The sequence below is a fragment of the Dermochelys coriacea genome, chromosome 1 (genome assembly GCF_009764565.3).
Source record: "Dermochelys coriacea isolate rDerCor1 chromosome 1, rDerCor1.pri.v4, whole genome shotgun sequence".
In the NCBI taxonomy this organism is placed as follows: Eukaryota; Metazoa; Chordata; order Testudines; family Dermochelyidae; genus Dermochelys; species Dermochelys coriacea.
In genome coordinates, this window is record NC_050068.2 from 259,561,887 (window position 1) to 259,623,030 (window position 61,144).

The following is a 61,144-nucleotide window of genomic DNA, read 5'->3' on the forward strand; positions in this document are numbered from 1 at the left end:
GAAACAATTGCCAGCATTTTTTTCCAATCTTATCATGATTCTGTTGTGTTTTAGTCGGTGCTCTGGACGCATATGCCACTGTGTGATCACCTTGCATTTAGACAGCTGCTAATCTCTGCAAATTTGCATCCGATGAGATTTTAGTCTTTTTGTTAATCTCAGTATTTCAGTATTGATGCTTCTACAACAAGTATTGTCAATTTCCAAAAGCCTTCCTCATGCCAGTCATCCCAGTGTCATTCTGTACTGACTGCAAGAAGCATTCTGAGTGGACAACTTAATTGTGACAAATTAGGGATGCATTTTTTTAGCTAGGTTAACATGTCTATGTCTATGCATCTGCATAAGGCCACCTTGTTTGGGGATCTTTCCATTTGTACTATTGTCTCCACCTTTCTTCAGTCTGGTCAAATTTCTTTGTCACTGAATAGTCTCCTACATAAACAGAATTTAAACTGGGCGGGAGGCAGGGAGAAATGCAGAGCTAACCTTCCAAACTCCACCCACAAAATAAACTCCACCCTCACCAGCTGCCAAAATAAGACGCCCTCTCACAATAGATTGTGCAGTTGTTCAGAATAAGGACAGTTCTCACTAGCCTTGCTAATACCCACTGGTCTTTGCCAAATCAAATCCTTTTCTTGCGATAATATTGCTTTGGTCTGGTTATCAGTTATACCATGTAAAATTTTGTCTCTACTGAGACCAGCCTTTCGTTAACTGTTCAGATTCATCTTGCTTTTTATTTCATAGGCCTGTAACAACAATTAAGAGCCGTAGCTGGCTGGCAGCTGATATTTAATAAAGAAAATGTCTTTCCCAAGTAGTGTTCTTACATCGATCAAAGTCACCTTGAAATTTTGCAATGACTTTGTCTAGCTGTTTCCAGTCCTTTTCTTGCTCCCATTGGAATGTACTGTAGATCCCCAGTATCTCTGGGTCTGCCACATGTAGCAGCATGGGCAATTTCACCCTCTCTATTGCTTTTCAATACCACTTGTTCCCAGGAGAATAGGGAATTCGCTGCAACAACCTCCTCCAGTTCTCTGCCCGGGAGTTCATTTGCTGAATTTCCCACAAAAGTTTAGTTTACTTCTATTAACTTGTAATCAAGTGGTGACACGCAGAAGTACTGATAAGAGACTGATCTTTATTTCTTGGCCCCACTCACATGGCATGGGTCAAGATTACAAAGGGTCATTGTCACATGGCAGGGGTCAATATGCACCGATTCTATTGGCTGCTGTTACAGGACTGTGCTCTAATTGGTGCATATATTGAAATGAACAAGGAGTCAGGAGTTGAGCCTAGGCCATTTGTTCAGAAAGGGGTGCTTTTGCCACTCTTTGGTATCCAGTAATAAATTTCACACACACCCTTACTCCTCCTCCCCACCAAGGTCTGATTTTTGTAATTTCCTACCTATTGTAAAGTGCTAGAGCCCCACATTTGGTCCTCAGTCACTGGATAAGAAGAGAATTGCCTCTTGACCTGTCATGATCCCATCATAGATCCTAAGAATCTAACACAGTCCCTAACACAGAAAAACTGTAGGGTTTGCTACCTTTCCATACACTTGGCCAGTCAAACACAAGGCTCATGTTGCCAGGCCATGATGCTACATCAAATGTTTAGAAACTCATGTGATGATAACATTGTACCGTGACATCTGAAATAAATACAACCTTTTGTGTCCCTGCAAGTGGTCGTCTTTCAGGACAGAACTGGGAAATTCAGTTGTGACCTGTGAATTTTGGGGTGCGCAGCAAGCTCTAAGGGAGGAGGGTCCCCCAAAGCTGGGATAGCGGTGTGTGCTGCAGGTCAGAATTGAGGTACATTGGCAGTGTCTGTGTGTGTGCATGTGTGTTGCATGAAGTAGAGGAGCTGTGTGTGCTGTAGGTCAGAACCCAATACCACATAGCCAGAGTCGCTTGCAGGTGACGGGGAGAGAAGGAAGGAGGGAGAGCCCTCTAAGGCACAACAGTGCATTGAGTCCGCCATATCTCTCTGGGGCAAAGGAAACGGAAGGGAGATAAGGGCCCTTTTGGATCAGGAATTTCTTCTCACTTTCCCCTTTCTGTTTGTCTTTCGCCAGAGATAACGCCAGGCCTCGCACAATCTACCTGCTTCCAGAGCTGCCAACAAGTGACAGAACAGCTGTGATTGTTTCTTCCCCCTCACTCTCTCTTCTGCCAACCAGGGAATAGCACTGATGGGGTCTTGAGGGAGTTCCAGTAAGAACCCCCTCCCCATGTCCCCTTGTTCCCTGCATGATGCCTCTCTGATTATTGTAAGAGGCTGTGTAACTCGAGAGGTGCTTTGGAAAAGAGAAACAAGATTTCAGGTAAAGAAACGAGGAGGATGTTAAAGCCAAGACTGATAATGATGGGAGAACATTTGTATAGCATTTCATCACCACCCCTTGGGGGGGGGGCATGGGGATGAATACACCTGAATGATTCTCTAAAGTCCTATGGCCTGTGTTGTGCAGGAGGTCAGTCTAGATTAGAATGGTCCTTTCTGGTCTCAGAATCTAGGGCTCCTTAGGAAGGTCCCATATGCACATCACAGTAGCTGTCTTTCTGCTGACATGCCTGTCCCTTCTGACCTTGCCATTGCCACTCTCAAAACCAGCCAGAGGAGGCACTGCAGTGTGGCCAGATTTGTGTCTTCACAGTGACATGCCCACACTGTGTGGTGGGTGTGCTGCTGCTGACTGGAGGGCCTGCACACACTTCTGAAAGGCCAGAGGTTTCTGCCTAATGAGGATGGGCTCATAGTGGAATAGGCCTGGGCCTTTCCTATTTGGTGCCAAATTATAAATATATCTCCTGCTTCCATATTTTTGAAGGGGTAGAGCTCTGGAAAGAAAAGCCTGGAGGAAAACCTACCAAAATCACGAGACAGTTCTGAGGCCATCAGACTCAATTCAGGAATAGGAAGGTGATTCCCAGCATGCCTTTCCTAGATTTAAGACCAGAAGGTCCTATTGCGATCACCTAGTCAGACCCTCCTGCATAACACAGACCAGAAAATTTCACCCAGTAATTCTTGCATCAAGCTTTTATCTTATGGTTGAGCTAGTCAATGCATCCTTACTGATTGACACCTCAGCAGATGTGACCAACAAACAGGAATGTGAATTTGAATTGCGTCCCACCCTGCTGTACAGCAGACAGGAAATTAACTCCTCTCCAGACTGGGCTGATCAGACCCATTTTGGAATTCTAAGAGTGGTCATTTCCTTTGCCAGCTCTGGGGAATGATATGAAATCTTTTTTGGGTGGGCACAGAAATCCAGACCAGGATTTACTTGTGATTGCTTCAAGTGAAAAAACTGATAGCAGATGAAATAACAAGACCAAAAAACTGAGCTGGTGTTCTGTCCCTCACTGCAGTAGTGGGCTCAGGGTGTAGCCCTCTGGAGATGGGGAGAACCTGAACTGGAGTTCTGTTCTGCCAGAAATGGGTTCTGGGCACAGCCCTTTGGAGGTAGGGAAGACCTGAATTAGAGCCCTATTCTTGGAAAGGACTTTGAGTGCCGGCTGTGATAGGGGAACTTTTACTAGAAGTGGATTTCTATGCTCCCTGGAATGAACACTGGGTACAGACCCTGGGAAAAGGAGTACCAGAACTAGATTTGTTTCCACACTGAGTGAACTCAAGTATGTACAGTGTTTAGTACGGGAAGCCAGGCTCAAACAGCTGTGGGTGGTGGTGACATTGGAATATACAGCCCATCTAGATTTTAGATGAATTAGAACAGTCCTGTCTTTTAGCCAAGGTCCCTTCGATTTCCGTAAGTGTGTGATTCATGTTTCGTTGTTTGTTGCAACTCCAGCTGACATGGGGGATCTGAGAGGAAGAGGGGATGATTCAGCCCTAAAGCCCAGGTGGCTGTTCTAGCTGTGGGACACCTGAGCAACTCTGGAGTGGCAGGAAAGCGATAGGAAGGGTAAATGCACCCAGGGGAGTAGAGCTGGAACTTCAGAATAACAAGGGTTTCCTTGCCTTATTGTGTGCCTGTACATTTGGGAATCTAATCAAGCAAATGCCTTTGAGTGAGCTCATAAACAGGGCAGGAGGATAGATTCAGAGGACTTGTCTCTACTGACGATTTACTGAAATTTTCCAACTGTTCCTCTAATGCTAGTGAAGCTCCAGTGCTACTAACAAAGGTGGCGGCACTAGGGTAGACCAGCTGCAGGTGCTTTCTACTACCAGGTTACCTACACCTGCTGTAAGCAGAGCTAGAAGGCACAATACCAGCACACTGCCTACACTGGTATTCCTGCCATTGTTCCCATGCTGTGAGCTGCATCCACACATGAGCAACAGAAATGTCAGCATCAAGGCAACCAGAGAGAAGCAAGACTGAATGGCTGGAGAAGAGGGTAGAGGAGGGAGGAGAGGTGGATAGAGAAATTGAGGAAAGCAGAGAGAGGGCAGGAAACAGAAATAGGGGCAGACAGGGGGAGAGGATGCAGAAAAAGACAAAAGATCAGGAAAAAATAGAGCAAAAGCTGAGGAGGTTTGAGGGGAGGCTGGCACAATGCCCAGGGAAGGTTGGAGAATTGGGTGTGGTGGTTGTGGCAGATGTGGAGTTGCTATGCAATAATGTTATGAATATTGAATATCATCTTGTTATTGGGACAGACTATAACTAGATTAGAGTTAGTGGAATGTTCATTATACTTTAATTCAACGGGGGCTGTTGGAAGAACAACAAGCAGGAAAGCAACACAATGTCTCCCCAAATGAGTACATCTCAGCACACACTTGAAAGACAATGGGGAAAGCTATTAGCTTCAAGGATACTGTCTCCTGTCTCCAACGAAATATCCTGTCTCCAACGAAGATGCAAGCCTTGTTTTGCCAGGCTGGGCACTTAGGCCATGTCTGCACTACAAACTTTGATCAATGCAAGTTATGTCAGCATAAAGCTGCTGCAATTAGTCCATCACTTGTGCATGTTCATACTTGGATCCGTGCGTCTGCGCTGCACGTATTCACCAAGGAGTACTTGTATCAATGCACAGTGCAGTGCACCGTGGGTAGGTATCCCAGTGTGCAACCTATCACCATTCAATCTTTTGGGAAGTTTTGGCAATGCATGGTAGGGCAGAAATGGGTCATGCCAAGGTGACTGGGAGCAAGGAGTCAACTTCCCAGCGTGTAACGGTCTCCATCCCTTAATGTAAGCTATATCTCATAATTTTCATGTTTTTTTTCCAAATCCCACAAACTCTCGTGATACTCCTTGCTGTCTGCCATCTCTGACAGAAGTGTGGAGCCGGCACAGCTTTGCACTATTATTATAAACACGACAAGCACAGGTCATGTGATCCTCTGGTGTTTGAAGAACTGCAAGAAGAACAGAGTCAGCGTGAAACACAGGGACAGCGCCAGCCTCTTTCTAGTGGGGGCGGAGGCTTGAGGTGAGCCTTAGCCCCTCCCCCTCACCACAAGGCCCCACGCCCTTCATGGCCCTGCCCTCTTCTCCTCCTCTGTCCCCCCTTAGGCCCCAACCTCTGGCCACGTTGAAAGCTGGAGCTGGGCAGTGAGTGGCTCTGGCTGCTTGTGCTGCCAGTAAGAGCTCCCTGGGTGGGGGTATCTGGCTCTGGGGTCAGTAGGGGCCTAGGGGAGCAGTGACCGTGGGCAGCAGGGTCCAAGAGCCTGGGATGGAGTGGATCAGTTCGTGCCACTGTGGGGAGTCCCAGACTGTGCACCCTGGTGGGGACATGGGCCAGGGGCTGCCCTCGGGCATCCTGACCCCCTGCCCGGGCTTACTTCTCTGCTGGACCTGGGTGCCCAGCCAGCAGCCACCACTCTTTCCGCTCTGCTTTCAGAGCTAGACAGCTGGAAAGCAGCAGCAGCTGCTATGGGGTGGCTACAGGAGGGGTGGCTATCACTCCTGCAAGCTCCCCCCAGCACCGCCCCGGTGGAACATGACAATTTCTTGGGGGATAGATGGCTGTGGCACATAGCAAGAACCAATTCAAAGTTGTCGGTGGTGTTCACAGAGCAGCTGCAGATGGTGAAGTGCCGCATCTGGGCCCGAGAAACAAGCACTGAGTGGTGGGATCGCATCGTAATGCAGGTGTGGGCCGATGAGTCTTGGCTGCAGGACTTTCGGATGCACAAGGCCACATTCCTGGATCTGTGTGCCAAGCTTGCCCCACCTTCCAGCACAGGGACACCAGAATGAGAATTGCACTAACCGTGGAGAAGCGTGTGGTGATTGCACTGTGAAAGCTTGCAACAGCAGATTGTTACTGGTCAGTGGGAAATCATTTTGGAGTTGGGAAATCCTCTGTGGAGGCCATTGGCATGTAAGTGTGCAGGGCTATTAATCTTCTCCTACTGCACAGGACTGTGACTCTCAGCAATGTGCAGGAACATAGTGGATGAATTTGCAACTATGGGGTTCCTGAATTGTGGTGGAGCACACAAGCGCCGGCTTCCTCCGGGCCCCAGGGATGCTCAAACCCCCACTCTTCTCCAGACCCTGCCCACCTGACCCTAGTGCACCCCATCTGAGTGCACCCCATCCTTGCTCCCAACCCTCCAGGCACCTCCTGCACACTGTGAAACTGATTGCACTGCACACTGAAACACTGATTGCAGCGGGCAGGAGGTGCTGGGAGGGAGAGGGAGGAGTCAATCAGCAAGGCTGCCAGCTGATGGGAGGCTCTGGGGACAAGGGGGGAACTGGCTTACAATGAGTGCTTAGCACCCACTAATTTTTTTCCATGAGTGCTCCAGCCCTGATGCACCCATGGAGTTGGTGCCTATGTGGAGCAATAGACAGCACTCATATCCCTATTTTGGCACCAGGCCACTTTGCCCCAGAATACATGCAAGCATTGGTGGATCACTGGAGATGCTTCACTGACATCAGCATTGGCTGGTCAGGGAAGGTGCATGACACTCACATCTTTAACAACACAGGACTGTTCAGAAAGTGACAAACAGGGAGTTTTTTTCCAAAGTAGTGGATTACCTTTGGTGATGTTGAAATGCCAGTAGTGATCCTGGGGGACCCAGGCTAACCCTTGTTCTCCTAGTTCATGAAACTACATCAACCATCTTGACAGCACCAAGGAAAGATTCAACTACTAGCTCAGCAGGTGCAGAACAACAGTTGAACATGCTTTTGGTAGATTGAAGGGATGCTGGTGTGGTTTACTCACAAGATTGGATCTCGGTGAAAAAAATTCCAATGGCTATAGCTGCATGCTCTGTCCTGCATAATATCTGTGAAGCAAAGGGGGAAGAGTTGCCACTGATGTGGAGGTGGAGCAGCTGTCTGCTGAATTTGAACAGCTATAGGGGCTATTAGAAGAGCTCAGTGGCCCAGGGAGGTTTTGAAAGAGCACTTTAACAGTGAGCCATAGTGATTCATTGTGATGTACTGTGCTCTACCTGGTCCTGCTGTTTCAGGGCCTGTTAGGCATTGTGCAGTGCTTGATGTACATCTATGAATATAACATTGACAATGCACATATTAATTTTGCAGTGTTTGCTGTACAATTATGATTATTACACTGTGTCACTGATCCTATGAGTTGTCACATTGTACAGTAACAGGTCAGTAGGTGCTTTCAGAACTGCTAGGCACTCTGCAGCATATGTTGTGAACTAATAGAGATGACTTATTTTCCAAAGAATAAAAGTGTATTCAGTAACAAAACCAGGGCAAAGAAAAATCTGTGCAAGTTAAAAGCAAATACATTAAAAACTTAATAAATTAATGGAACAGAAATTAACGAAAGGAAAGCACATTCATGTCCATTTTACCTACATATACAGAAACCATGGCTCTCACAAGTCCTTAATGTCCCCAGGGTGGAATGGTATGGGGAGAGATGTGCCACATGGAATGTTGAAGGGGGGCAGTATTGGCGGGGGGCGGGGTAGGAAGGTACTGCAGTGGAGTTCTCCATGGACTGCAAAAGAAGGCGAGTCCATGGTTGCTGAACGTGTAGCTCCACATGAGTCTACAGCATCTGTGTTTGCAGCTAGAGAAGCCCCATTATGTCCTGGTGCATGTTAGAATATAGCTATGCAGGCCTGCCTGTAAAGACCTATACTTTAAAAACTTGGATGTATTTTTATCACTTAGCTAGTTATAGAGGTATAAAACAAAGAATCAAAATCACAGTCCACCTGTGTATGGCCCTTCTCTCACTAGGATAGTCTGAGGCCTTGTTCTTAGGCTAAGGCCTTTGACTGAGCAGCAGGGGCAGCCATAAGCTGGGAAGCGTATGGTCACATCCTCACATTCCAAACCAGTCACATTGAAGTAAGGTGGTATTGGGCTGTTAGGAAGACAATCGTGTCCTGATAGTGCCTATCACCACCAGATAAAGAAACAGATCTTAAGATGGTTAAAGAAAACTTAGTTTGATAGCATCCTGTCTGGCAAGAAATCACTTATCAATGGTTGTAATTGTGAAATCCTCATTTCTGTATTGTTTTATCTTTATGGCCCCCACTTTTCTATTGTTAATCTGTCTGGTTCTCTAATTGTTTCTGTCTACTGTATAATTCATTTTTCTAGGTGTAAGTTAATTAGGGAAGTGGGATATAATTAGTTAGAGAATTATGTTTCAATATGTTAGGATTGGTTGGTTAAATTTCAGTAAAATGATTGGTTAAGGTGGAGCTGAGAATATTACTATATAAACTGGGGTCAAACAGGAAGTGGAAGGGGAAATTGGAATCATGCTTGCTAATGGGACAGGAAACAGGAATAGGGAACGGGGAACAGGGACACAGGCAAGGCTCTGCAGCATCAGAGCTGGGAAGCGGGACACGGGGTAAACGCTCTGCAGCATCAGATCTGGGAAGGAGGATACGGGGTAAATGCTCTGCAGCATCAGTGCTGGGAAGAGAACATGGGAACAGTCTCTATAGGTGTACAGAGATAAGACCGACTGGTGTGAAGGGTTTTGGAATATGCTTGCTTGGAAACTAATCCCAATAAACATTGCATTGTCTGGACTTCGGACTTTTGGTCTTTTGCTGCTTGCTGTCTGTGTGACAAGAACCAGGGAAGTGGGAGGGTTGAGGAAAAGCCCTCTAACAGTGTATCTCCTTCTCCTCTTCCTGCTGCAACTCCTGAGCCTTTCTTCTGTGTGCATTTTCCTTCTCCAGGTTGTCTGCACTGCTCACCTTCCAGGCCCTTCGCTGATGCCCTGATGCAGCACTGGCTTGCAGGATCTCAGTGAACATGTCATCCTGAGTCCTCTTCTTTTTCCTCCTCATCTCACTCAGGCGGTCCACAGGTGTGGAGGGGGGCAAGGCTGCAACGGCAGCAGCTGCAGATAACACACAGAGGTACCATTGTCAGTATAGTCACAACGGAAAGTGAAAGTTAAGATTCAGAACTCCCTTCCCTTACTCCCCTAAAGTTTCAAACAAGACATGCTTGTTGACACTTAAGGCTGGGAGCGCTTGGGCACAGCACCACTCACAGCGCTGGCCATGGTGAATATGGCCTGCCAGAGGTGCAGGAAATGAGGAGGGAATTGCTTCGTTGCATGAAACTAAGAGTATAGGGCCCTGGCACTGAGTACTGGCACCATTTTCCACAAGTGGTGGTGATTTTAGCTGATATCTCACCACTGAGGGTAACAAAAGGCGGAGCGAGAACAGCTGCTGCTGGTATCCTGAATCCTCTCCGGCCTATATGCTGCTAGCCTGTGTGATGCAATGATGCCTGCCAAAGTTATCACTGAGTGGTGTGAGAAAGTGTCTGGAGGGAGAAATAAAGCCACCATCCCTAGAAACCTGTGGCAGAAGATTGCAGAGTAGTTCCATGAAAGTTTATTGAGATCTCTCAGGAGGATTCAAGGGACATCCCTGTGTGCATAAGCCAACTGCTCTGCATGCCCCCCTTATCTGACTCTACAGGGGAATGAAAAGCAGACAGCAACACTACCGCTCTTTGTTGTACCGCTACCACTTGTAGTGTGAGTAAATTAATAAACAGCCTTTGGGGGTGCCATCACTGTGAGGGGGAATAAATTTACACACCTATCCAAGGATCCTTCCCCTGCATCAGGCTCTCCCATGCTTAATGGCCTGGACTGAGTGGACTATGGTGGAGTCTCAGACAGTTCCTGACTTCCCGCATAGCTAGACCCCCAGTTGCTTGTCCCCCATCCTCCTCCTCTTCCTCTCTGTTCAGGCCAGGAGCCTGTGATGCTGGCTCCTCAGAGGTATCCACGCTGGTCGGTGGGGTTGCAAGGGGGTCTCTGCCAAGCATGGCAAGCAGCTCTTTGTAAAAGTGGCAGGTCTGTGGCTCAGCACTGGATTGCCTATTGGCCCCCCTGGCCTTCTGGTATGCTTGCCACAGTCCCTTCACTTTCACATGGCACTGCTGCTGGTCCTTATTGTACCCCTTCTTCTGCATCCCCCGTGCAATCTGCTCATAGATATCCATGTTTCTCTAGCTGGTCCATAGCTGTGCCTGCACAGCCTCTTCTCCCCACAGACTCAGGAGATTCACTATCCCCATCTTCTCCAAGCCAGAGCACATCTGGAGCGTGTAGCTGGCATTGTCAGCTGGGCCGTTGCACACAGCCGTGGAAAGACTAGGTGAGCTCGCCAAGCTGGGCAATCAGGACAAGGCATTTCAAAACTTTGCTGGGCTTTAAAGGGGCAGGTGGTTGCTGTCTCCATGACCCCTGGGCAGTGAATTTAACAATTGTGATGAGAATGATCATATCAGGCATTGTGGGACAGCGGCTGGAGAACTGTAAAGTAATGCCGAGTCTACACTTGCACTGCGTCAACCTCTGTACATCAAACTTGGCCCACCACTGCTCGGGAGATAGTGTCCCCGCATCACTGTAACTTGGTGCTTATGTCAGTGGGAGACAAATTTAAGTGAAGACTCATGCACAGCTAGGTCAACTCAAGGCATTTTACATTGACCTAATTGTGTTGTGTAGACAAGGCCTAAATAGTTAAAAAGCACTCTCAAGAGAGGAAGGGGGGGCTTATCAGGGGATGTCCGGGGGACAGGCTGACACAGAGAGAGGTTCTGCAGAGGGAGGCCGAAGAAGTTGGATCTTCCCCAGACCCTGGAAATGGTGAGCCTAAGGGAGAAGCAGATGTGTGTAAAGACTGGTTTATTGTTTTAAGATCTGTTTTGTCTTAAAAGCTTTGCTTCTAAATAAATAACACTCTGCTTTAGGAATTGTGTTTGGTGACTGGATAGCACCGTCATTATCACAGAAGGGACAGAACAGCAGACACTGAAGACACATCAGCCTGCTGAGGTTATCATGGCTGATCACAGGGCACTGTAGCCTGGGCCTGGTCTGAGAGTGGGAGAATTGTGGGATTGCACCTGGAGAGAGAGGCAGAGGGAGGTGCACACTAAGAGAGCAGGATGGGTGGGAGAAGCAGTTAGCCTGGTAACTGTGAGCATGGGGCTCTAGGGGTGGCAGGTAGGGTCAGAGGTGAGAGTTGGGTTCAGTGAAGAGGGATTGGGCAAGAGTGGGCTGGTAGGTTATGAGGTGAGCATTGGGTTGGATGCAGGGGTGATTGGGAGAGAGAAAGCGATGTTGGCGTCTCATCTGTATTCACGTTTCCCATGCATTTCTTTAAAACTGTCACTGTTACTCAGCCACATCTGGCCTCAGTCCTTCTCCAGTAGGAGCAGAGAATAATTTGGAGGATAAGACACTCAGGAATGAACTCATCCATCCCCGTGGGGGGGGACACCGTAGGCCTCATTTTCAAAAGTGCTGAACATCCACAACTCCAAATGACATCAATGGGCACGGCGGGCAATCAGCCGCTCTGAAAAGCCGGCCCTGGGTGTGTGTTCCCAGCTCTGGATGGAGCTGGGAGGAAGGTGAGCAGTGATCAGGCACTGGAGGCAGGGAGATGGCTGGGGAGACTTGTTACAATTGTATAATTGTATCTGTGTCCCATGCAGGTCCTGATAGGTAGAGCTATGTAAAGAGAGAGATGGGGTGAGAAGAGCTGGGAAGTCATACAAAATAAGGGCTCATGTTGGAGTCACAGGTTTTCTTAGGGGCATGATTCAAGACTTGCCACATGTCCTGTGTAAATACATGGCAAATTGCTGTCCCTTTTCCACTGACGTGCTGTTCATCCACCCCCCGGGGGTGGGTCACCAGCCAGCATGCCTCTCATCTCTCCTTCCTGGTCTGGGATTGCTGATGCAAGTCCCCATTATCCCCTGGAGGCCCCTGCTGCAAACACACATCCAGATGCCTTTGAGATGCACATATGGCTTGGCGTGGGCTTTCAGCATTTAAAAAATCCTGTTCATAAAAGGAAGGCATGAAGAGCCAGATAGCGACCAAGCCAGCTTCCCTTGCACAGCTTGGCCAACATACTTCAGCCTTGAGCTGTACCACACCTGAGAGAAAACAGTGGGGTCCAGTTTGAGCGACCATGAGCTAATTCAGTTCAAACTAAATGGAATGATTAACAAAAAAAGATCTGTGACTAGGGTTTTTGATTTCAAAAGGGCTAACTTTAAAAAATTAAGGAAATTAGTTAGGAAAGTGGATTGGACTGAAAATCTTGTGGATCTAAAGGCGGAGAAGGCCTGGAATTATTTCAAGTCAAAGTTGCAGAAATTATCAGAAGCCTGCATCCCAAGAAAGGGGGAAGAATTGTTAATGAATCTGTAAACTCAGGGGTTGTACCGTATGACTGGAGAATTGCTAACATACTTCCTATTTTTAAGAAAGGGAAAAAAAGTGGTATGGGTAACTACAGGCCTGTTAGATTGACATCTGTAGTATGCCAGGTCTTGGAAAATATTTTGAAGGAGAAAGTAGTTAAGGACATTGAGGTCAATGGTAATTGGGACAAAATTCAACATGGCTTTACAAAAGGTAGATCGTGTCAAACCGACCTTATCTCCTTCTTTGAGAAGGTAACAGATTTTTTTAAACAAAGAAAACGCAGTGGATCTAATTTACCTCGATTTCAGTAAGGCATTTGATATGGTTCCACATGGAGAATTATTAGCTAAATTGGAAAAGATGGGGATCAATATGAAAATTGAAAGGTGATAAGGAACTGGTTAAAGAGGAGACTACAGCAGGTCACACTGAAAGGTGAACTGTCAGGTTGGAAGGAGGTTACTAGTGGAGTTCCTCAGGGATCAGTTTTGGGACCAATCTTATTTAATCTTTTTATTACTGACTTTGGCACAAAAAGCGGGAACATGCTAATAAAGTTTGCGGATGACACGAAACTGGGAGGTATTGCCAATACAGAGAAGGACCGGGATATCATACAGAAAGATCAGGATGACCTTGTAAAGTGGAGTAATAGTAATAGGATGAAATTTAATAGTGAAAAGTGCAAAGTCATGCATTTAGGGATTAATAACAAGAATTTCTGTTATAAACTGGGGACGCATCACTTGGAAGTAACAGAGGAGGAGAAGGACCTCAGAATATTGATTGATCACAGGATGACTATGAGCCCCCATTGTGATATGGCTGTGAAAAAAGCTAACGTGGTCTTGGGATGCATCAGGCGAGGTATTTCCAGTAGAGACAGAGGTGTTAGTACCGTTACACAAGGTACTGGTGAGACCTCATCTGGAATATTGTGCGCAGTTTCGGTCTCCCATGTTTAAGAAGGATGAATTCAAACTGGAACAGGTACAGAGAAGGGCTACTAGGATGATCCGAGGAATGGAAAACCTGTCTTATGAAAGGAGACTCAAAGAGCTTGGCTTGTTTAGCCTAACCAAAAGAAGACTGAGAGGAGATATGATTGCTATCTATAACTATATCAGAGGGATAAATACCACGGAGGAAGAAGAATTATTTAAGCTCAGTACCAATGTGGACACAAGAACAAATGGATATAAACTAGCCATCAGGAAGGTTAGACTTGAAATTAGATGAAGGTTTCTAACCATCAGAGGAGTGAAGTTCTGGAACAGCCTTCCAAGGGAAGCAGTGGGGGCAAAAGACATATCTGGCTTCAAGACTAAGCTTGATAAATTTATGGAGGGGATGATATGGTGGGATAGCCTAATTTTGGCAATTAATTGATCTTCAACTATTAGCAGTAGCTATGTCAAATGGCCTGTGATGGGATGTTAGGTGGGGTGGGATCTGAGTCACTACAGAGAATTCTTTGCTGGGTGTCTGGCTGGTGAGTCTTGCCCACATGCTCAGGGTTTAGCTGATCGCCATATTTGGGGTCGGGACGGAATTTTCCTCCAGGGCAGATTGGCAGAGGCCCTGGGGGTTTTTCACCTTCCTTTGCAATGTGGGGCACGGGTCACTTGCTGGAGGATTCTCTGCACCTCAAAGTCTTTAAACCACGATTTGAGGACTTCAGTAGCTCAGACATAAGTTAGGTGTTTGTTACAGGAGTGGGTGGGTGAGATTCTGTGGCCTGCGTTGTGCAGGAGGTCAGACTAGATGATCATACTGGTCCCTTCTGACCTTAAAGTCTATGATTTTATGATTCTATGATCTTAGCCTGGGCCCAGACACTCTAGAGTTCTACCTCTGACTGTGACACTGATTCACTCGATCACCTTGGGCAAGTCATTTAACCTGTTTCCCCCATGGAATAATGATGCTAACCTCTCTTACAGGGACAGAGATTGTTTGGTTAATGTTTATAAAGTACTTTGAAGATGAGCTGACCAATATTGTCCAATTGTTTCCTTATACTCCCCCATCTATCTGCATGCATCTGCTGTCTCTTGTCTTATACACTGTCAGCTCTTTGGGGTGTGGACTGTCTCACTGTTCTGTGTTTGTACAGCACCAAGCCCCTGGAGGTCCTGGACCAGGAGGAGGGCTCCTAGGGACTACAATAATACACATAAATAATGATCTATAACCTTTATTAATAGTGACCTACTGCATCCCCAGCTATTCCAGCCCTGGCCCTGACACAGCTTTGCCAAGGCTCCTCCACCCTGTCCTGCAGCACCTTTCTGCTGTGATTCTCTCCCTCTGCCCATGCATGCCAGTCTGCCCTGCGGCATCTCCTGCTGCAACACTCTTGCCCTTCTGCCACAACTTGCCAGCCCCTCAGTCCTGACCTAACAGCAGGCCTCCGTTTGCTTTGGGTGGGTTTGTATGTTTTCTGTCTCTGTTTTCCATTTCTAAATGTGAAACAGAAAAAAATGCAAAGCCAAGTGAAGAGATGGCACCTGGGAGAAACAGTGGGAGCTAGTGAGGTGGGGAGGAATTCATGGCTCCCCCTTCTTGGAACACCTGTTGTGACTTCCCCTGCTGCTCCAGGGGCCCAGGGAGGAATCCTTACATCTTCGCTCAGGAGGAGGAGGAGAGGGGATATCCTTAACATCACTTCTTTAAGCATTCTGGCCTGACATCCGGTCCCCCCTTCCTCCTCCCCCAGTTCCTATCCTCTGGAATGTGAGTGGTGATATAACCTCTCTCTCAATGGCTTCATGAGCTTGATGATCTCAGACCTTCCCAGGCTCCCTCTGGGCCATCAGACCACTTTGTTCATTTCCTAGTCTAGAAATAACCTGTTACTTCAGCTGATCCTTCCCATTCATGAGATTATTCTCTTTTAGGGCTCTATCCTCTCTGGTTTGAACTAAGTCCCCTTTGGAATGGTGTCTTTTCATATGCTTTTATACTGTACCTACTGTACCAGAGCCCCAATCCTGACTAGGGTCACTATGTGCTACCACAATACAAAATACAAACACCCCTTAGCAGAGCAGTTGACAAAGTATCACAGCTGTAGTGGCTGTAAGATCAGCAGCTCACCAACACTATTCCCTACTCTTGCTATGTCCCTGCTCCACTTCTGGTTCAGCTTGCCAGTGCATTCCATCCCACATTTCCGTTCTTCGGGTACATCCCCACTTCCCATTTCAGTTTCCACTCAGTGCTCCCTCACTTGCTCCAAGTTCCCGTTTCTGGTTCAACCCAACTCCTGTTCTGGTTCTCAGTATCCCAGCACCATTCCTGAAAAAAATCTCACCTTCCTTCTCCCATTCCCCATGTGTGTCCTGGCTCCAATTTCCAGCTAGTGCACTCAGTCCCTGATGTCCATCCCTGGAGTTTCTCATTCTAGGTCCCAATTTCCAGTGCCTCCCAGCTCCACTCCAGTGTCCGGTTTCAAGGGAATCCCAGCTGCCAGAGTCCTGTTCCTCAGCTAAGTCTCACTCTTCCTCTGTTCCAACTCCTGAATCCGAGCTCAGGAGAATCACAACACCACTCCTATTTCTATGTACACCCAGCCTCCTCCCGCGCTCCCATTCCCAATGACTCTCCTCCATGTTTCCCATGGACACCCCAGTTCTACTCTGTCTCCTAATGAATGCTGTTCTATATGAACATCCTCACTACTGGCTCCAGTTTCTACACAGTGCAACCCAGATCTTGCTCTTAGCTTCATTCCCCATTTATCCCAACACGCACTCCTGGGGCATCGCAGCTGCCTCTCAGATTCTGCAAATCTATCTTGGCCTAGCTCTCCGTGGGAAGCAGGGCAATAAAGGAGGCCATAACATATAAAGATGTTGTGTTCCAGAGTTTGGTCCTAATAATAATGCATAGAACTTCTCAAACATCAGTGAATTAAATTCCAGAATGCCCTGTGAGATAGACACTGCATTATTATCTTCACAGATGGGGAGCTGAGCAACATGGCACTTAAGGGCCTCGTCCAAGGTCACAGAGAGTGTGTGTGTCAGAGATGGAATTAGAACTCAGAATTTCATACTTCCAGAGGCCGGTAGCAAACCACTCAACTATGTGGCTCTGCAGGAGAGTAGTTATTCTAGCTCTCCATAAGGTGGGGGAGAGTGGGAGGTCCAGGAGCAGCAGCAGGTGTAGGAAAAATGGAATTTAAGGAGCAGGAAGTGGATCAGCAGCCTAGAGGAAACCAGCTGCTGCTAACTGCTAGCCTGGAGTAAGAGGCAGTGCAGGAGAAGAAATTTCTTGAAGGAAGTGGAGCATCCCATCAGCCAAGAAAGAAGCTTCTAACGGATTGGGATGAGGTGAGGTCAGTGTCGGGCATCCGGAGCTGTTCTTGAGGCCAGGTGATTCCTCATATGGCGATTCCTGCTCTTCCCTGGGAACGGACAAACAAGGGCTTTCCTGCCCCCATCTTCCTCCTCCACTGCTCACTCCTTTTTGGGAGAGGGGGAAAGTGGCGTGGCGTGCCGTGACAAACAGCTCCTCCCACATTGTCCATTACATCTGGACAGTGACTCATTGTTTCTGAGCCCTCATTTTCACACTTCCCTGCAAGCGCTGGAGCCGGAGGCGGTGCTGTAGGTCAGCATGTAGGTGCAGAGGCAGAACTATGTGCTGCTGAGCTGAGGTGCCGATCTAAAAAGCAGGGCTTGTGGTAGGCGTGCAGCAACTTACTGTGGCAGGACTGTGTCTAGGGCCCAAAGACTGGCAGAGAAGATGTTGCTACTGGGCTGGAATGAGGTGCATTGGCAGAACCCTGCTGCAAGTACATGGGAGAGTTTCACAGTCTCTGTTTGTACATTGGTCTCGTGGGCAGTAAAGTCACCACTGACTTTACACAGAGCGTAAATGCAAACAATAATAGAGCAGAATCTCATTGCAGAGCCACAATGGGAACCTTTCCCGGTATCAACTTCAGCGCTGACTGATCCAGCATCAACTCTATTTTGGTGATACATTCTTTGCTGCGCTGTGTCTATTTTTAGAGGCTGAATGGGTATTAACAGGACCCGGACATTTTCATACCAATGTCCCGCTATGGACATATTCACAGACACTGAGACACCGAGAACTAATTCAATCAACGCTTACCAGGAGCTTCCCCACAGCAGTGTCCTGTCAGTGCTAGTTGAGATGCAGGCACCATGAGCTTCTTCACAGCAGTGCCCTGTCAGTGCATGATGGAGCTTAACCCCCATCACCTGTAAGGCTAACGAAGGCTCCCAATTAGTCATGCTTTTCGCCTGGAGAGGGGAGTAGCTAACTGCTCGTGGCCAGCTAAGTGGTAAGAAGTAAGCTGAAGGAGCTCAGTTGGCAGAGAGATGGTAGAGGAGACAGGTGTCTCAGGGTTGGGGTACACAGATAGTGGCAATGGAAGCAGTACACTATAAGGGCAGCAATATAGGGAAGCCCTGAGATACAGTTCGTAAGTAGACAGGAAAAGATTTCAGTAGCCCAAGAGGATCAGAGAATTATTCAGTCTCGCTGGATTTGTTTCTGATACCCCAGAAGGGGTCTGAACTTAGGGGACTTGGCCAGAGGGCTGAGCCACAAAAGGTCTGTGGGGCCAGAGGCAGGTGGCCTTCAGGAGATGCTGAGGCTGAAGATAGTGGCAACATCCAACACCGATACAAGGGGGTGCTTCAAGGGTCAGCGAGCCCCACCACCTATTGGTACTAGAAGTGGGATCGAGGGGACCCCCTCTGTGGACAGAGGGAGATACCAACTACCTTAAAGATGAGGGGCAGATGGACACACTACGCCCCCCTCCCACACACACACACACTTTTTTCTCCTTTGGGGAACATGGAGGAGGTAGTCTGCATGCTGGCAGCCCAACAGGAGCAGGTGCATGCTCGTTTGTTGAATCTGTTACAAAGGCAGCAATGACAGCAAGAATGTTTCCTGCAGTGCCTAGAGCCATGGATCCCATCTTCTGGAGAAGAAGATCTTACCAGTCCAGTACCCAGCTTGGCAAAATTGGGCTCAATTGATGACCTAGGGGCATTCCTGCATATTTTTGAAAGAGTAGCAACCTCAGTAAGGTGGGCCAAATCCTGTTGGACAACTTGAGTGGCCCTGTTCCTACCCAGTTTTTGACCGGAAAGTCCAGTCAAAAAGGGGACTGGCAACCCTAAATGACACCTGAACCAAAAGTCCGGTTATCGGGGAACAGGGGGAGACTTAACCTGCGCCAGCCCTTTGCTCAGCCAGGGCCACCTCCTACCTGCAGGCAGACTCCTTGCGATGATCCAGCAAGTGAACAATGGGGAGAGAAGAGGGAGGGAGATGAGTGAGCAATGGGAGCAGAGCCTGGGGGGAAGAGGCAGAACAGGGCGGAGTCTTGGGGGAGAGTCAGAGCAGGGAGTGGAGCCTCAGGGTCTGGTTACCAGCAATTAAAAAGGTGGCAACCCTAATCAGTCTGCCAGCACTTGGGAAATGCCTGGCCTGAAGGACTGGGGCATGTGCCTTCCTAGTACTGAGGCTATGGGTGCGGGTTTGGCCTTTGTTGCAGTTTAGGGCAGCCCTGAGGCGAGAGAACAATCTAGCCCTAAGATTTTACCATTATTCCCTTTAATTTGGAAGGTGTTGAGAGGTCAGAACAGCTCCCACCATCCTGACAGGCAGCTGTTTTTTATTGCCAGATTCTTGGAATTTTGGACACCACAGCTGGTTTCTTGGAACTTCCTTGGTGCAGGGGTAGTTTTGATTGGGGAGGGGTTTGACGCTGGTCATTGTTAAATCTGGCACTCAGATGTCAGAACCAGACTTGACCAGTCAGTGTGACTCTTCCCCAGACCCTCTGGTCAAGACTTATTGGGAATGCCAAGATGCCATGTGGCTAGAGATGTTTAGGCATGGGTCTGCAAAGTGGTTTCCCTGCACTGAGCCATGCCCACAGAATCTGGAGGAGGTGGAGAAGAGAGGGGTAAAAAAAGAGTAACTGGCATACAGGAAGTAATATCACTGGTGACAGGAAGTACTGTTCTGTGTAATCTGTCAGTGGAAGGAGCCAAGGACTGGCAGGGTGATCAGATTTAGAGGGGGCTACATTGTCTGTCATCCCCCCCTCCTCATCAAACTGTCTTTGAATAAGGGTGGTCATAGGTCTGAAAGAGACGGACCCACAGAATGACGTGCTGACGTTTTCCTCCTGACTTTGTGTGAAAAAGTCAGACAGGCCTTGGGGCCTTTTTTGCTCATATTTTCCTTCTGTGCATTAGGGACAGAGGGTCTGTTGTGTGTGAGAAACAGAGAGACAGCTGCCCTGGCATTTTGGAGCGGAAAATGAACCATTTGAAATGGCAGAGAGACCTGCGCCCACGCTGCAGAGAAGCGTTACTGTATGCACACTCCCCACCCCCTTTGACATGCCAGCCAAAGCTTTCAGAGCAGCTGGATCCAGGTTAGAAGGAAGTCCCAGGGTTTTCCCCCTCCCCTGTGTCCTGTCCAGAGCTGACTCCATTTCAAAAATGTCAGCATTATTCCCTTTCTTTCCCACCCCCAAGAAATTGTTGGGTTCTTATGAAGTCTCTAAGTCTTTGGGATACAGAGAATTGAGCCACGGTTGTACTGCAACTGCTTGTACCTCTAGGCACTCTGGGCAAAATCTGGGTCCATTAAAGTCAGTGGCAGAACTCCCATTCACTTCAGTAGGGCCATGATTTCACCCCCCTGAATTCACAGACTGTGCATAGGGAGTCCTGGACTGGAATAGCAGGGGGCTACAGGTCGGGACTAAGGTGCACGGGTAGAGCTGTATATGTGCAGAACCCAAGACTAGATTAGCAGGGAGTGTGATGCATTGGCAGAGCTGTATGTAATTCCAGCCCATGAACGTGGCTTTTCTGAATCTCTTTCTTTGTTTCTCAGACAGGCATCAGCAGCTTTTCATTGTGTTTGGGAGGCGACTCTGCTTCTGTCGCTGCAATTTCCTATGTTTCTCTCTCTCTCTCTCTCTTATTCTTAGAACTCAGGCAATATTAGCGCAAAAACAGGATCTGAGTTTCTTGAGAATTCCCCTGCCCAAGATCACCATTATCGCTGACATCCCAATTATCTCCATGTCAGCCAGTCAGTAGGATGGCACCTTCAGAAGGTGAGAATTTCAGGCAAGAGAATAAGTAGCTGAATTCTCAAGAGACGGAGATGCTATTTGCACATAAATATATTCCTTAAACCGTGGCTGCAGGGCTGGATTACCCAATAGGCAGACTAAGCACATACTTAGGGCACCAGCAAAACAGGGGGCACCAAAAAAAATGAGATTTTTTTTGAAAAAATTTGATATTTGATATTTCAAAAAAAGCATCGAAGTAGTCATCATGGGAAAAATCAGAACTTTGTTAGACTTCCTTACACTACACTACACGCTCTTCCTCTGTTTTCTTTTTATTACTTATCCCCACCTAAACCAGGGGGGCGTCTTACTAACGTAGATTGATATAATGCAAGGAAATCAGATTCTGTCATGTATTGCAATAAATTTATCTTTTATTATTGATATATTCTTCTGAGTTATACATACTTGATTCATTTTTTTTCCTTTTATATATATTATATATACATAAAATAGTATACATTGTAGATCGATTACAGCGTAGGTCGATTACAGACCTAAAAGTGGCAATTCTTCAACAAAAAAACTTCAGAAACAGACTCCAAGGAGAGACTGCTGAATTGGAATTAATTTGCAAACTGGATACAATTAACTTAGGCTTGAATAAAGACTGGGAGTGAATGGGTCATTACACAAAATAAAACTATTTCCCCACGTTTATTTCTCCCCTCCTCCCCCGCTGTTCCTCAGACGTTCTTGTCAACTGCTGGAAATGGCCCACCTTGATTATCACTACAAAAGGTGTCCCCCCCCCCCCCGTTCTCCTGCTGGTAATAGCTCACCTTACCTGATCACTCTTGTTACAGTGTGTATGGTAACACCCATTGTTTCATGTTCTCTGTGTATATAAATCTTCCCACTGTATTTTCCACTGAATGCATCCGATGAAGTGAGCTGTAGCTCACAAAAGCTTATGCTCAAATAAATTTGTTAGTCTCTAAGGTGCCACAAGTACTCCTGTTCTTTTTTCAGTGTACATTGTGTAGTTTGTTTGTTTTTTAAGTTAAGATAACTGAGATAAGGGGCAGGATGAAACGTAACCAACTGAGTGGAACACAGAAACCTAAACTGGTGGAAGAAAAGAAACAAAAAACTAGTGACATTTTCCAAAATCTTCCAAAGCTGACATCATTTTTCAAAGCGAATCCATCAGAAGCAACATCTTCTCTTGGTAGCACAGACATCATTCCAAAACCTGTAGGTGTTTCAGAGACTGACCCTTCTTCTATTGGTGAAACAAACACCATTGCAGAACATGTGGATGTGTCAAAGACTGTAACTGATCATCCTAATCCTGGTGGTAAAACAGACATTGTTCTAGAAGGTGTGGATGTGTCAGAGACTGAACCTGCTCATGCTGTAAATAATAGGAGAAAAGATCCTGGTATGTGGGTTGATTTCAGTACCGATGATGTAGCTTACTGGATAGATCATGGACCAAATGACTGTCAACACCACACTGGGCCATTTGAGAAATCACTGTGGATTTCTACCTATGGCAAACCAAAAAGATATTGTCCACAAAAAATATTTTTCGGCATGAAAGCGAATGGTGAGAAATACACTTGAGAATGGCTGCTGTATTCACCATCATTAGGGTCTGTGTACTGTTTTGTTTGCAAACTTTTTGCATATAAACCTTCAACATCCCAGTTTGCTGCAGATGGATTTAGTGACTGGCAGAATACTGATTTAATTGAACAACATGAAAATAGCACTACTCACAGAGATTCAATGTTGACATATTTAAATTGAAGACAGGGCTTTGGATTGACACAAAAATTGGAAGAACAAATGAAAGGGGAGTGTGAATACTGGCAACATATCTTGAAGCATGTTATACCTGTTATTCAAACATTAGCTGAACGTAGTCTGCCTTTCTGGGGCTCGAATGACATATTTGGATCATTGCAGAATGGAAATTTCTGGGGATTGTTGGAGTTTGTGGCTCAGTTTGACCCATTTTTAGCAGGCCATATCTCAAAATATGGGAATGCTGGCAAAGGTAACCCATCATACTTATCCAAGACAGTATGTGATGAACTCATTGATCTAATGAGTGACAAAGTTCATTCAGCTATTGTGGATGAAATAAGTACTGCTGGGTACTTCAGTTTATCTGTCGACTCTACACCTGATCTTTCACATATTGATCAATTGAGTGTTGTACTAAGATATGTGTCTCCCACAGATGGAAAACCAGTTGAATGATTTATAACATTCCTCAATTTGAAAAGCCATGCTGGTGAAGAAATGGCAAATCAAGTACTGCATTATCTGTGCAAGTTTGCAAAATAGATTTCTCAAAGTGCAGAGGTCAATCTTACAACAACGCTGCCAACATGTCAGGGCGTTATCAAGGAATGCAGAAGAAGCTTTTAGAGCAGAACAAATATGCCATATTCATACCATGTGCTGCACACTCTCAGTCTTGTTGGCCGCAGTGTTGTTGATTGTTGTCCGGTGGCAGTAAGTTTTTTCTCAACACTCCAGTTACTTTATACATTTTTCTCTGCCTCAACACACTGATGGGCAGTTCTTAAAACATATTTAGGCAATGATCGTGTGTTGAAATCTCTTTCTAATACTCGCTGGGAGGCACATGCAGTGGCAACAAGTGCAATTCTGGAGTCCTACTCAAAGATTGTGGATGCTTAAGAAAGTATAGCTGAAGACCAATCACAAAAGGGAGAAACAGTACGAGAGGCAGAAAACATTGCAAACAAGATGCAAGAACTAGAGTTTGTATTCATGTTGACCATGTGGAATGAAATTTTACAACACTTTTACCACACAAGTCAAGCTCTCCACGAAAAAGAATTGGATTTGAAAACATGTGCAGACCTCTGTCAATCATTAGCAGACCACTTACACACTTTGAGGAATGATTTTGAAAGATTTGAAGATATATCAAAAGATATCTTGCCTGATACTAACTACAAAGAAGCCCAGTTCCCACAAGTGAATCAGGAAAAAACAAGCAAATGATAGCAGTGCAGATAACAGAAACAGCATTGAATCCTAGAGACAAATTTCACATATCTACTTACTACGCTATAATTGATACACTTGAAGCTCATATGAAGAGGAGAAGTGAAGTGTACGAAGAAGTATCAAGTAGATTTTCTTTTCTAAATGATATGGACTTATCTGACGAACAATATTCACAAGGTTCCCAAAAGCTAGTTGACTCATACCCTGTTGACTTGAACATGAATCTCTGTGGAGAAGTATGGCAGTTCCACTGTTATGTGCGCACAAAGTTTAATGAAATAGGAAAAATGAAATTCAGTCACATTGATCTTCATGACACAATATTGAAAGATGTAATACAATGTGTATTTCCAAATTTAGAGATCGCACTACATATTTTTCTAACATTGATGATTACTAACTGCTCCGCAGAATGCTCTTTTTCTCAGCTGAAAAGAATAAAAAACCCTCAGAGAACAACAATGTGTCGGGACAGACTTGATTCACTTTCCCTATTGTGTATGGAAGCGGACATGCTTCGTCGAGTCAGCTTCGATGAACTTATCCAGAATTTTGCAATCAGATTTTTCAATCAGAAAATCTAGAAAGAAGCTATTTTAATTTCAGCATACATGTAAGTTTTGTGTCATTTCAAAAAATAAAATTTTATTTTACGGTATAGTATTGTTTTTATTTTGAATTACATATGGGGGGGACCATAATCTTTTCAGTGCTTAGGGCCTCTTACTCCGGCCCTGCCTGGCTACACTAGTGTGAAGTTCGCCTGGTGTTATCTGGACCAGTGATCTGCTAGGCCATTCCAATCGTCGACTCTGGGAGCCAGCCTTACCCTGCTCTGCTGTGAGAACCCCCACTCTCAGGTTATTCTCGTACAGCCTCTAGCACAGGGGTGGGCAAACTATGGCCGAGGTCCGCATCTGACCCTTCAGACATTTCAATATGGCCCTCAAGCTCCTGCCGGGGAGCACAGTCTGGGGCTTGCTCCGCGCAGCTCCCGGAAGCAGCAGCATGTCCCCCCTCTGGCTCCTATGCGTAGGGCTGTCAGGGGTCTCTGCATGCTGCCCCCACCCAAGCACCGCCCCCGCAGCTCCCATTGGCCAGCAAACAGAGCCAATGGGAGCTGCAGGGGCAGCACCTGCAGACGGGGCAGTGCACAGAACTGCCTGGCCACGCCTCCACATAGGAGCCAGATGGGGGACATGCTGCTGCTTCCGGGAGCTGCTTGAGGTAAGCGCCACCCAGAGCCTGCACCCCGACCTCCTCCTGTGCCCCAACCCCTTGCCCCAGCCCTGATCCCCCTCCCGCCCTCTGAAGCCCTCAGTCCTACCCTCCTGCACCCCAGAGCCCACACCCCCCACTGGAGCCCTCATCCCCCCACCCGCACCCCAACCCCCTGCCCCAGCCCAGAGCCCCCTTCCGCACTCCAAACTCCTCATTTCTGGCCCCACCCCCAGATCCTGCACCCCCTCCCACATCCCAACCCCCAATTTCGTGAGCATTCATGGCCCACCATATAATTTCCATACCAGATGTAGCCCTCTGGCCAAAAAGTTTGCCCACCCCTGCTCTAGCATGTAAGCTGCTCCTTACATTGTGCAACTGAACGACACTAGCCAATACCTCTGGTCCCAGACATAACCCTAGGAACCTCCATCTTGCAGTGTCCAGTTATGCCTGCTGGACACTGCAAGCAGTGGCATTGCAAGGTGGAGCGAACAGGGGCAGCGGACATAAAGAAAGGTGCCACCCACTTGTACTCACCGGGCGGTGCTCCGGGTCCTCAGTGGCACTGAAGGCCCCTCGCCACCGAAATGCCACCGAGGACCCGCAGCGAGTGAAGGCCCCCACTGCCGAGGAGCCAGAAGACGTGAAGACCCAGAGCGCCGAGGAGGCAGAGCGCCGCTGGGTGAGTAAAAATTTAAAAAGGCGCCTATAAATTAACTTGTGCTCAGAGGGGGAGCAGCCGCTCCCCCCGCACCCCCCCCCGGCTACGCTACTGACTGCAAGATTATATGAGTTTATCAATTTAATAATGAAATTGATATGTACCAAGCTTGTTATCCCAAGGTGAGTCTCTGACATACTTCAAACCAAACGCACTGCTTCAGATAGAATAAACAAACAAATTTATGAACTACAAAGATAGATTTGAGTGATATTAAGTGATAGGCAAAAAATCAGAGTGGTTACCAAAAGAAAAGAAAATATAAGCACGCAGTCTAAACTCTTAACATGAGAGCTTTGATTAAGATTGTAATGCCTCTGCGTGCCAGCAGACATGGTTTGTCACACACTAACCCACGGGGAGCCAGTTTTATACAGTTCTGATCTGTTGACAGTAAAAAAAAAACAAATCAAAACAAATCAGACATAGCCCACAACCAGCAGAATTAGTTTCCCAAGTATATCACCAGGCCCTTTCTCTGTTAAAACCATCAGCAGAGTGAACTCTGTACCATTGGACTTTATAGTCTAGAGATGGTCCCCATCATGCCTCACTTTTAAAGGGCACTCACTCGATTTCCTAATGGAGCTCATCCAACCTACCTCTAGCCTCTGAGAAAGAATAACAGGGAGAGAGAAGCTGACCAATGTCTTGATTTAAGAAAGAGGAGGAACATAAAGGAACAGAGGATGCTGCAATTTGCAAGACAAAGGAGGTCCTATCAGAAAAAAGCCTGCAAGGGTAACAAAACTGAGCCCAGCCTTATCCCTGAAATAATTCTGGCCCATAATTGGAATCGGGGAGGGTTCCGATCACAGGTCATTGGCTGTATGGGTGAGTGAGTGTGAGTTACATCATCAATCAGTAGACCTAATCCTGCAAGCTACTCTGTGCAGGCAGACTCCTGAGCCCCAGTGAATACGGCTACAGACCAGTGCATGGGTCCAAGCTAGTGAAGCAGCTTGCAGGACTGGGGGCCAATACTGGGAGATGTTAGGCCTGTCTTGTAAGGGTGTGTAGGTTATTGGGGGGTCTCTGGCCAATAGGTTCAGAATGGATGTGGAAAAGTTGACTTCTGGCTTTTAGCTGAAGTGTGGGATCTCTGACCAGCACTGGGAGGTAACAGTTACAATGTTCTAATACATTGGTTGTAAATAAATGATGTATTTACATCCTTAACTCTGCCCTAACTGGTCTTGTTAGGGAACTACCTTTGTTTTTTAAACAGCTTTTTATAACCCTGAATATGAAAATGATTTCAATGAAGTCTCTGCCACTTACTACTGGGAAAACCAGCACTGAGCCTTTTGCCAGGCTAAGAAACATCAGTGCAGTCCCTGAGCATCTTATAAACTTTTCAGGAATCCCATTATGTTGGTAACATCTGCAGGAACCCCCGAGTTGCCTTGAAATTTTTGGGGAATACTGGCTGGTTCATGTATGGCCCTTGAGTTTATCTCACCGTAGTGCACCTGGCATGATTCAGGAGCGTGTTAACTCAAAGTCTGTATGGTTAAAGTTTTCTTTAATCCATTCCTACGGGAGAACTTTGTGAAGTCCATCATACTTCTGACAAATTTCACAAAGTCCACTAGAACTTTTCTATCCTTCTTGCTCCAATCCAGTTTTCTCTTTCTGCCTTTCTCTTTTCCCCTCTCTATCCCTTTATCTCTTTTTTTTCCTGCCTCTGTTTTCATCTCTCCCCCACCCCACCCCTTTCACTGGCAGAGCTACTTTGGGAAAATTCCATCTCCCTGAAGCAGCTGCTTTGCCCAGCCCCTGGCACCCAGCATCCCCTAAGGGTCATCTAGGTCAGATTTTGGAGTGGGGAGGATGAGGGAGGGTGTCTGCAAGAAAACACCATTGTTGGCTGGATGAAAGATTGAAAAATCTGCTGACATTTAAACAATGGGGCTGAAGCTCGAGCTGCTGGACAGTGAGGTGATAGGGAGGTCGTGTCAGGGCCCCTGCTACAACTGCAGGATCCAGTTCTTCACAGATGGCCTCACTGCCTCTGCTCTGCCTGTGCTGACAAGGTTCATTTATTTCTCCATTGGATGTGTGCGTGCATGCATACCTCCGGCCTAAGCTGCCCCCACAGCTTTGCCAATGCACCTGTAGTTTGGTCTGCAGCACCCCCTGCTCTTCAATCGCAAGCTTGAAGCAGCATCAAACCCACCTGGGTTTCTGCTACTGCCTAACTGCTTCTCTGCTGAAAAATACAGAGCAGAGCATCCTGGCGTGGCCCCGCCAGCAGGTCAGCAGGCCTGGTAGCTACAGTTCAGTCGAATGAGCATTCAGAGATGCAAGTAGTAATGAGCTGAATGGAAAAGCCCAATTCTGGGGGAGATTCACCTCCCTTGGCAAGGGACCTTTAAGATAGTTCTTGATCTTGGCCTTGTGTGTCAAAGAGGCTCTCCTTGTTTCAGTGTCTGTGGGTCAGAGATCAGAGGTCAAGCCTCAGGGAGAAAGATCAGGCAGGGCAAGCTGTTCAGTCAATGCTTTGGTCTGTAGAGGGGATGGGATGGGAGGAATTAGGTGATGTCACCATGCTTAAAGAGACAGACCCTTTCTCAACTCTCATACCTTTCCCTGCAGTGCCTCCTGCTGTGAGGCTGGAGCTGAAGTAGCTACATGTGCCCTACTGCCAGCGATTCTTTGCCATCCCCCTTGATGAGCATGAGCATGAGCTTCCCCACAGTCAGTACTCCTACAACACCATTCCCTACACTGCTCCCTGCAGGGTAAGGCCTGAGACTGAAGTAGCTGCAAACTTTGCCATCTGGAGCCTCCATTTGCCACTAATCCCTGTCTGTCTTTCTGTGGTTGTTCTTTCTCCTTCAATGGAGACCTCACAGCTAGTCCATGTACAGCTTGCAGTGTGCCCATAAGGAGAACTAATCCCGCTGGTGACACATGCATCAGGTGTTACGGGGTTATAACAAAACCTGCTTGAGGTCATCAATATTTAATTAGCAATGGGGCTTGTTTAAACATTAACCTGGGAAGCTGGGGGTGGGGGAGAGAGGTGCTAGAGCACAGTGAGGTGTTAACTCTTTATGGGAAAGGGAAAAGAAGGAAAAAGAGATACTCCGTCACTCTCTGCCCACCACCTCTTACACATGGAAAGGGAGGGAGGGGGTCCAAATTTCTCACCTGCCTAGGAACATAGACATTCATGTAATAAAACAGTGCCATGGGCCATCTGATCAGGAGTCCCAAAGGTAGTCAGTGCTGAATGCTCACCCCCCTCGCTGTAGAGAATTATAACAGTTGAGAATTAGGGTGCATATATTTCTTCCTGGCACCAGCTGGCGATCAGATTATGTCCTGAATTATGAGGAGCAATAGCCCTTGTCGCTGGTACTTTAGCTAGCATTGTTGCCGAGGCTGTCCTGGATTGTGGTAAGAGATGTGCTGTGTGTTTGTGTTGTTTACTGATTGATCCCTCCCAGGCTGCAGTGTCTGAGACACACAGCACTTTCTCCACCCAATGAGTCAGGTCTCCTTTACCTGGGCTGACTTGCACCTGGACAGCAGCAAGAGAGCGAGAGAGACAGGCTCACACAGACACTTTTGAACCATAAATTGTCTCTTGCATTTCCTTCTGTGGCTTAGCCAAGCCTGTTTTATTCACCCATCCCTACACCCAGTATTTCCCATAGGGTGACTAGAGGGACACTTATGAGTGATTTCAGAGTAGCAGCCGTAGCTCACGAAAGCTTATGCTCAAATAAAGTTGTTAGTCTCTAAGGTGCCACAAGTACTCCTTTTCTACTTATGAGTGATCCACAGTACCTCAGGCTGCTCTCACAAGCTAAGCAGGGCTGGGTTTAGTTAGTTCTTACAATGGATAACCCCAAGCAAACCTCAGGGGCTGCAAGAAGTGGTGCTGATGATTCAGAAGGGGGTGCTTGTCCTTCTGAATCTGTGTTGAACCCAGGCCCCAGCATGGTGCTAGAGGGTGCTCTGCTGACAGATGAGACCTAAAATCATGGTCACTGAAGCTCCCAGAGCACTTTTCACAGGACTAGGGGTGCCACTCTCCATAGCCTGGCCAAATTCCTACATGTGGGTGTTTTAGTGTCAACCAGTCGGGACTGAGCCCACTTTGGCCATTTGTCTGTGTATTTAGCTCTATGTATATTTTTAGGAGTGCGGGAGTGAGCCCAGACTGCCCCCCTCCAGGGAAGTGTGTTTATTTTTAGTAGTGTAGGATTGGGTCCAGGCTTGTCTGTTCTGTGTGTGAATGTGGAACAGCTGCAGTCGACAGAATAGGTTGGACTGTAGCAATGATGTCACTCAGTGACTCCCACACTGTCAATGGAGAGCATGAAGGCAAGAGAGGGAGATGAGCAGGGAGCTGTACAGGCCGGCAAAACATCCCACAACATTCAACAGTCTCAGACGAGACCCCATTGTCCTTGAACCAGCTACTCCTGCCCAGCTGCTCTCAGCAGGGAGCACTGTGAGAAGGGTTCAGAAGTGTTGGCTGTGAGGCACTCACAGCCACTCCTGCCTCTTTCAAGAAGAAGCACAATAGATAGGAATCAGAGTAGCAGCCGTGTTAGTCTGTATTCGCAAAAAGAAAAGGAGTACTTGTGGCACCTTAGAGACTAACAAATTTATTAGAGCATAAGCTTTCGTGAGCTACAGCTCACTTCATCGGATGCATTTGGTGGAAAAAGAAAGTGAGCTGTAGCTCACGAAAGCTTATGCTCTAATAAATTTGTTAGTCTCTAAGGTGTCACAAGTACTCCTTTTCTTTTTGCGAATAGATAGGAAGTGATTCTGGAGCGCTGCCTTTGGGGAACTCACAACTCCATTCCCAGTCTCGCCCAGCAGAGGGCACGAGGGGGAATGGCGCAGGAGTGTTGGCGATTGAGTGCTCACTTGCTCCTCTGTTCTCAGCCTCTGCCAGCCGGAGGCACTAGAGGGGACAATCAAAGGACACAACGAGGTGTTTGTGAATCCTGAATCATATCAGACTCCATGGGATGGGAGAGAGAGGGAGAGAGAGTGTGTGTATAGCAAGAGGGGTTCTAGTATTCCGAAACCAGAACCCGCAGCCAGCTATATGGGGGAAGGGAACCATTGAGTCAGACTACAATGGGATCTGTGTGAAAGGGTACCAGGACAACTAGCACCTGTGAGAGAGGAAGGGAACTTCCACTTCTATTGTTGGCTATGCCACTCATCGGAGGAATGTACAGAGACGTCGGGGAATGTGAGTTCTCTCCTTCTGGGCATGTCTCCTCTCTTCTCCCTCAGGACAGTTGCTCCTTAACCCCACACCATTGGGAGCTGTGAAAGGAGGAGGATTTCTGCCCTTCACATTCCCGGAGGTGTTCCTCAGACCCTTCAGTCCTCCCACATGCACATCCTCCAGGCCCAACAATGTAGTGATCTTCCGTCCACCTGGGTGCAGCAGAGCTCCCAGACTATCAAGCAGGGTACATTCAGCCTCACCTGTTCCCAGAGGGCTGAGCACACCAAAGGGAACTTCTCCCTGCACTAGTGCTGATCCTGGCACGGGGACTGATCATGAGGGGGGAAAGTAGCTTGAACCCACACCCTTAGCATGGATTGGAGCAGCTCTATCTTGCATCCCAGCTGCAACCCTGTGAACCACTGCAGAACCACAGAACAACTGGGGCATAGGAGCACTCTGTACACCCTTCTCCTGTCCCCAGCACCCAGCTGTGCCAGGAGCTGCTGTGGAAGTAGGTGGCCCAGAGCCAGCTATGCTGGCTCTGCGCCTGCTGGTGGAGACCCCCTTTCAGCTGCCACTGTAAAGTAAGCACCACACAACTATGAATTTCCTTCATTGTCTCTGCAGGGCCCACAACCCCACTGGCCTGCAGGGGAGCGAGAGGGATTCCCTCCCAGAGTGTCTCTCTCACTCACACACATAGTGTGTTACCATGAGGCCAGCTTGTCTCCCTCCTTTTCTGTGATGAGCCTCAGAGCTGGTGGCTCTTCCCCTGTGATTTGGAGCATTAAATGAGGTTTGCTATCAAATTCACAGTGGATGGTAGCCATAGTCTCTCTCCAGATTAGTTGCCTAGTGTATGGTTCCCCTGTGCACCCCAAATTGGATGCAGGGTTCTAAGAGATCAGGTCATGTGTGTGCCATAGTGAGCTGTGGGGTCCACTTTGGGTGGGGGCAGGGGAGAATGAACATCAGCTCTCAGGAAAGTGACATGCCCAGAGATACACGCACCGTGTCATTCAGAAAATGGGGGCACCTACAGAGCTCATTGCTGCGGGTCCCTTCCTCCTGCATCCCATGACTGACTACACACACACACACATACATACACACACATACGCTGCACCCCCCCAACTTCCAATACCCCCACAACCTCACGCACACATGCCGCACATCCACATCCACACCCACAAACACACAGCCTCACTCACACACACCCCACATGCACATACCTCCACAACCTCACTCCCAACACAAACACACACACACACACACATTACTCTTGTCTGTAGTAAGACTGTGTAATAAAAATGCCCTCAGGGCCTTTCTGCCTCACCTTTCTACCCCATCAGACCCTTCCTTCACTGGGCGCCTCCTGTCCTCATGGACCCCCCTTCCACCCAGAGCTGGTCCCTCAGCCTCTCTCCCTGTGGGGGTCCCTCCTTCCCCATGGGCCTGGCCCCTCTCCCCAGACCTCTCACCCAGTGAAGCCTTCCCCCCCATCCCCTGCCTTGTTCTAAAATCAAGTCCCCTCTTGGCTACCCCAAACCTGACACCATTAATTACCCAGTGACATCATGGCAACCTGGAGAAAGAGCGAGTGTGAGTGAGAGGGAGACATGAAAAGAAGCCGCCAGCTCCTGCTTGGGGTGCGTTCACCGGGCTCCTCATCTGCTCCAGCAGGCTCCCATGGCAACAGGGACTCCTGGGCAAGGCACCCAATCCATACGGCAGCATGGAGAGAGAATGGAAGAGAGCTCGGGGCAGGGGGGCGTCCAGCACCTGTGTGCCCTGAGCTGTTCAGGACCGACAGCCACAAGACCCCTCCCCTATTGCTGCTTGTCCTCCGCGCTCCTCTGTCTTGCAGAGGGCCAAACTCCCATCTGAATATTTACACTGCTCCCCTTGTGTGTCTCTGACCCTGTATGGCTTTCTCTTGCCTTCTTTTCAGCTAGTTGTCTCCTCACCTCTTCTCTCAGTTGCTAGTCTGCCCTCTCAGGAACAGGGACAAAGGAAGCGTGGCCTAGTGGTTCAAACCGAGGACTGGGAGCTAGGAGGTCAGGGTTTTCATTCTCACAGACTTGCTCTGTGCCATTGGATATGTCACTTGACCTCAGTTTCTCATTGGTAAAAAGGCAGGAAAGGTAATAGGGGTACTGTGCAGATTTATTTATTAACTTGTTTACCGTACATTGAGATTCCCATTCCCAAGTAGAAAATGCTAGAGGAAAATACCCGTATCTCCCTTTTCTTCCTTTTCCCTGTTCTCTTCTTGAGAGTGACAACAGAGCTATGGCACAGCAGAGGGCCTCTGCTATCAGATGGAAGGAGACAAGGCCAGTTCCTGGGATGAGAGCTCAGACTTCTTGAAACTGACTCTCACGCCCTAAGTTCTAGCAGCTGAATTTCTCTGGGAGCAAATTCCTGTGACCTGTATTCTCTGGGGCTCTGTCTGGAGAAGCTGCAGGACAGACTGTATCCTCCAGCTCAGCAAGGAGCCCCTACCGAACCCAGGAACAATGTCCCAGTACTCCGCTGTTCACTAGAAGCATACCAATCTCTGAGGGGAACAAAAAGCCCCTCTAGACAATTGGATTTGGAGATAAAATCTCCAGACTGGTGGCTTGAGGCCTCCTGGTTGTTTGCCTTTTCCAATCGTTCCACCAGGTCATTTTCCAGTGGAAGCTGGGATCTGGGATTCAGAAGGGGGAGGTACCCTACCTTCCCCTGTGAGCACCCCAAAGGGCACCACTGTGGCCCAATGTCCAGGATTTTCAGCCAGTTTTGGCCCTTTTTCCTACAAATTCCCACTTCCGGGCTGTGGGGGAAACAGGGTTTTACTTAGGGGTTAGATGTTTGGTGCTCTCTTCTTCACATTCCTGAAAGTTCCTATTCCCTTGTCCCAGGTCAAGGCTGCTGTTTCCCACCTTCTTTCCTCCCCTCCTTCAGGGCCTGCTGGGAACAGGCGTTAGGAATTCCTGGCCCAGCTTCAGAGGAGAAGCCTGTACAGGCAGTAGCACATGCACGTCAGGGCTGCTCCAAATTCCAGCTCCCAAAGGCAGAAACAGAACAACGGCCAAATGGGGCTGGAGTGGGAATGACTGGGGGGGAGGGAGGGACTCCCAGGCACCTGCCACCTCTGCATGATATTTACATCCCTCTCCTCCTAAGTGATGGGAGTTAAAGAGTGAACTGTGCTGAAGAGGACTGGGGAGAAATCAAAGAATGGACCATGCTAAATAGGGATAGAAGGTTCTTTTTGGTTGGGGAGAACCAAAAAGAGCACATTACAAGTGATACATCATGATCAGCAGGATCAGGAGAGGGAGTAATTGGATCTGGCCAAGTTGCCTTCTGCACATGATGGATTGCAGGACAGGTGCTAAATGAGCAGGTCAGGGATGCTCTGTGGTCATGTGGACCTTGAACCACATAAGACGCATGAGTCCAACCAGACACTGGTGGTCTTTGAAATGGGGGATGTCAGAAGAGCAGTTCTCGCATGTTCTATGCACATCTGGAATAGAAAACACTTAGCCTGAGCTGTTCTCAGATGGTCCACATATCTAGAGCAGTGAAAGCTCAACAGACAGTTCTTGGATGCTCTCTTCAGTTCTAAGACAGGGAGTGCTTAAATGAGCATTGCTCACCTGCACTGGACACATCTGGAATGGGAGTTACCAAAGGATAGTCCTTGAATGCTGTGTTCACATTTGGAACATGAGATGCTATTGGGCAGTTCTTGAGTGCTCTGTTCACAACTGGACCAAAAGTCACTAAAGGTCAGTTCTCAAATGCTGTCTGCATATCTAGAATAGGCGGACCTAAAAAGCAGTTTCTGAATGTTCTGTGCACAGTTGGAATAGAAAACATTAAATTTCAGTTCTTAAATGCACTGAGAACATATAGATGCCTGTGGCCACAGGGCACTGGTTTAAGTTTGCTAAGAGTTGTTTGAGCATGATTGATATTAGGAGTGATATTACTGCAGCTGCCCACTTATTATAGATTATTGAAAACAACAAAAACAACATTTTTAAACTGGCCAAAACCCCCCAAAATATTGTTTCAGAGCCTGCAACAGGGTCTCATGTTCCATCGGTCCTCCCACTGCTGCACAGGTGCGATGGGTTCAGACGAGTACCCCCCCAACCCCTTGAATCACTGTCAACATGGGAGAAAGGTTCCAACACCCACTCAGCACCTGGCTTGGCCATGCCACATTCCCAGGGGACCAGCGGAGGGGGCTGGGGCCTCTCGTTCCCCCTTCTTGATCACTTTTCATCATCCCAGCAGTGCCAACAATAACAGTGAGGAGACAATGCCTTCTTTTCACGGAGTGCGGGGCTGGGAGGGAGGGACACAGCGAAGGTAAAACGAGAGGAAAACCGATTCAGAAACCAGGTCACCAGAGCACCTGGGAGAGGACCAGAGCAGTTCTTTCTGAACTTTTCATCCCAGAGGATTCTCCAAGCACTTTGCCAAACAAAAGGATCACTAAACCACCACTGAAATGAATCCATCAAGCCCATAATGCTGCACAGCTTTCAATTATTGTATCCAGCTGACACTGCAGGGGGAATTTTAGGTTGGTAAAATGAAAGACCCTGCACTAGACCCACATCTTGCCATGGGAGCTTGCATCATGAGTGGCCAAGCGTTCAGAGTTTTATGGCATTCCAGCAGCCCAGCACCTCCTCACACCAGACTGGGGCATTGGTTCAGAAGCAACAGCAGCCCCTGTTTGGCGTCAGCCCTGGGTTTTCCTTGACGTTTTCCCATCCAAGTAGTAGCTTGGTCTGAGCCTACCTACCACATAAAAGATTACAGCCCAAAGTGGCATGACAAAAGACACAATCGGCCTGATATTTCAGAGTTGCTGAGCTGCTACCTCTCCAGCTCAGAGTCCTTAGCACCCCGGAAAAAGCTCAGTGTGTCAAGTCAGACTCCCAAATATTGAAGCACCCAAAATCAGTGGAAACTTAACTGCTCAGTGCCTCAGTTTACTCAGCTATGAAATGATGCTCACGGGACTTGTATTAAGGGCTTTGAGAGCCCCAGGTGGCCAAGCAAAGTGTTATAATTTTGACAAGGGGCCAAGATAGACAGCTTAAAGAAAGACAGCCCTGCTACCCAACCTGGGTTACTCTCTCTCCTTTAAAAAGAAAGCAAAGAATTGTTTTGTGGCTGTTTTAGCATGAAAGGCAGTTTTGAGTTTTTGCTTCACTTTTAATATTTAAGTCCCTCTGAGGAAGTTGGACATGACTTTTGACTTCTTGTGTTCCCCTTCTGTCGCTTCCCATCAGCCTCGTGTTTCCACTCAGCCACTGGTGTTATAAAATGAAACCTAGAAGAGGTAGAGAACAAGGCTGGGAAATTCCCTTCTTGGACAGAGGCAACCCCTTTCCCCTCAAAAAACCTTAGAAAGTCACATTGATGCTTTGGGCCTCATCACTGATGTCAGGGTGCTGGGCTGTTTACAGCTGCAGGAACAGGCAGGAGACACCTGGCAAGCCACATTAAACTACTATATCATAGAGCAGTTCCACTTAACTGCCCTTCACGTCAAGAAGCACAGAGAGGGCTGAGAGCACTATGGAAGCAGCATGCTCAGCCCCTCTCCTTTAGGAGAAGAATATTCACAATCACTTGCAGGGAGAAACAGCTGGGGTCAGGAGCATTGAATAGAAGGAGTTTTGTTGAGACATCAGGACTCAAAGAGAGCTCTTGAGGCTCTGCATGGCTGCATGGAAAGACCCCACTTTTATTAAGGGCATGGAGCATAGCTGAAAACATTGCCAAACTGGAGTTTCGTTAAAGCCAGCTGTTGTGCTACAAGGTGTTAAGGGCTGTCATCAGAGGTGATCACAGACCTGGTTAAAGTCAACGGGTGTGCTTAAGCATTCCCTTTTTCCAGGATAAATGGAGAGAACAATTAAGCACCTTTTTGTAGTGGGATCGCCAGAAACAGTAGAATCTACACCCAAGGCTATGAGCCACATGGCAAGGCCTGTGCAAAAATTAACCCAAGTAGATTAACAGAAGTTTCCCTGATTGCAAAGGCAGGGGTTTAGTGATTAGGTTTGTTTGTCTGTGTGTGTTGGAGGCAGAAGGCCAGAGAAGCAGGTGAGATTGTGACTCTGGAAGGAAGCAAAGGGACAGAATTTCTTAGGCACAGAGTTTGCTAGATGGCAGGCTTGGGAATTTTGGAGCAAGGAAACTGCCTGCTGTTGTGTGATTCTCCTGTGTTCAGGGAAACAGGACTTTGTGTCCTGTGCAAATAGCCAGGATTAACCACAAAGATGATCTCTGACTCATATGATTGATTTCTCCTCTTAATGGAAGCAACATGCATGGTCCTGAATACTGGCTAACTGCTTAGGCCACAGGGACAAAATAGAACATTTGTTTTGATCCAGATTTCAGATAAGAATGCTGGATAATACAGAGCTTGTGATGACCACAGTTTGGAAAATTACCTCTTCAGTATTTGGTAGTGAGCTACTCTTCTGTAGGGGAAGCCTCTATCACCAAGTTAAGCAATTCCACAGCTGCAGACTTGTGCCACAGAATCTCAGCTTCTTTCTTTCTTTCCTTCTTTCGACTCTACCACTTACGGTTGCAGATAAATCCTTCAAAAGGAGAACCAGGTGTAAACTGATGCAGTATTGGCTGCCTGAATCTGCAGACCACCCGAAACAATAGCTCTGAGAAGTAGTTCTCTCTATAGGGAATTTGCTCTGGAGCCGAATGTTGTAATTTAAATATAAATATTTTAACTTTTTCACAACAGGTATATAAGCATAAACGTCCAATTAATTTTCTTATCATTACTGGATGTAGAGACTATTAGGACAGCTGATGACTTTCAGGGTTTCGTAGGGAACAAAGAGTTCAAACCCTCTCCTCAGAGTACTTGTGGCACCTTAGAGACTAACAAATTTATTTGAACATAAGCTTTCGTGAGCTACATGCATCCGATGAAGTGAGCTGTAGCTCACGAAAGCTTATGCTCAAATAAATTTGTTAGTCTCTAAGGTGCCACAAGTACTCCTTTTCTTTTTGCGAATACAGACTAACATGGCTGCTACTCTGAAACCTCTCCTCAGAGTGTACAGTCACTTTTGAACCTGCCTGTACATGATAGGAAATGAGGAGCTACATCCTCACCCTAGTGCAAAAAAAGCTTCAACTTTTTCCAAGGTGTCAAACACTGATACCACCACCCGCACCTTTCTAGGTGGGTTTCAAAACCTCCAACTTCTGCCTTCCCTGGACAGCTTCCACAGTGCAGTTTCATGTTGATGCAAAATATTGCAGCACACTGCAAAGAACATGGGGCTGCTGCACTGAGCTTGCTACTCATTTCGAAACCAATTTGCTTAAAATCCTCTGGTTTGGAATGCAGCTGAATCTGCCACAGAACACGTGATGCACTGGGTGGCAGCACCGCAGTAACCCAGGGGCTTGGCACAGAGTTGAGATCCAGCTTGCCACAGAATGCCTAGAGTCCTGCCCTGTAGCTACCTTTGGCATGTGTAAGAGGGAAGAAAACCATGTGGGTTTTCCATCTCTAGAATGTCTTCTTCTCCCAATTCAAAGCCAGAGGAAACCCCTGCTTGCCCTGAAAGCTCAGCTCAGGCAGGCAACGTCATTGTGGCATTTCGAGGAAGTTACGGGTACAGCACAACCTAAATTTAACGCTCACCACAGTTTGCTGATGACTGCTGAAAAAACACATGATTCAACAGTGCAGTGGGGGAAGGGGAAAGACTTCCCCAAAAGTCATGGGAACTACCATAACCTAAGTGGTTCTCAAACCAAGCCAAGGTCCATAGTGGGTAGTGGCATGCCAGTGGGAATCAAACACACACACACACACAAATACACAAGAGCCACCTCCTTTGTGGTTGGTAGACAGACCTTCATCACAAATGACAGCTTCATCTAGTAGAGGGAGATACTCCCCCAACCCACAGTGCTTTATAGCAGGTGAGTGCAGGTCAGTTCCACAAGCTGAAACCCCCCTCTATTTGGCACTGGTGAGGCCACACCTGAGTACTGTGTCCAGTTTTGGGCCCCCCACTACTGAAGGGATGTGGACAAATTGGAGAGAGTCCAGCGGAGGGCAACGAAAATGATTAGGAGACTGGGGCACATGATTTACAAGGAGAGGCTGAGGGAACTGGGATTATTTAGTCTGCAGAAGAGAAAAGTGAGGGGGGATTTGATAGCAGCCTTCAACTACCTCAAGGGGGGTTCCAAAGAGGATGGAACTCAGCTGTTCTCAGTGGTGGCAGATGACAGAACAAGGAGCAATGGTCTCAAGTTGCAGTGGGGGAGGTCTAGATTGGAAATTAGGAAACACTATTTCACTTGGAGGGTGGTGAAGCGCTGGAATGGGTTACCTCAGGAGGTGGTGGAATCTCCATCCTGAGAGGTTTTAAGGCCTTGCTTGACAAAGCCCTGGCTGGGATGATTTAGCTGGGGATTGGTCCTGCTTTGAGCAGGGGGTTGGACTAGATGACCTCCTGAGGTCTCTTCCAACCCTAATCTTCTATGATTCTATGAAACAGAGCTGCATGTAGGGACCCCATGAGAAGAACAGAACAAGACTGCAGATCTGGAGTGAGGTGCATTGGTATACTATAGAAGGCACACGTAAGACTAGCAGGGCAGGACAGCAGTGTGTTTAGCAGAGCACAGTGTGTAATTTCCAATGTCCATTCCTATTTTGCTCTAGCCAACTGCTATCATACACTCACCCTGCATGGATTTGACTCCATCTGAACAGAATGGAAACCTTCTAAGCCAAGGAAAAGGCTGCCCTCTAAGCCAACCAACTGCTGCGTCAGAACAAGCCAGCTGAAGGCAGTGGAGCTGCACCTTCCTTCTTCCTAGTGACTCTTGCCCAAATTGGAGCCAATGTTGCTGAGTCAGTGAAGCCTTGTGGCAGTACCTCCCAGCTCGGGTGTTTCAGCTACTCACACGTGCAACATACCCTGTGATCAAGATGGACTTGGGAACCCAGGGAACGTCCTTCAGCTTCTCCTGTCCACCTCAAGGCCACAATTTCTGTCAGATCATCATGTCAAACGTTCAGGGCCCTTTCCCAGGTCTAAAATGGAACAGGTAGTGTTAGCTCGTGGTAAACACCAGTACCTGAGCAAAATATCCTTGCTGGGGGGGGGAAGCCCCTTTAGTTTTCCATACTCCAACTGAGCAATAGCAAGGGACAGTACAGATAATCTGCACCCTGTGCACCTTCCATGGGGACAGGTCTTAGAGTGGAACTGGAGAATGTCCATGTGCCAACACTCTCCCAGAGGTTGTCAGAATGATTGATACCATGCGCCAGGGTCCACATCCCACAGAGCTATTAGTGCAGCTGGATCGAGGGAAGCTCTGCCTCAACTCCCCCCTATATTAAATGTAGATAACCCCCGCCTGTTTCACAGGGGCAGAAGTTTAATCAATGTGAGTAAGGTACTTGGAGAGCCTCAGAAGGGCCAAGTGTTCATTTGTTTTAAGAGGGACTTGCATAACAGAACATTTAATGAGAACAGCACATTGCAACACACACACACAAAACCAAGCTGGTTTCTGCCCTGCTTGCCAGTTCTCCAAGCTTTAGGTTTTAGAAACCATTTATTGTCTTCACATCCAAGTCTCCTGCAGGCTGAGCCCAGAGAAGCCCTGATCTGTGACCTCAATTGATTGCGGCCTGTTGCTATGGAGACTGTGTTCTAAACACAGGATGCAGCCTTTACTGCAGGACAAGGAAAAGCGAGGGGAGAGCGCGCTGCTCGACAAGCCCGTGCACTGAGCACGCAGACTGCCTGCTGGCCCACTTAATTCTCAAGTAGCACATTCTAGTTTGCCTCAAACGTTTCACTGTTTAGCTTACCCTGCACTTCTAAGGCGTGAGCATCCCAAACAGCTTTAAAGTGTTCCAGACAGGGAAATATCTTCTCCCCATTTTACAGAGGGAGAAATAGCCACAGAGAGGTTAAGTGAACCCTCAGCCTGCTGCCACCTAGCCCTAACTCCCCATTGCCCCAGGCTCTAGTAAGGAACCCACGCACCCACACTGAGCATTCAACATGCCACAGCCTCCCCTACTGTCAAATTCCTCTAACAAGTGCCATCATGACAGGCATAATTACTGTATTCAGCTCCAAAGGGAAGACCACCATCTTGTGGCACATCTGTCCATTACACTTTTGTCCTTAAAGTGCAGCTTGAGGAACAGGCTTAAAAGGAAAGGAGTACTTGTGGCACCTTAGAGACTAACAAATTTGAACATAAGCTTTCGTGAGCTACAGCTCACTTCATCAGAGGCTGTAGCTCACAAAAGCTTATGCTCAAATAAATTTGTTAGTCTCTAAGGTACCACAAGTCCTCGTTTTCTTTTTGCGAATACAGACTAACACAGCTGCTACTCTGAAACCTGTCATTATGCAAGGCTTAAAAGGGAGCTGCAAAGGATTTTAAAAATTGAGCTTGGGGCTTTTTGCTTAAGAGGAAGGCCTGAATAGACAATTTAAAACCCGCATAGAAAAAAAAAAATCAGGAATTTGATGTCAACTCTGGTCTTCCCTGATTTTGCTAGAACTGAGGTCTCACAAATGTATAATGGCCTCTTACCCCATATATCTATCTAATCTGTATACCCACACACCCACCCCAGTGTGGATGCTGAATCTTTAACAGACATTCTCTCAAGACAATTGTCAATGAGATTAAACAGGTGGCAGAAGTTGGACTGAAAAGCCCTTCTCCCTCAATTGCTCAGCTCTTGCTTGACCCTTGGTGATGTCTATTTCACTTGCTCTCCAGTCACCAGGGCCTGAAATAGAATTTTGTAACCTTGCAGTTTCTTCTAAAGAAGGAAAAGCCCATTTTATTCCACCATTGCTGGCATCACCTTACCTGAGCAGTGGCAAGTTTTTAAGTCACAAACAGGGTCCCAAATCTCTCCCTTTCATGCTCTTTTCATTTTAATAGGAACAGTTGCTACATCAGGTCTACCAAGAGCAGTTATTAGTCTCATTCAAGATTGGATGGAGCCAGTGGCTTAACTATGCAGTACCTTCAGTTGTGGCCACTGCTGGATGCATCAGAGGAAGTAGTAATCTATTATTTCTACTATATGGGCTACAGGTAGGAAGGAAAATTTGACCTTTGATAGTGATCAGAGTTTATACCCTGAAGCATGAGAACAGATCTCAGCACTTGTATGGCCCCCATCATTGTAAGCTTTCCTACCCAGTGTCATGAGGGTGCCCACAAACAGTACTTATTTTAGATGCAATACATGTGCTTATGCCATCAGCAGGAAACCAAGCCAGATTTGTCACAAGTGCCCTCTGTATCAATCATGGCACTTTTACCTGACTTAAAACAAAGTGGGGTGGGGGGGAAGAGTGGAGTGTTCAGCCTGGAACTCAAGATGAACTGAAGTTATTTTCAGTGGCACAGTTGGCTCTTACATAGAGGGTCAGAATAATGATCCAAAGCTCAGTCAGTCTGTCTCTTTCTTCCTCCCCCCATTACACATTTATCAGGAAGCCAGACTAACATGGAATGACATCTCTCTCTAAAGCTATTTCTGTGACATCAGGCTGTCTGGAGGAAAAGCCTTTAAGCAAGGAGGGGGCAGGGGATTCAGGAAAATTAAACTGATGTCATACATATGAATTGTCATGCTAACCTCCCTACTGCTCCTTTGGTAACAGCCAGTGCCATAATTAATACCTCAGAACAGAACATGCAGGACAATTCTTCTTGCTCCCACTTGGGTGTTAGTAACATCAGCCATTGCCATGGAAACTCAAGGCACTCTCCAGTCCAGACACTAAGTAGAGAGATTTTCAACTCATTTTAGATTCTAAATCTGGATGTTATTACACTTCTAAAAAAGGGTTACTTGCCTTTTCTAACTGTTGTTCTTCAAGTTGTTCTTCTAGTCCATCCTATGCTAGGTATGTGCATGCCACATGCAGTTGCCAGAGTTTTCCCCCTAGTGGTATCTGTAGGGCTGGCCCTAGTGCCCCCTGGAGCCCTGCACATGTACCAGTATAAGGGGCACTGCTGGCTCCGCAAACTTCTTGCAGGTAACTGACAGAAGGGTAAGAGGACATGTCATGGACATTAGCAACATATCTCAAAGAGCAACAGTTACCAAATGTCAGTAACCACTTTGAGTGCTTGCTCATGTCCATTCCATGCTAGGCGACTCAAGCAGTATCCCCAGAGGTGGGCTCAGAGTTCACAGACATGCTGATTGCAACACAGCTCTACCCAAACTAAGTCACAGGCCTGTTGGGTGATGGTATAGTGGGGTGCAAAGGTATAAATTGATGACCATGGCATGGCCCTGCAAATATCCAGGATTGGTAACTGCATGAGGAACGCAGCTGAAACCTGTACTCTTGTAGAGCGAGTGGTCACAGTGGAACAAGCTCAGATGCAGGTGGCTATCCAGGATGAGATTCTTTGGGATCAAAGTCCAAGCCACTGTTAGGAAAGCCTTGCAAGAGCACAGTTGTTCTAAGCAACCATCATGGGTGGTAAGAAAGAGGATGTGGAGCTGGTGGCACCCTTTATATCAGCACATGTGCATAGGGCTCCAGGGGATGCTAGGGCCAGCCCTATGGATATCACTGAGGGGAAATCTCTGGCAACTGCATGTGGCACACAGAGCTAGCAAGGCATCAGCATGAGCAAGCACTTGAAGAATCTGCAATTCAAGGAAGCTTTGCATCTCTCCTTCCTGTTCTAGAATGCAAGGGAGCATGGTTCCCTCAGAACAACAACCAACTGGGAAGGGGTTGGAATACACAGAGAACAGCCATGGTATGGAGAAGCCTGTTCTGCTTCTCCCCTCCCACACCAGTTACTGCTGGGGAGCCAGAATACTTTAGCTGTTGCCCCACTAAAGCACCTTAAAAAAAATAATCTCGAGTGACAAGTGTAATGGGGACCTGTGTAAAGAATGTGGGGGTCAATCTAGTTTCCCAAGGGCAGCCCTCCACCTGGCTTTACTCACCCCTTAGCAATCTGAGGGACCTAAGTGCCATGGAGACTAAACATACTAGATATGGTCCCTCCAGGGCATGCATAAAGCATGTGGTGGAGGGGGCAAGGTATGAGGGAAGCAGAGCACTATGGAGAGATGACTCTGAACTCCAGGGACTGTTGCCTTGGTACTTTCTCCAAGCATTAAGTTTACAAGAGTTGCCATACCAGATCACAATAGGGTAACATCTAGTCCAATTTCTTGTTCCCATCAGAGTCCAATTCCAGGTGCAGATATCCTGAAGTAGGCTATCATGGATTAACTCCCCCTGTAGGGGAAATGTCTTCCTAAGAGGATGACTTACATCCTGGAGCATAAGGGCTTGTGTTTTTGGTATCCCAGCTCCCTGTTCACACCCACAAAAATGGATTGGGGAAAGGAAGGGGGGTCATGGTGGTGAGAGAATTTTCATTGTGCTGCAGGAACCCTCTTGCAAAGAAAGCATGGTGCAGAAGGTAGGACATAAAGCCCTGAGTTACCATGGTGACCAAGCTAAAGCTAAATTATGAATAAGACTCACAGCAAAAGCAATCTCAGATTTTACCCAGACATTCATAAAGCAAGAGTCAAGAGGGTTGGTATTTTTGAAAATATCTAGTTTTATTTGTCTGAGGCAGACCCCAGAGTGCACAGGACTGTTCCAGATGTTAAGCGGTCTCCTCTTTAGCAATACGATCTTTCTTGAGTGGTCCCTGCAAAAAACAAACATGCAGTTACCTAGCAGAATTGACCATCTCCCCAGTGTTGGAGACCCCACCATCCTCAGTACCTCATTGTGGAAGAAGAAAAGGAGTACTTGTGGCACCTTAGAGACTAATAAATTTATTTGAGCATAAGCTTTCGTGAGCTACAGCTACGAAAGCTTATGCTCAAATAAATTTGTTAGTCTCTAAGGTGCCACAAGTACTCCTTTTCTTTTTGCGAATACAGACTAACACGGCTGCTACTCTGAAACCCATCCTTGTGGAAGATTACTTTTGCTTTGAACCACCAATGAAGACAATGGCCACAGGCCTACTTGTGGTGCAGATCTTAGCTTAAGTGTGTGGCTGAACTTGAAGCAAGCAGCAAAAATGGAGGTTGGTGAAGCTACACTGCTATGCACCATCTCAAATTAACAGTTTAAATATAAAACCTGGCACCACCTAGTGGCAAAGCTAACTTTAGAGCCATCATCATTGCCTCCTCTTCCTGAGAAAGCACTAAGCAGCTTATAAATAGCTCCACCTCTTGAAAGCCTGCAGTGTTAAATGGTGGATGAAATCTTACTCAAAACCAGTTTTTGCCACATTAAAAACTGTTCAAGAAGGGACCAGAGATCTGCTGCTTCTCACCAAGGACAGATCAGATACTCAATGTGCCATGGGCAGAGAGCCTGCTCTGTGGCCTGCAGCAACCTGCGCATGGCCTGCAGCAACCTGTTCTCAGAAGGAAGGCAGCATGGAATGTCTCCTCATGCCTGTCGGATACTGTGTCCAGTGCTAGTTCCATGGCCTCATCACTGAACAGCCCATGTGCTGCGGTGGGGGCAGCATCCAAGCCTCACCCAGCTCCAGGTAACAAGGGCTACGTAAATGAAATGAGTTCACAGTCATATGAGTCTTGAAAAAATGAACCTCCCATAGGATTCCAAACTTCATCTGGACAGTTGCACAGCCTTGGAACAAACCCCTGTGCTGTGCTTCGTGAGTACATGTGTGCCAGTGACCCAATGGCTGAGTTATTATTAACTGCAGTTCTCACAGTGGAAACACACTGCTTTGGCACCCACCTCTGTCCAAGTCTGCAAAGACGCATGCTTGTGCAGCAAGACAATACAAAAGTATGCAATACAAAACTGAGCTCCAGGAGATCAATGCCCTTACCATGAAAGCCTTCTTCTCCTCCACGGTCTGGAAGCGGCCATGACCAAATTTGGAAGTTGTGTCAATAAACTTCAAGTCAATCTTCTCCAGGGCCCGACGCTTTGTCTGCACAAGCAGGGACTGAGGGGAAGAGATATGTTAGAATGTGGCAGCCCAGTCACCAATTTTAAGCAGAGGACCTGCATTCCCTGCTAGAATTTGCCATAATTGGATATTTAAAATGAGATTTATATGGGCAACATATACGATCCAAACCACCATTGCAGCAAGAAGCTGAAGAACCTGGTAACACACAGACTGCTCTAACAGCAGTGTCGGCAAGTCACTCAGTTATCACACCAACCAAGGCAGAAGCACAGGGGGATGGAGTGGTCACCACAGGTTAGCATTAATAGGCAGAAGGAAAAGCTAAGCTATTGTACAAGAGAAGCTTCATGAGCCACATGAGTTCTCAAACACATTGGGGTCCTTCATTAACAACCAAACACAGGATGTAGCATTCTGAAGAGACCAATAGCCCAGCGCCCCAGCAGTGGCGCTGATAAATGTTTCAGAAGAGCAGTGCAATAGCATTAGGCAGTGTGCACTCCTGTGTTAGGGCAGCACTTTCTCTTCCCAAGTCTTCTCCTCTAGCTTGCTATGGAAAGCCCTACCCATTATCAAACAAGACAATGTTCTGGGGTAAAGGGATTCTAATTTGAAGCATGCGGCAAGGCAGAACAGAGGATCCTGGCTCCCTCCCACAGATTGGCAAAACCAATATTCTTGTATTTCTCACCTTGCGCAGAGTTAGGACTCTCTTCTTGGTCCCAACCACACAGCCTTTCAACATGATAAAATCATTGGTCACTTCACCATAGTGGACAAAACCACCCTGAGTAGAGAGAGGATGGTTAAACACACCATACCATGCATTAGCAATAAGCACTGGCCTAAACTGAACTGTGCCTCCTGATTTTGCGGGTGCAGAGGTTCCTGCACAGCACGCATGCTGGCTGGCTGTAAAGGGGTCACGGCCAGCAGACCTCCCTCCCAGGGAAACCCCCCTCCCAGGGAAACCCCCAGGGTAAGGGAGAGTCCCTGGAAGCATAGGTACAAGAGCTCTGAGCAGCCCACGACATGACATGAAGGGCAGACCAGACCGGAGGAGGTAAATAAGAGGTGTGGCCAGAGCTGCAGCTATTTCGTGCTGCTGGATGGCTCCACAGGGAGCTGTGACAGCACAGCATTCACGAGAGCAGCCTCTGGAGATTTTAGTCCTTTCACGCTGCTAGGTCATGGGCTCCGACATAGGGATTACGCTTTCCCAGCAAGCCACAAGCTACTTTTCGGTTAGCTCTTCCCGCCCCCACCTTTCCACTTGTCCTGCTTGGCTGCCTCTTGCTCTTCCAATGCAAAGAGCTGGCACATTACACTGGCTCACCCCCTAAGGCAGACAGCATGACTATAAATGCTTCGCCACTCAGCTTCCTATCTAAAACTTCCCAGAGCTACAACCTCGCTAGCCACTTTGCCCTAAATGAAATCTCCTAGCTACTACCGATTCTCTCTTCGGCCAAGAACTAAAATATTCAGGCCTAAAGAGGCGAACATTTCTTTTAATTTTTTGGCTAAAAATTCAGTGTTCGAGGCCTCTATGAGGGCCTTCTAGTTGCACACTACTGAAAGGCAACAATTTAATGATCCACAGCAACAGCATGCTGTCATGGAAGCGAAATTGAAAGCTTCTCCAGCTGAAAAGAGCTGAGAATTTTAGACTGACAGAATTATCCAAGCTGAAAACACAGGAGCCCAATTTTTGCAAAAAGTTGCCTGGGGAGTTTAAGGCCCAAGAGTGATCAGGACCATGGTAAAGTTGAAATCTAGACAATTGTAATGAACTAGTTGTTTCTGGTCCTACACCTGCTTGTGTCCTCCCTCCAATCCTTGTGACCTTTACAACAAACACAGAAGTGTCATTTTAAGTTGACACCATTCTCTTAAATTGCAACCAAACGTGTTGCAACCAAACAGCTCAGCAATCCACTTGTTCAATATTGATAGAGAAGAATGCAACCAAAGGAATCAATATCGTTTCCTGCAGTACCTGAGCTTTTCTGTATTGACTAGACTAAAATAAGCTGTTTGGTTTATGAGCTCACAGTCCAAGATTAAATTTCCATATCCTTTCCACACACTTAACCTTTAACAGCTGGAAAGCCACTCACCAGAGGGTTAATGCTCTTGTCCGACAGATCGTAGTCAGTTGATGCATTGTTTTTGATCAGCTTTCCGTCCTTGATTTGGTAACCTTGGCCAATCTTGTAGACCTAAGATGACAAAAGGAGAATGCTATTTTTCATGTGCTGGGAGAAATGGTTTGATAGGAGCAAAGAACCAAACCCAGAAACAGTAGTTCAAATCCATATGAAATTTGTTAAGCACACAGAAATGTAGAAAACAAATGTGGCTGGTGTTTAGGGGCAGCAATTAACAGCCTCAAATATTGTCTCTATCATGAAGCCAATGCCTCAGTCACTGCATTTTAAACTTGTCACCAGGGCACCCTATTATCAGAAACAAATCAAAAGTATTTTAACTTCCTCAGAACTGGTGTACACACAGGCTCTGGCCACTTACCCATTTCATAAAAAAAGCCTTAATTTCAATTATGCTGAATTGCCAGATTTCAACTTTTCTTTACAACTGCAACACCACCTACCAAGATAATACCACAGCAGGTTTTATGTGAGTGGGTTAAAGTAGCTTTATCCCCATTTTTATGGATGCGGAAAGAAAATTTAAGGGTATGTCTACACAGCAAAGAAAACCTGCACCTGGCCTGTGCCAACCAACATGGACTGAAGCTACGGGGCTGTTTCATTGCTGTGTAGACTCGTGGGCTTGAGCTGGAACCCAGGCTTCAGAACCCTGTGAGGTGGGAGGGTCCCAGAGCTTGGGCTCCAACCGAAGCCCACGAGTCTACAAAGAAATGAAACAGCCCCGTAGTTTCAGTCCACGTTGGTTGGCACAGGCCAGGTGCAGGCTTTCTTTGCTGTGTAGACATACCATATCCTAGCCCCAAGCCCTGCAAGCCCAAGCCAGCTGCCACGCAGCCAGCCATGGAGTTTCTTTGCTGTGTAGACATCCCTCAGTCACCTGCCATGCAGTGGCAGAGCTGAGAACAGAATCCAAGTGTCCTACTCACTGGACAACTCTTCCTCCTTTTTTGGTATGACTATTCATCAGCCTCTCCTACTCCAACTGGTTTGCTGTGATAGGTTTAAATATAAATAGGACCCTACCAAATTCGCAGTCCATTTTAGTAAATTTCACAGTTGTGGGATTTTAAAAAAAATCTTCTATTTCATTGTTTCAGATATTTAAATCGGAAATTTCAGTGTTTTAACCACGGAGGTCCAGTCCAAAGGGGTGGGGGGAGGGGGGGAGAAGAGTATCATGGCACTAAGAAAAGGAGAACTTGTGGCACCTTAGAGACTAAAATTTAAATTTGTTAGTCTCTAAGGTACCACAAGTCCTCCTTTTCTTTTTGCGAATACAGACTAACACGGCTGCTACTCTGAAACCTACCATGGCATTGCCACCCTTACTTCTGTGCTGCTGCTGGCGGTGCTGCCTTCAGAGCTGGGCAGCTAAGAGTGGCAGATGCTGGATGGGAACTCAACTCTAAAGGCAGCGCCACAACCAGAAGCAGTGCAGAAGTGAGGGTAGCATGGTATGATAGTGCCACACTTACTTCTGTGCTGGCTTTGGAGGTGTGTCTGACCTGCCCCCAGGAGCAGCCCATGCAGGAGAAGAGGAAGTGACCACTGCGCCCAATACCCTGGGCAGTCACCCACTCAAAGCCATCTCTGCCCCGCTGCAAAAATGTGATCCCTCCCCTCCCCCATATCATGCCACCCTTACTTCTGTGTTGCCACTGTTGGCAAGGCAGTCTTCAGAGCTGGATGGCTGGGAGCACCACTGCTGTCTGGTCAACCAGCTCTGAAGACATCCCGGAAATAAGGGTGGCAATACCATGATCCCCTTACAATAGCCAGATTTCACAGGGGAGATCAGATTTTACAGTCTGCAATACATTTTTCACAGCCATTAATTTGGTAGGGCCCTAAATATAAAATACAACAAAGCAGCTTAAGTGCTGGTCCTAGGCACAGCCTGAGCTCACTGTACACCACTGTCCTTTCAACTTTCAGGCTGATTACCGGAGTCTATAGAAAACCCTCATCTTTAACAAATAAGTCATTCTGGCCCTTTCTGCCCTTCAGCACAGGGCCAACCAGTGGCGGTGTGCAGATCTGGCAGTTTTCATTAAGCACCTATACATGCTAACAAGTTGCAGTGTTGTTGGCAAGTAATAGTAAACTAGGGATGCTGAATTACTTTGCAGGCCCGCAACTCTAGTCAAACAAAGCCTGAATTGTAGTCTGAAACCTTCAGTCTGCTTGATGATTCTGCAGTGAACTTGACTATCCATCCGGGGGAACCAGGACTCTAGTTTGTCCAGGACACTTCAATACGCATCTCAGACTCTTACCTTCTTATTAATTTCTGTGCGATGGTGGTATCCCTTCTGACCAGCTCGGGCCACAGAGAAAGCCACGCGAGCAGGATGCCAAGCGCCAATGCAGGCTACTTTCCGCAGACCCCTGTGGGTCTTGCGGGGCAGCTTTTTGGTATGCCAGCGGCTGGTGACCCCTGAAACAAGAAAACAAAACATTACAGCACTATAGGACTGTCATAACTGCTCAGCTGTGGCATGTGCCTTTTTTACAGAGGTGTTTATAATTAACCTGAGAACACTATGCACACAGTTTGTGGCTGTTGCATAAGGAGAATGTGTTGCAACACCAACAGAAATTCAGATCAGTGTACCGATTAGGCATGGGTGTTGTGAGTAACTACTCTCTGCAGAAAACCCACCCACAGCTGCCCATGTTTTCCCAAACTGTTCCCTGGGTGCTGTTCTCAGAAGGAAGGCAGCATGGAATGATTCCTCATGGATGTCGGATGCTGTGCCCAGCACGTATTCCATGGCCTCATCATTGAACAGTCCACTTCTGATGTGAGAGCAACACTGAAGATACCCCTTTGACCCATGCGCTATGTACCAGAGCAACAGAGTGTGTGGGGATTACAAACAACTCTCCACTAAACTCTGGGTTCTGGTCAGACTGAAGCCTTGGGGAAACAAGAGGGAGGCAGCCATAACATCTACCTTTGTATCCCTTGCCCTTCGTGACTCCAATGACATCTATCATCTCATCTTGGCCAAAGACAGTTGACACAGGAACCTGCTGTTCCAGCTTCTCCCGGGCCCAATCCACTTTCTCAGCAATGGTGCCACCATTCACTTGGATCTCCATCAGGTGAGACTTCTTCTGCCGCAACGGAAGCAAACGCATCTGGAAGACAGACCTGACATTAGCTCCATTATAACCCAGGCAAAGCGCCGAGATCTCTAGTGCAATCTGTCGGAGATGCACATCCTGGGTCTGATGGATTTTTCCATCTCTGCTGTATTCCAGTCACAATATACACAATGCTTGGAAGACAGAAGCTCTAGGGGTAAGGGGAAGAGTTGTCAAGGCTGTACAATGACTTAAGTAGACAGGCTTAAGTTTCTGGCAGCCAGATCACCAAAGGGAATGAAAAGAAAAACAGTAAAGATACAAGGTGGGTTAGGTAATATCTTTTATTGAACCAATTTCTGTTGGAGAGAGAGAGAGAAGCTTTTGAACTTACACAGAGCAGCAGTAATACAAGCCTCACACCGCCCTTACAGCTAGTCGCCAGGCTGAGGATCTTAAAAAAGAAGGACTGAAGACAAAGCCTCCATGACAGCCTAAGTAAAGTGACATCATACCAAGTGTTCTACACTATAATTGGGAAAAGGGGGACTGACATTAAAATGCTGACAGCAGCTGCACGCCCCCCTTTGCTGCTTGCCACAAGAGGCCATCTCTAAATATTAGTCTTGTGAGCAGACAGCTTACTCCACTTATTCCCACACAGGAGATCCTGTTACATTTCTCAGTCTGGAAGTATCTGGCACTCACATGGGGGTGGGAAGGAGAGGAGAGCTTCACACTGCTTAGCAATGACCTAATTAATATAAGCTACTGACGGTCTCCACAAGAGAGCATTGCCCACATTCTTGGTCGGAAACTATAGTAGCCATCCATTTTTTAAAACCAAGTGAAGCAGATGTCCTGGGATCCTCTGGCCCGCATGGAAAGGAGGCTAAAACATTCAATCCTATTTCTAGCTGTAACTTATAATCAGAGAGAGGAGGTGGTCTACTGGTCTGAGCACAGGATAGAGGCCAAGAACTCAAGTTCCAATGTCAGCTCTGACACACCTACATACACACGTGCACACGCACCAGGTGGCTGTAGACAATCCAAACTCAGTTTTCACATGTGTAAAATGGGGATGGGGCTCCTTACCTCTGAGGGGTACAGCAAGGATGTGTTAGTTGTTTGCATAAGCCTTTGAAGTCAAGAATAATACAATACCCAGCTTTTATATTGTGCTTTACTGATTAAAGTGCTTTACAATGGAACTCAGTACCATTATCCCCATGTACAGATGTGAAACAGAGGCACAAGAGGGGAAGTGACTCACCCAAGTTCACTCAGCAGACCAGTAGCTGAGCTGGGAATAGAACCCAGGTCTTTGGAGTCCTAGTCCAGTGAGCTATCCAGTAGAGTAGACTACACTCCCTCCATAAATATTAGGTATTAATACTGAGCACCAGATTTGGGGAACAGGGAATATGAGAGCAGCAGTGAAGTGAGTTTCTGTGGAGAATGGCAGGACCACCCTAGCCCTTGAGGATTCTCTGTATCCCAAAGCATGAGCCCTCTTTGTGAAGGAGTCAGAACACTCACCTGAGTGTGAGCTATGACCCGGATAACCTGGCAGTACTTCTTCATGCTACTGAAATCCTTCTCTAGCTGCTTTTTGCCCTCCTCATCCTGCCACTTCTTGCAATACTTGGTGAAGGCCTTCTTCTTGGACTTGTGCCTTCAGGAGCAGAGCAGAGGGGGTATGGCTTAGCCCTTCATCAGTCCCCCAAGGAAAGGGGGGTGAGCGGAAGGAGCTGCCACCCAAGTTGGTTTCGGCTCATTGCCAGCTTCTAAGGAATCTTTTCCACCAGCAAGCGGAGCCTGGAGCTCATCAGACAGAGGCTGGGTTGCCAGAGCTGAGCGGAGCTGCCATGAATTCATCCAAAGCATATTAATATACACAGTATAAAACATTCACAAAATATCAGAGCACTGCTCTGCAACACTACAGTGCCTATCAGTTGATTATCTGTTGCCTTAAAATACTGCTGTAAATGCTCTTGTCTTGCTTACAAGTCTAAAAGTCCTACATCTTTCAACTCTGGACTACGGCTGATTTAAGAGGACACCAATGCAATACCCAAAACACCACTCATGTGCTCATTTGGGGACCTCTTTATCCTAGAAGTGTGGGAAGTTCATGAAGAGCATCTAGGAGAAATACTTCCTAATCCCATAGGCAAAGGAGAACCTGACAACCCCATTGGAGCCCTACTGTCAGAGTGACCTTATGTGAAGGCATGACAGCAATGCATGGACTTCCCCCGCCCTTCCCTGAGGGAAGAAAAAAAAAAAAAAAAAAAAAAAGGACTATGCTCAACACTCAGCGAAAAGCAACAAAGGCAAATTCCTTATGTCCATCCACAGAAAAAACATCATGTGTAGGGGGTTCATGCAGACATCAGACAGTTAACTTGATCCCCAAGCCCCACCATGAACAGTGCTTGACAAGCATTGAGCACTGTTCCAGCTAGTTGCAGTTTTATACTATTATGTGATGAGACTAAAACTTCAGCCTAGCACCTAGATCCAAAAGGGCCAACCACTGGCTGTGATGTGGGAGTCCTGAAGTGAATTGTTCAGACTAAAAACTGCAATAGCACTACGCTCATTCAACAAAGCCAGCAATGCAAGGAACATAGACTAAGGTCCCTCCCTCCATGCTTTTTTTACCAGTTCTTGTAGAAGCGTCTCTTGCACTCATCACTGATGTGCTCAGCAAAAATAGTCTTGAAGGTGCGGAGGCCACGGGGAGTCTGCACATAGCCCACGATGCCCACAATGACCATGGGAGGAGTCTCTACCACAGTGACTGCCTCTACCACTTCCTTCTTGTTCACCTCTGGGAAGGACAAAACACATTGTGCCAATTAGCACCACAGCAGATGAAACACCCCCCCCCAAAAGTATCAGGAGGGTCCAGTGACCCCTAAACGGTCTTCACGCAGCTGGAGTCAGTGGGCTCCACGGGCCAGGGGACCTTGATTAGCCACCTGAGCTATTAAGCACCCTAAGGGTATAATGGTGACTAGATGCTATACTAAAACCCAAGGTTGGCCCTGTGATGTAAAATGGAGAAAACAAATGGAGCTGTATGGTGGCTGATAACAGAACTACATTCAGGACTCGACAGTCAGCAAAAAGCGCCAGAGGCGATTTCCTTATGTCCGCCCGTCGAGAAAAGATCATCATAAGTAGCCTGCTACAACACAGCTCTACCAGTGGGGCTCCTTGGCAAGTCACCCACACACCCAAAGAACAGCCGTTACAGTAAAATAAGACACCAATCACCAGCTGGGCACGAAGTCTGGAACTGGCGAGGAGGACATACCCACTAGCCATTGGGAGCTTGCTTTTATAACTAGCTACTGGAAACAGCAGCCGAGGAGCCAGTGTAAAGAACAGCAAGGACTTGACAGAAATCAGACTGAAATCAAACCCAGGGACCCACGTGAACCTGACAGTCTCCTCCCACTGCCTCAATGTAGGGGAAAAAAAAAAAAAAAAAAAAGTACAGTGACCTCCTATAACAAGAGCAGCAGAGAATACATACTGGATCCAGGCCTGTCCACTTCCCGGACAATGTGGGTCATGCCAGACTTGTACCCAAGAAAGGCAGTGAGGTGAATGGGTTTGCTGGGGTCATCCTTGGGAAAGCTCTTCACTTTGCCCCGATGTCGACGACTGCGTTTGCGGGGCAGAAAGCCCAGGGATCCATGTCTGGGAGCTGAGAACTTGCGGTGCGACTACAAAAAAAAAAAGGAGATACTTTTAACACTCATGTTGCCTGAGTGACTAATTTACCCCTAATGGCATACTAGCTGCGGTCTCTCTTGAGGGGACTATTACACAGGCATACCAGTATGTCCTGCTTTCTACAAGTTCCTCTCCTCCACACCAGCTCTCCTGTGTGTTACCATTTTAGAATGGTGACTACATCAGGGCCTTACATGTGTCAATCAGATTTGTTCACATGACTGAGGAAAATTTAAAGACACAATACAAAGGTTTTTTGGAGGATGAGGTTCTGAACACCCAAAGTGCCATTCTAACTAAATATCTAGTAAGGAAAGCAAAAATTAATGGACACACCTGGTAATCCTTACAGATTACAGAAGTTAATAGAAAGAAAAGGAGTACTTGTGGCACCTTAGAGACTAACAAATTTATTAGAGCATAAGCTTTCGTGAGCTACAGCTCACTTCATCGGATGCATTTGGTGGAAAATACAGAGGGGAGATTTATATACACACACAGAGAACATGAAACAATGGGTTTATCATACACACTGTAAGGAGAGTGATCACTTAAGATAAACCATCAGCGGGGGGGGGGGGGGGGGAGATGGACCTTTCATGGTGACAAGCAAGGTAGGCTATTTCCAGCAGTTAACAAGAATATCTGAGGAACAGCAGGGGGTGGGGGGGAAAGAAATAACATGGGGAAATAGTTTTACTTTGTGTAATGACTCATCCATTCCCAGTCTCTATTCCCCATGTTATTTCTCCCCCCGCCCCACCCCACCCCCCCACTGTTCCTCAGATATTCTTGTTAACTGCTGGAAATAGCCTACCTTGCTTGGGTAGAAGATGGAAGAAGGGCAGAAAACCACCATGAAAGGTTTTCCTCCTCCCCCCCCCCATGGCTTATCTTAAGTGATCACTCTCCTTACAGGTTTCAGAGTAGCAGCCGTGTTAGTCTGTATTCGCAAAAAGAAAAGGAGTACTTGTGGCACCTTAGAGACTAACAAATTTATTTGAGCATAAGCTTTCGTGAGCTACAGCTCACTTCATCGGATGCTCTGTTTTTTCCACCAAATGCATCCGATGAAGTGAGCTGTAGCTCACGAAAGCTTATGCTCAAATAAATTTGTTAGTCTCTAAGGTGCCACAAGTACTCCTTTTCTTTTTACTCTCCTTACAGTAAAGGAGTACTTGTGGCACCTTAGAGACTAACAAATTTATTAGAGCATAAGCTTCAAGTGAGCTGTACCTCACGAAAACTTATGCTCTAATAAATTTGTTAGTCTCTAAGGTGCCACAAGTACTCCTTTTCTTTTTGCGAATACAGACTAACACGGCTGCTACTCTGAAACCAGAAGTTAATAGCAAAATGTGATTCTACTCTGAAAAGTGACATGACAAAAACTGCTCCATGGGTCTACCTTTGTTGGAATCAATTTTAGATGAAATGCGATTAGCTTACAAAAACAAGATTTTCTTAACTGCCAGTTCTGCACACTCACCCTAAGATATAAGCGTCTAGATGGGTTACATAAGATCATAAGAATTGTGAGACCAACTCAGGCTAATAGTCCATCCAATCTAGTATCCCTATTGGAATAGTGGCAAACACTACATGCTTAAGAAAGTTGCAAGAAGCCCTATAATAGACAATTCTGGGCTCGCTTGATCCATGTACTTTAACTACAGCGCCCTCATTTTCCAGAAGTCAAACCCTCTTGAATTCTAAAACTTTTAGCTTTATTTTGTGGCAGCTACTATAGCAGTATGTTGTTTTTAAAGTTCATCAAGCAATCCCCAGTTTCTTGCAAATTGCCTGTAAGCACCAGCAATAATAACAGGCTCTGCAAGACCAAATGCTGCCCCTTAGACCTGTGCAAACTCCCCTCCTCCCCCCCACACTTCAAAACAGCTTTAGACGTTATTACACTGAGAAGATCTGGCCCTGCAACTGGAATGCCCTTAGCAATACTAGTGGCACACAAGCTAGACAAGACTTCACCTTACAATCAACTGCACTGCCTTGCCAGGCTAGCAAAATTCAAGCCAGCAAGAGCGCATTTTAGCCCTAAAGTCAGCGTCTCAGACATTGACGTATACAGGTGGCAGATCTGCCACCGCCTGTCCCTTTTCGGAACAAAGCCTCACTTTCAAGAGTGAGGGGAGTGAGTCAACCACAGCTGAAGCCCCCATCAGTGAGCTTTGTGCTGCAGCCCATCTGTAGCCCCCGATCTCGTGAAGAGGAGTAAGACGCTACAGGCAGCACCCCGCTATTAGCGGGGAACAGGCCCCCAGGAAGTTAAGGGAGGCCCGGAGAACGCGGTGCGACGGCTCTGTAAAGCCCAGCTGTCCCGCGGTGCCAGGCGGGCTCTCCCCAGTCATTCCCCCACCCCCGCCGGCAGCTAACACGCGTGAGAGCCGCCTACAAACGATCCTAACCCGGGGGCTCTGCAGCCCCCCGCCCCCACTCCAGGCCCGTCATAGTCCTTCCTCCCCCGCTTCCCGCTCTCCAAGCCCAGGCAGCGAGTGTCCGTCCCCCGTCTCCCCGCCCCCGCCCCGCCAAGAAATGGGCCCCGCGCTGCCTCCAGCAGGGCCCCCGTGGCATCGGGGGGCAGATGCGGAGATGGCCGGGGCCGGGATGGCGGCGATGCCCGGGGATGGTGAGACCCGGCCCCGCACCCGCTCCAACGCCACTTACCATCCCGCCGGGCAGCCCCACCGAATTAGTAGAAAGGGGCGGGTAGGCCGCGCACACGCTATTTATAGCCGCTTCCACGTCGCCTTGCGTACGGGCGTACGATCACCGTTACGCATGCGCGTTTACACATCATCCTCTCCGTCCTCCTCCCCCTCCCGTCGTACTGCGGTGCGGGAGGAGCTATGGCTCATGGTTAGGGCCAGACTTCTTGAGAAAGCGAACTCCTAATGCCAATAGGATCATTGACGCTCAGTCGGGGGGGGCACCCGGGCAGTAACGGGAGCCAAGCTGGGGGTGGCAGGGACCCTCTTAAAGTCACAGCAGCCCCTGTGAGGGGGTGGAGGCTGCTCACCAGCCCTGACTGAACTCCCCCGAGGGGATCTAGAGCCCCTCCCCCGCGCAGGTCTCTCTGGCGGGTGGGGCTGGGCGACAGGAGGCGGCTGCGTCGGGCTGGGAGGATGGTGCCTCTGGCTGAGGCGGCTCTAGGCCCGGCCGGCTCAGGGCATAGGGTTACCAGGGCTCTGGCTTTCCGTGTCAGATGTACTGAGCCGACGCTAAAAGTCGGGTTACTGCGGGCGGGTGGCAGCCTGTCGCCCGGTCCTCACCTGGTGGCACCCTGGGCAGCAGGCACGCCCTGGTTTAGGAGCACACTTTGCAGGGCTGCAGCGGAGGACAGGTTTCAGGGTAGCAGCCCTGTGAGTCTGTATTCGCAAAAAGAGCAGGAGGACTTGTGGCACCTTAGAGACTAACAAACTTATCTGAGCATAAGCTTTCGTGAGCTACAGCTCACTTCATCGGATGCATTTGGTGGAAAAAACAGGAGAGATTTATATACACACACACAGAGAACATGAAACAATGGGTTTTATCGTACACACTGTAAGGAAAGGTTTCAGAGTAGCAGCTGTGTTAGTCTGTATTCGCAAAAAGAAAAGGAGGACTTGTGGCACCTTAGAGACTAACAAATTTATCTGAGCATAAGCTTTCGTGAGCTACAGCTCACTTCATCGGATGCAAGCGGAGGACAGAGCGCAGGGGCTGGGGTGCCAACCCTCCAGGATTGGCCTGGAGTCTCCCGGAAGTGGCATCGATCTCCCAGTGACTATTGAAAGCAATCCAGGAGATTTTAATAGGATATTTGAAGAAAATGACATTATGTCATGTTTGGGGGGGGAGGGGGGAATCTCCCGGAATAGCTTCAATCAGAGTTGGCAATCCTACCAGGGGCCCATGGCAAGCGTGGTAAGAAGCACCCAGCAGGCATGGAACATGCCTCAGGAGGGAAGGAACACGAGCTACCCTGCCAGCCCGTGCTTCCCCTGGCCGTGTGCTCAGGCAGATCCAAGACGGGGAGGGCTCAAGTGGGCAGAAAAGCTGGCTGCTGGGCAGGCAGTGCAGAAGGAGGCCTATTGCCTTAGGCCCTCCTAGTTTTAGGCCCTATTTTAGGCCCTCTATTCCATACTAAAGTAACAGCTGAGCAACGGTAGCAGGGCCATCGGAAATGTTTTGTCTCATTAGATATTGCTATGTACAGTTTAACCCATCAAGATTGTCAATTCAAATTATGGTGGTTGTGATTTTGTCTTTGTGGGCTAAGTAAGTGTTTGTGGGCCCAAGCAATATTGAACTTTGTACACAGTAGGCCTACACTGGACAATAAAAACAATGTCGAAGAAAGAAGGATGGCAGAAATTAAACTAGGCCAAAGAAAGACGACAAAGAGAAGATGTAGTGCTGAAAGGTAGTCCTTCTCTCCTAATGTTTTTTCCTCCTACTAAGTATGATGGTGAGGAAGTCCAGGCGAATACCAGCCCTGCTGCGACTGATGAAAAGAAGCAACCTCCTGTGACTTCTCTAGCTGCAGTCTCACCCCACTCCTCTGAAGACTTTCCCAGTGATAGTAATAAAAAAATATCCTTCTCCAGTGATCCAGGCGAGTGGGACATGACTTCTCAAGATCTCATTGCATATTGGACTGAGAAGGGCCCACAGAAATGCCAGACTCTAGATGCTGACTTTTCATTGACAAAGCGAGAGTAGAGCAATCAAAATCATTATCTGATGTTTGAATATGTGAACTCTAACAAACAGATTGGCAAGCAAGAATGGCTCATCTATTCACCTTCGCCGCCTGTTTTCTGATACTAAAAAGTGGGGAATGTTCTGTGAAAGCTTCAGTGATTGGAAGAATACTGCATATATTACCAATCATGCAATGAGTGAGCAGCATACATTTTCAGTTAGCAGCTACCATGCCTGAAAGAAAGTTAGTGGCAGTATTAATATGCAAATGGAAAACCATTTTGGGAAGCTCATGCTTATTGGAAGAACGTTCTCAGACACGTAGTTGAAACCATAGTTTTTCTTACTGAGCGTGGTCTGCCATTCCGTGGCTCAGATGAGACTGTTGGATCAAAACACAATGGCAATTACCTTGGCGTTGTAGAGCTAATCGCTAAGTTCGATCCTTTCTTATCTCAGCACATCAATGAACATGCAAATCGTGGAAAAGGCCATACATTATATCTATCAAAGACTATTTGTGATGAATTCATTGCACTGCTGGCAAAGAAAATGCTATTGGCCGTTGTAGATGAGATCAAAGATGTGGGATTTTTTTTCAGTGTCCGTTGACTCATTACCGGATGTGTCACGTGTAGATCAGCTGACTGTCATCTTGCATTATGTGCTACCCAGAGGACCAGTTGAGCATTTCATGACCTTCATAAACATCACCAGTCACACAGGGGAGAAACTTGCCTCATACCTACTTGATTTCCTCACCGAAAATGGGATTGACATCAGCCTTTGTCGTGGCCAAAGCTATGACAATGCAAGCAATACAAGTGGCAAATATTCAGGGATGCAGGCAAAGATAAAAAAGTGCAATGTTTTGGTTGATTATATACCATGTGCTGCACGCTCATTCAACCTTGTTTGCCAGTCTGCCGTGGATTGTTGTGTTAAAGCAGTTTCTTTTTTTGTATTTGTCAAGAATTTTACAATTTTTTCTCTGCATCAACCAGTCATTGGATGATTCTTAGAAATTCACTACCAAAGGGCTGCCCAGTGCCCAGATTACTCTCAGGGACACGATGGAGTGCCAATGCTGAAGCTATGAATGCAGTTGTTCTGGGATACCCCATTATCCTTGAAGCGGTAGAGAGCATAAAGGATGATGAATCTCAAAAATCAACAACAAAAAAAGATGCGAAGATCCTGAGTGATGCAATGCACACTTTGGAAACTGGTATTTTGTGTGAGGTCTGGAATGATATACTGCAGCCATTCAGCAGGTGCAGTCTAAGGTTGCAAAGTACTCAAATTGACCTTTCCACTGCTGTAAATCTAATGAGAAGTCTTGGAACTGTTCTTCCACAAATGCAAGATAGTTTTGATAAGTATGAAATTCAGGGGGGT

The 61,144-nt window shown here is 47.3% G+C and overlaps 1 protein-coding gene and 3 non-coding genes across 5 annotated transcripts; all 4 read right to left on the bottom strand.

The window, feature by feature from the left end:
- Positions 1–44,646: 44,646 nt before the first annotated feature.
- Positions 44,647–57,864, bottom strand: RPL3 (ribosomal protein L3). 2 transcript variants are annotated; one of them, XM_038377694.2, is made up of 10 exons: positions 57,725–57,864; positions 54,837–55,029; positions 53,957–54,125; positions 52,826–52,961; positions 51,151–51,337; positions 50,470–50,630; positions 48,140–48,241; positions 46,711–46,806; positions 45,933–46,052; positions 44,647–44,759 (listed from the first exon to the last, which is right to left on the bottom strand). In XM_038377694.2, exons 1-10 carry the CDS (start codon positions 57,725–57,727, stop codon positions 44,715–44,717), a joined length of 1,212 nt encoding a protein of 403 aa, XP_038233622.1. In that variant the 5' UTR covers positions 57,728–57,864; the 3' UTR covers positions 44,647–44,714. The 2 variants fall into 2 exon arrangements, with proteins under 2 accessions (XP_038233622.1, XP_043357780.1); XM_043501845.1 differs by lacking the exon at positions 57,725–57,864 and adding an exon at positions 56,529–57,529.
- On the bottom strand, positions 45,485–45,577 carry LOC119850243. Its single transcript, XR_005290781.1, has one exon. It is a non-coding gene; the product is annotated as a small nucleolar RNA U83B (small nucleolar RNA).
- LOC119850242 lies at positions 50,894–50,986 on the bottom strand. Its single transcript, XR_005290780.1, has one exon. It is a non-coding gene; the product is annotated as a small nucleolar RNA U83B (small nucleolar RNA).
- Positions 52,962–53,008, bottom strand: LOC119850247. Its single transcript, XR_005290784.1, has one exon. It is a non-coding gene; the product is annotated as a small nucleolar RNA U82P (small nucleolar RNA).
- Positions 57,865–61,144: the final 3,280 nt, after the last annotated feature.

Coding starts and splice junctions, on each gene's coding strand:
- RPL3 (XM_043501845.1), bottom strand. CDS start 56,567: ATGATCTTATGTAACCCATCTAGACGCTTATATCTTAGG. Junction 55,030..56,528: donor CTAGACGCTTATATCTTAGG/GTGAGTGTGCAG, acceptor TTTTTTTTGTAG/TCGCACCGCAAGTTCTCAGC. Junction 51,338..52,825: donor GGGTCATAGCTCACACTCAG/GTGAGTGTTCTG, acceptor TCTGTCTTCCAG/ATGCGTTTGCTTCCGTTGCG.